Raw genomic sequence first — 72,089 nt, 5'->3', positions numbered from 1 at the left:
TAACTTGGAAAAGGAGCTGGGCTATTCAACACAGTTCATAGCACTTTCCTATGTCACACTACTCCTGATGATCATAAAAAGTTAATGATGACAACAACAAAAAAAAGCTCTCAAAGGGCATTTGAAATACTTTCTCTTAAGAGTCGTGATACAGAATGAGATATTCAAAACAGGTGCTCACATTTTTGATGATCTATAATTGCTTCTTTGAAATTTAAGAAAAAAAAAAAAATTTTTAGTTCAGATGTACAGTAAGCCTTTACTTGAGATAAAAGAAACACACTCAGGAAAAGTCTGACTCTGTAAAGTCCTGCTCTCCCTTTGATGGTAAAGAAGGATTCTTTATATATGAATCACAAAACTCAGGAACAAGAAGTACATACAGAATGCTAGAGGTTTACCACTTTCATCCTGCTGTGAAAAATCTTACGAGAACGTTTTCGCTGGTAAGTGTCACATGTTTTCCATGTTTCTCCATGGGTATATGCACTCTGTGTGGTGGTAATGTGGAAATGTGAGCTACAACTTTGGAGTGTACTCACCATCCTTATTGTACCCAGATAACCATTGGGCATGAACACAGTATCACACTTTTGTCAGGATCCTGATGAACCAATCAAAACCCTGAGCTCGTCAAGACATGGGAGGAGTCAAGAGACAACCGATCAAACCTCATTCTCAAAGCTGCAATATTCCAAACCTACAGCTTAGTTAATAAAAAATCTATACCATACATCCCTTAAATTCAAAGGTAACTAAATAAATAAAGTCTACAGTCCAATCTGCAACCAGACTTTATATATGACTGTGACAAAGTGGCAATTAGTAGCAGGTGTATAGCAGGTGCGGTGCTGGTGCAGTAATCCCAAGAAACAAACAGACAACAAAGTACGGGTGAAATGGTTTGTTTTTAATGGTTTTATAATCCAATGGTCTGATGACCAGTCAGTAAACAATAATGAGCTTGCAATACTCAATAATGTGCATTGCACAGTAGTGAAAAGGGTTGCAGTCCTGCAAATAATAAGCACAGTACTAACACAACAGTCCAAAGTGAGTGCTCTCAGTGCTTGTGGTGAAGTACACTGCAGTAAGTGCTGTAGTGGTGATAACATAATGTTTACAGTGACGGTAGTGTGGTGTTGATACGGTTTTGTGCTGGCCCTTGGCGACAGCCCCAGATTTGTGTTCAGCCATCTAGTGCTGTAACAAAACACAGACAGTTATTAAACAGACAAAACAAACAAAACACTCACAAACTCTTTTTCTTTATTTAGGAAAATCTCCCGATCCTTCCAGTTCCTCATATCTTTAAACCAAGCGAAGGAAAAGATTTACGATTCTCCGGCCCCTTTATGCTATCATGACCCCTTGGTAAACGATTGCAGCTGTCTCAATTGCCTGCAGCTGCTACCTCGTTTACCTTCCGGGTCAATATGTTCCTGCAACAGAGTCTCGCCTTCTTCCAGGCTGACCGACTTCCCAACCCAGGAAATGAACTGCCAGGCCAGCCCAACCAAAGACTTCCCCTTTCTCTACTTGGCGCTCTCACAGGTCGGGAGGTAGATTTACAACCAGAACTTGTTATATTTCTGTTACAATGACTTTATAGTCAATTGTATATTTTTTGTATGATTTCTATTTATTTATTATTTCACCAGCCTCCAATATTTCCCTGACGGTACCTTCACAACCTTTCTGTTCAGCCAACATAATTTTTTTTCTGCAGTCATAGATTGTCCAGTGCATTGGATGCTCCTCAGCGGCAGTTAGAGAGATGGGGTTCTGGTAGCCCACAATCCTAACCAGGGCTGTTCCAATTGAAACTGATTTGACCTCGATCTGCTGCTGATGGAAATAATCCCTTTCAAGTCAGTCCCAGTGACAGATGGAAACTTAGCATTAGATGAACAAGGTCACTGTTAAACATCCACAAATGTTTTGCCACTGACTTTCCAGCCCTGTATGCAGCCGTTTGTACCACACACTCATTTTGTATGCAACATAAGAGCTCAGGACATGCCAACAGCTATGACGAGTACACATTTTACATGTCTTATTTGGGATTGCAGCCTGACATGTTGTACACTGTAATTGATCTTTAAAAGCCCCAAAATACTTAAAAACCTTTGAGATCAAGGATGCCATTTATATTCATGATGGTTTGAAATGGCAGTTTGGTTTTGGTGGTGGGGGGGGGGGGGGGGGGGGGGGGGGGGGTTGGTTTAGTTGTATTGTTTGTTTCAGTGGATTTAAAATATCTGTCTTGGTCTTCTTTATTTATTGTGCTCATTTCTATCAGAGCACCAGCATGTTAAGGAGGGAGTGTGAACTGAATACATGCCGATGTTTATGAAATTGCTCCTGGCAAACATTCCTGAGTAACAATTGAGAAAGGTATTCCCCAGTTGATTTCTATAAATATCAATCTGGATTAAGTTTAAAAGTCTATATCTGCAATAGAGAAATACTACAATACAGGAAAGGTAAAGTAAATTCTATGTATCTTAGATTTACTATCATTTCCAGAACTCTGCCACAGTGAATATTCTAAATTTGTTCAAAGGGAAATATTTCACAGCAAAGATGTATATTAATGTTTTTGACAAAATAAAGGTAGGGATTTTATTTATTTTAATGATTAATATGAATGACCTTTCTCAATGACTTATATTAAACATCAACATTCTTCATAAAAACAACTGGTCTTAGAAGTCCAACCTACTCATTTATATAGGCCGAGAGAGTAGGCGGGACTAGCAAAGTTGAAAGGTCACACTGTCACATGATTTGAATGGAATGAGGAAGGTTGTCCACTGTTGGCAGTTAGAATCTTTAACATAAGTTCAAAGCCAACTAGATTTAGAGAAAAATGTAAATAAGTCAATATTGGAGGATGATAATCATAAAACAGTAAATCTAACCATTACAATGACAGTTGAGGTTTTTTCTAACCTATAATGCTACCTCCTCATTTAAGATGTGATGCTGTAGTACAGGGGATTTCAGCCAGGGCACTTATACCTCTCCCGGGGGCTGGTTTTCAAAACTTTGAATCTGGATAACGGTGGTCCGAATTTTGTAATTCTATATTTTGTGATTGAGTTTGCTTATCGGAATCATTTTGATCTTGTTATCCAGATTCAAAGTTTTAAACAGCCTTCCCCTGGGGAACTTCGAAGAGTCATAGGGTGCACACAGGATGAAAGCAAAAAATAAACATGAAAGTAAAAGAAAATAATGATCTTGAATTGATTTTTTCAATGATATATTACCTCTAAACCACTGTGCATAAATGTTTTCTTCTTGTTCAGCAGCTCAAAGGTTGTAGCCTGACTGTAGTTTTAAAATGATCATCCACCTGCACAGATTGAGCTAATTTCCACTCTGATGGTGTGGCTGCATGTTAGTAATAGCAATAGTGACTGGCTGAATTTGTTTTCAGATTATCCCGTGTATTGTTTCTCGAGTCAAAAATGGATACATTTCATACTTGCAAAAGAAAAAGAAGGAGGAAAACACAAAAGAGCCTACAGACCAAAGAGACAGAAAGTTATACAGAGTGCATTTGGATCATTTTCATGAATAGTTGATCATCGTTAGTTATTATAATTTTATATTGAAGTTCATGTTTTTGATGTTGTAAACATTTTAAATGGGACACAATCATGCTGAGATAGTAAATGGTAAGTAAATTGTATTTTGGATTATTTATAATGAACGTGTGTATCCAAAGAGATTCCCAAATACTGTCTTTTGATTCTGTGCAGCTAAAGACTTTTGAAGAATTACTGCTTGGTATTCTGTTCTAAACCAGCAGTTACCAGTTCCAAAATGTTGTGACATAAATTATATATAATTGTTTATCAGATTATTCTGCCTTTTATTGCAACCATTCAGTTGAGTGCAAATTGTAAAGGGGTACTTGAGCTGATACCTCCAGACAGAAGGGGTACAGATATAAGGTTGAAAACCACTGCTATCGTAGGATTGAGTAATGAATGAACTACACTGAGTTGCTGCAAATCAGTATAGTCCCCCCAGAAGCCAGCTGAAGCTTGAAGAATGTTATCAATGAACAGCACTGAGCACATTGTTATTCCAGTCATGTACTCTCTGATTCATACACTTGGCTGTTCCATGGAGCTTGGGGAGGTAAAATTAGAAAGGTTGATTCAAAGTTTTTTGTGCACTGAAAATGGAATGCATGCTTCAATTTACATGTCCTTGTTCAGAGTAAAAGGCCACTCCCTTGGCATCAGAGATTTGTTTGTTTGTTTGTTTGTTTGTTTGTTTTTTTAACCCCTGGCATATGCAGAATAGGTGGGTGCTTTTTGGACAGGTTGCTTTGATGCCAGATGGCTCGAAAGATGCAAGGGAAAGATGAAGAGAAGCACTTTGACACTGTAAACATTCTGTATGCAAATGAGGCTGATTACATTCCTGCATTGAAGAACTAGCAGACACTATTGAGCAAATGTATTATTAACCCACCACCCCCACCTATCCAACCAAGGGATGCATATCCCATGAAACAGAGGTAAACAGTACAGTAGTGGAGTTGCCAGTACTTTCGTATGTAAATATATCCAGAGAATGGTAATCCAATTATACCTAAACATGGCTATGGTTTCTTATGGGTTTCTGATTGGCTGTTCTAAAGAAAGCTCTATCTTGGGAGGCAGTAACATGAATTCCATGAAGCTTTGCATGTACATATAATGCCAGAATTGTGCATCTTCCATGGATCTCACAATCCCCTGATGTGGATCCACTTGAGCATGTCTGGGATGAACTTGAAGCAAAATCATGTTCCTCTGTTTATCTTTCTGCACCATTTGTGTGAAATATTTAGGACTGAATGGATTAACATCCCTCAACACCTTGTGGTGTTTAAATCACGTTGAATCAAGGCTGTGATTAGGACAAATGTGATATTAGATACAGGTTTTAATAAAATGAAGGTAAATTATATTTCAGACAGGACAGTCTTGCGTTAAATAACCACCTTTATTATAATACAAAATTTAACCCAAACAGTGCTGAAGGAAAATAAAAAGCAGAATAAAAACAGTTGGAGCACAACCTCATCCTTCGAAGCATCCCGGTGCCACCTGCTGAAAAACAAAGAATAAAATAATAAATATATGCAACGTGTTCAACCTAGTGAACAAAAAATATTAGGCAGAGGAGCATCGTGTACTCCCCCCTCCTGACAAGGCTGGGAGTGAGGTGGTGGTGGTTGGGAAGCAGATGCTAATTCACAAGTACGGCAGGACTGAATTTGTGAATAAGCTGAGGGGAACTTGCCGGTAATTGGCTTGTAGATTGACCAATGAATAAATGCGCTGTACTAGAAACTGCATTAAATATTGATAAAGTCATCAGTTTAGCCAATTTATTTCCACGGAGTAACACTTTGTGGCACAGTTTACCCATTTTTCATCTTATTGATCCAAGTTTTGTTTTATACAGTACATACTGTTCAAATGTATTGTTGACGTCCAGTTTTGCAACCTGACTCATTTGGCTACCATAAATCACAGCAGTGCCTCATTGAAACTCCACCCTCATCCCTCCTCTAGGTATTACAAGGAAATATATTACTGTAATGTTACATGGGGTTCCTAGCATGTGCCTACCCTCTGAATAACTTTACTATGTTATTATTTAGGTTAATACAAGGACATAGTAGGGGTATAATGCTAATGTACTGCCTTGCTTATATAAGTCAGTGCATTAGTACATTGAAAGCAGGTACCTCAATACATTTAATCATAGAAGCACACTGATGAAAACCTCTCCCAATCTATACTTGCAGGTGAAAGGTACGATTCAATTATAGTATGCAGACTTTTATATATATATATATATATATATATATATATATATATATATATATATATATATATATATATATATATATATATATATATATATATATCCTGCTGCATAGTTTAATTATATATCTGGAAAAATGACGTTGGTAGAATATCCTGCTGTCTGTAGCACCCACTTGCTTTGTAAATGGGCACACAAGATTGTATAATTTGTTTTCCAAATGAAATGTAGTAGTGTGTATTACAAAAAAGCTCCTGAATGACACTTCCCATCACTATGGAAAAGAATTGATTGAAGAGTGCTTCGTCAGGTGCATCTGTATTAAAGACTGCAAAAACTATTGATGGTTCATGATGACACAAAAGTCACTCTGGAGAACAAAGGATGCTGCTGATTTCCTCCACATCTTCCCTAAAGGAATTAAGTGTAGTAATCATTCTGGAATGGTCATGGGTCACATATTCCTCCAGCACAATTGTGCACTCAAATCAGTGCCAAGTTGCTGCACCCCATTGACAGTGTCATGGCAGGCCATTTTCTGTCCATCCCCTGTATTTTTCACACACATTTCTTTTCACTTCCTATACAGTGTATGATAGTGGCAATTAGTGTAAAGCAGTCCTAAGGAAATATAATTGTTTTATCAGCACATATTAGGGAGGCCTGACACAGACTGCAACACTGGGTTTTTTACTACAATTAATCAAAAAGCTTACTTGATTTATATTCTATTGATTGCCTTAACCCAATGGAGCAACCATCTCTTTAAAACTGTATGAAGCAATACATTCAAATAACGCGTGAACGATACATTACAATACATTATTTACTGAATTGCAAATGGTTAATTTCTACTGTATGTAAAATAGATAGAATTCCATTAATTGTATGAATAAAATCATGACTATGGAGTTACATGATTGTAAAACTCATGGATGGTCTTGAGTTCATTATCCTTTGATCAGCATCAGATCTGTGGAATCTGCAATGCTGTTCTCTTCACACTGATCATGCTCTACCCGAATGCTGTGAATACGATCATATTCGTAAAGCATTTACCACCATGCAAAGTGCATGAAGGAGCTCCTAAATTAGTTATTTATTTGAAGCTTTTTAACAGCAATGTTTTGTTTTCTTGACAGTGTTAACTTGGTATGGTGGTAATGGTTTGTGAATATGATGCTTAATTTAGTGCAAATCTAGTACATGGTAGTAATAAATAAATAATGAAGTCCTTTTTGAAACATAGAAAGACATTTTTTATACTTTTGTTATGTTCCTGTTTAGAGATCATGTTTGAGGAGCAAATAATACATGGATAGCAAAGTGCTCTCTTATGCAATGTTGGTATTTGTTTATTTGTATAACTCTGTGTCTAGGTTTTTGTTTTGTTTCCCTCACTTTTTAAATCTTATTTTATTTATTTGATTTGATTTGTTTATATTATTTTATGGGGTGGCCAAATAAGGCAGACCATATTTGCGGTTCTTCAATACAACATAAAAACGTAAATCCGGTTTTAAAAAGCTGAATGATAAGAGTAGTTTCGCAAGGCCAAATTGGAACACTGACAGAACCATGTAATATTAATTAGATCATTTGAATTTTGAAGAAGAATTTCTATCCCTAAGAAAACTACATTAAACTGAAATTAGCTGAAAAGCACCCAAAATAGCGTGCCAAAAAGGTAAGACTTATTGTTATTTTTGGATTAAACGAAGCCAGTTTCCTGTGTGTATCATAAGACACAAGTGTATTGATCACATGGGGGCCCGATATACTCTCATACATTTTCTCCTCTGTCACACATGTGGCAACATAAAGTCAAAAATTAAAACTCATCAAAAGTGGAATAATGGAATTATGAGTCTCATTTTTATTAATAGCGGGTCTAAGATGAGGTGATTTCAAATAGCACCATATCAAATAGCAACCTAAATATTCTACATTTGTTTAATTGTAACACATTAATAACATTAATAAAATAATCTGAGCAGTGCAACAAACTATTATTTTGGCCAGATTACAATATTTCAATGTTCAATCAATCAATCAATTAATCAATCAATCAATCAATGTATTTTTATATAGCGCCTCCCAAAGCACTTTACAGGAAGAAAAATAATAATAATAATAATAATAATAATAATAATAATAATAATAATAATAATAATAATAATAATATCTGTGTGTGTGTGTGTGTGTGTGTGTGTGTGTGTGTGTGTGTGTGTGTGTGTGTGTGTGTATTTGAAGCTTTCTTGAACCTTTACCAAATAAGGGTGTACAGAAACACCCACTTTGGTTTGGCTCTCAATATAATGTTAAGGAACCATTTTCTCTAAGAGTGTGGTATAAACAGCAACCTCGAAAGAAGCCCTTACAACTACACATTGGCTTCCGTCTGCGAGAAAGGCTATGAATGAAACAGAAGCAGAGCTGTAGTAAATGGTCCATTATTATTCTGCTCGCGTCTTTCCTGATCCACAGACACGAGACATAAGCGTGCATGTACACTAGTACTCACGTTTTAGCCCTCTTAAAGATACAGCACTCTTAACAATGCTGAAAAGCGATGTGGACATTGCACTCTAGTTTGTAAGGTCAACAATACACAAGCTCGGTTCTTAAACAGTGTAAACGCCTTATTTTCATTGCGCAATTCCCAATCTACCTCATGCCACATTTCCATGTGAATTACAGTCGATAATGGCATTCATTTACTGTGGGAGAAATGGAGGATTCTAAGAATGTACCTTTTTCAGGGAAAACATTGTGTGTGTGTGTGTGTGTGTGTGTGTGTGTGTGTTTCTGGTTTTTTTTTTTTTTTTGTTTTTTTTGTTTTTTTAATAAAACCCCAGTAGAATACCGAGCATGTCGCTGTCCAGTGCTGAACTCCCCACGGGAAGTTGTAAGGCTGCGGGGTCAGTGCTATTTCACGTTCCTGTAAACACCGAGAGGAATAGTTACCTTTCGGTTATATTGCTAGACTCTTCTTGTTTTGTTTTTTTATTTAAAAAAAATAATACTTCGGATTTGTATACTAAGTTTCTGTAAAAAAAAAAAAAAAAAAAAAAAAGTTAATTATATATCACGCACTTTTTTGACTAGCCGGAGCTTGATGCATCGTTTGTTTAATTTATAATATAGAATGTTGATTTAAAACGAATACACGGGTAAACATGTCTTTATGCGAACAGTATGCAATATATTCCGTCCAGCTATATTCCTTCAAAGTCGGAATTGCAATTTACTATTAATGAGCAAATATAGATAGGCCTACTAAAGTGCTACTATTTCAGTGGCAAGATATATAATACTATTGTTCGTAATCGTTTCACGTTTCAGCAGCCAAACATCTGTATCCAGCCTGACCAGGCAGTCTTTAAGACCAATGGCAACCTGCCAATAAGTTAAACAATTAATTAAGCAAAGATATTGTATTTGCTGTAGAAAATAGAGGCTGCCGATCACATTAGCTTAGAGATCATAATCTATATTGCGGTAAATTGAACACCAAAATACAATGAGCTGCAGAAAACAAAATACAAATGATAATTCAACGAATAGACGGCTTATCTAAATATCAAATGTGTGTTTTAATATTAGAGAATACTGGCACTTTGTTGTCTAACCCCGGTCTTCAAACGAAATTCATAGCAGGACACGAGAGTGTAAAGTCACGACTGATAATGACTAATGCAGGAAATCAGTACCTCTGCAGCCGGCAGTCGTGCGGAATGACCTTGTTGGGAGGGTGTCTGCTACAATGCCTTGAGAAACGTTATGAATGAAATTCCTGTAGTGAAGGGAAGCCGTTATTATTATTCTGATCACAGCCTCTCTGATTCACAGACCTGGGACTTGATCATGACTGTAGTGAGCACTTTTGACGTCAGAGCTGAGATTTATCAGCAGACCCAATGGGTAGAATATTAAGTGCGAGCCAGTCATTCTGCCAACATTATCAGCAATGTAAACCGAGGAATAACCCTCAGTACCAAGGACTATAGAACTGCAAAAAGACACATTTGATCGTCAGGCTTTGGGCAAAAGGGAATCGGGAACTGGTAATGCATTTTTTGTTCTTGTTTATAGTTCTTAGTTGTGTACTTATTTGGTAATGTGTAAAATTGTTTAGCGCTGTAAAATTGAAGATTGAATAGACTTGTTTTAGTCCTCAGAGAAAGCTAGAGAAACATTCTCTTAAACTGTAGATAAAGTTTGACCTTTGTAGGTCCTTTATTGATAGCATTTGTAGAATGCCGATTTGTGAATGAAAGGTTGCATGAAAACCTTATAAAAATGTTTGTAGGAAAAAGCAGAGCTACGGCACTGACTGCGCAGAATGCACACTGGCGTCTTACGTGTGACAGAACTTTTGTCGCAATTTCTTTGTTTAACGTGTACGACGTGGATGCACATACCGCATCAAAAGAAAAACAAATAAACAAAACAACAAACAAACCCGCCCCCCCCCACCCCCCCCCCAATGGTTACCAAATGCAGGACAATGGTTAAAGCTTATGTTAAAAAAAGGTGACTTTTACGGCGACCTTGCAGTTATACAGTAAGTCTAGGGTATGCGACATTCATTTCCAAAACCGTATATGTATTGAATTTGATGCTGATATGTATATTTATTAGTAACGATCCACTTTCAAGTATTGTGTGCGTTTTATCGACTGAACCCTCTTTTTTATGCATTGTCAGCTTTGCTTTCAGTTTTTTCTTTGAATGTCACCCTTTCATCTCTCTCTCACACACTATCTCTCTCTCTAACACCCTCCTCCTCTCTCTCCCTCTCTCTCTCGTAGCTATGCTTCACACCCTTGCCGCAGCTATGAGCAACCAACTCCAAAATACCTCTTCCTTAAATACACTAAACTGGTTTTCGCAGGAAGGGAAAAACTCTACGACGGTCACAACTGCCGATCTGCGGCCGGTGTCTGTCAACCCTTGGGACATTGTGTTGTGTGTGACGGGGACCCTCATAGCCTGTGAAAACGCTATCGTTCTAGCTATTATTTTCTACACACCCACTCTGCGGGCGCCCATGTTCATCTTAATCGGAAGTCTAGCATTTGCAGACCTGCTTGCCGGACTCGGCCTAATTATGAATTTCACCTTCATCTACCTGCTTCATTCGGAACTTGCTTCTTTACTCTCCGCTGGGCTGCTAATAGCTGCCTTCTCTGCCTCTGTGTGTAACCTCTTGGCAATCACTATAGACCGGTATTTGTCTTTATACAACGCTTTGACGTACCACACGGAGCGGACAGTGGCATTCACATACACGGTGCTGGTCGTGCTGTGGGTGCTGTGCATCACTCTGGGACTGTTACCCGCATTGGGTTGGAACTGTTTGAATGACGAGTCCTCCTGCAGCGTTCTGAAGCCCGTCACCAAAAACAACGCGGCCGTCTTGTCTGTGTCTTTCTTATTAATATTTGCCATGATGATACAGCTGTACCTGCAGATCTGCAAAATCGCCTTCCGGCACGCACAGCAGATTGCGGTCCAGCACCAGTTCATGACCACTTCGCACGCCTCTTCGACCACGAAGGGAGTGTCTACGTTATCCATTATTCTGGCGACCTTTGCCTTTTGCTGGATTCCTTTTGCGGTGTACTCCCTGGTCGCAGACTACCGCTATCCCATGATATACACCTACGCTACGGTTCTGCCGGCGACGTGCGGTACCCCCGCGTCCGTGGAAACGATAGGGTTAATAGTGGATGCGATTCCAAGAAACCGCAACATTTCGAGAAAGTCTTCTTTGGGGTCTGCCGTCCTTCAGGGATGCACCCACCGCACGAACACCGACACAAGGGTGATTAAGAGGACTCTGGGTCCTGTAGTTCGGTGGCTTATTACAGCAGGATTATAGTTCCCAAGTACCCCTGGGAGATATGCAGTGGGAACAACGTAAATTTCCCTATCCAAACACAAAAAAAAAAAAAAAAAAACAAACAAACAAACAAACAAAAACATATGCACTTAATGGGCTAGCTGTCCCTGTTTATCGTACTGTCTTAATCTGAACTTCAAACTAATAAGAACAGAAGTGAGCAGAGCAACACACGCCCTTTTCAGTATTCCAGTTCGGTTTGCATAGACAATGAACGGTCCCTATCTTTCAAATTTCCACTACGTTGACAGAAACCAGCTGTTCTGTTTCGGGGTTAATAACAACTTCACATCCAAGCTGAGAGCAGAGTACTACACATGTATAGTGCACCTATACAAGGGCCGGCACTACTACCGTTGGCTGACGGGTGTAGTCATATTTGCAAAAACTTGAATCATGGCAGGGTTAAAAAAAAAAAAAAAAAAAAAAAAAGAAAGAAAGAAAAAGAAAAATCGTTTTACACTTAAAAACGAGCACGTGGGGCCTTTAAAGTCACTGGGCCACTTTGAATTATTTGTGTGGCGGAAAAAAACGGTACGAACAAAATAAAAGTGTCGTGTGTCACTGTGCAATGCTGACTTCTGCTGATGTATCTCGAGGTGAATTCTGGCCATAAGCAGGAAATACAATGACACTTCTTTACACACTCTGTGACCTACTGTGACCTGCTGCAATGAGTGTGTGTGTGTGTGTGTGTGTGTGTGTGTGTGTGTGTGTGTGTGTGTGTGTGTGTGTGTGTGTGTGTGTGTGTGTGTGTGCGTGCGTGTGTGCGTGCGTGCGTGTGGGCAGGTATTACCAGCAATGTGCAAACAAAATTTGAGAAAATGTCCCCATAAAGATAGTAACTCCTGAAAAAACGACAATGTAGGGACTTCCCCACTTTGTAAAACACCTTTTAAAGAACTAAATATGCCATTGTATATGCCAAGTGCCAAAATATTTAGTCTACTGTCGACTTTCACCCTGTGTGGAGTTTTGTCTGATTGGAGTTAGAAATGGTAAATAAGAACATAGCGAGAGTCAATGAGAAGTCCCACAAAGAGAGATACAAACACGTGTCTCACTACGTGTTTCCTGCGTGGGTGCCTGCGTGCGTGCGTGCGTGTATGCGCGCAATATAGTGCAAGTGGCTCAGTGACTTTATAGCCACCTTGCATAACACACTGTAAGTACTTTACATTTTATAGAGTAAATAAGTTCAATGCCAAGTGCAGTTTTCCTTGTTTTTAATTACTTTAAATAAACTACCTCAGTTTGCTTCTTGCCCCAGAGGGTTAATGAAGTAAACATGAGGGGCTATTCGCTGTAACATCGGAATCCCTGTGGGTTGCATTGACCTCCTGTTGGTTATCCCAGGATTACCACCCCTAAAATAGGTGGTTGATGCAATTCAGTATGATGCCCCAGTGCTGTAAAATGCTCTAAACAACCACAGCTGTGGTTAATCCCCACAGGTAGATCAATGCCAATGCTTGCATTACTTTGATAACGTTTGTTTTCTGGAATTTAATTTAGAGCTTGGGCCAGAAATGTTGTTTGTTGGGCTCTGGTCTCACTATACTGGGGCCTCTGATTAATTGATCATTGTTATATTCTATCTCTACTTTCTGTGCCAAGTACTGTATGAAGTATGTCATTCAATATCAATTTTAACCACTATGCTGTATGTACTATACTATATATTAAAGATACAGATGTTCAAGATACTCATTTATATCAAATTTAACATAATGTGTAAAGAGCTGCATATACATTAAACAGTCAGCTTTATTCATTGAACAAGTATCCCCTTTCTGAAAATAGTGATTATTTGGCTAAATGAGATCATGCTGATTTTCCAATTGTGTTGGTGAAGTCTAAATGATAGACAGGTGTCCTCTACTTAGACATGTGTTATCTGCAGACCGCAAGCAGGCTGCAGGATACTGAAATGATGCTTTCTGTCCGTCTGTCCCTCTATCCATCCTTCATGCTCCATAACTCACAAACTAAGTAGGTTATGGAGGTTATTGTCACACAGATAGACTAAGGCATATACAAGGATTGTAGGAAACATTTGACTTTTGATCTCAAGGTCCAGCTCACAGAATATCAAGTTTTCGACTTGCTCACCATACGATTGGATACAACTGATTGAAGTTAATGCGTGAAGGCCAAGTAGGTCAAAATAGCCTTTAAATCCCTTTTTTAAAGTATCACTGACCAAGAACCAAAACCACTGACTCAATAATAACCTGCCAAGGACTCTCTTTGTAATTACAGTTTTTAACCACGAGAGCCCTCAAATATTACAGCAGCCTACTTTACAATAATAAAACTAACACAAGAAATTTGCAAGAAAAAGCAAGGGCCATCTTGAGGAGCTTTTGTGGTAAGTTAATTAATTCTTTTCAGATCTAACTTTGCCATAAAGCATTTTTAATATGTGGGATCTGTTTTGCAGGTATATACAAAACCCTTATTAAAATACTTGTTTTTTTTTTTTTTTTTTTTTTTTTTTTTAATAATTGCCTACATATTTCTCTACATATGATACCTAATAGTAATAATTGGAGGGGGGCTGTAGCTTTTGACATTGAATAACAAGTTTACATTTTAAAAGAACTGTATTAGAAGCTGCAACAGCAAGCATTTCAAATCATGAAGTCATAGCCTGCTTTAACAATATTTTAGATTTTCCAAAAGCCATGTTTTAGTTGCATTATTGTTTTGTATGTATTTTTTTTTTAAGTAGGAGCAGTCCAATACTCCAGCTATCTTTACTTGTATCTTTGCTAGTTTTAGAATCTGCTGAATTTCTATCTGTTTATTTAGTCATATGTGTTTTTTATACTGTTGGTATGTTTAAGCTGAATTTCTGTAATAATGGCAGTAAAAAAAAAGCACCCCCTAGTGGTCATACCAACCTAATTGCAGAAATTCCGCTTGCTCACATTTGATGTGACTTTATTACACATGTCAAATATCCATGAGTGCAGGAAAGATAATTCATGATTATTACAAATACTCAAAGGGTTCATCAACTGACTCACAATTAAACATTATGCAAATTCAGAGTTTATAATGTATTAATTTTAGCTAGGCAATAATTACTAGTAATTACTACTGTTAGATATACGTATTTGTATCTTGATATAATGCGTGACAAAAAAAAGTGTTCACAGTGTTTATAATGCAATATACAGACACCGTTTCTATGTCTAATTTGAAGTTTCTCTACCAATATTTTTAAATCAAATTTCTTATTAGCATTATCAGCAATATTGCTGGTCCCTCTTTACTGTTTTCTACGCTTAGATACACACACTCTCTCTCTCTCTCTCTCTCTCTCTCTCTCTCCACACACACACACACACACACACACACACACACACACACACACACACACACACACGATGCAACTGTTTCTTCAACGAATCGAACGACTTCCTGTGACCTGATTGCCGCCAGACCATTGGAGTGCTTTGATATCACGAAGCAGCCGCAACTTGGAATTCTACAGCGTTGTTGAAATAGCTGCATATTCTAAATTGAAGTATACAACAAAGAAAGACCATTCTCAGTATTGCAAATACAAAAATGGATTATAAAACCTTAGCTAGCCTTCTTTTATGAGCAGACTTTATTTAAACCACTAAAACCGACTTTTAAATAAATAGACTCACAAATTAAAGCTGGCGTTTCCCATTAACTCCTGTCTATGGCGCTAAACAAAAGAGGGACAATCGTAAGGGAGGCGTGGCGCTTGCTGCTTGACAGCAGAGGGAAGTACATGTGATACCTTTATGTATTTGTTCCAACGAATGTTTTAATTGTTAAACTAACCCTACCTATACAGGACCGGAGTTACCCATGTCTGATTTGTTAGATTATTTGGTACGGTTATGGAACTGGTCAGATACATGGAGGTGTAATTTGTTACACTGCTTCAAGAGCTTCACAAATACCTAACATATCCAATACAGGCATATTTCATAACTGCACAATCACACAGCAAAACCTGAAAAATATTTCATGAATTCACAGGGTATAGTCTGTCCGGAGCACTCAATATTTCTGAAACATGGAACCTTAAGGAATGTTTTGAGGAATTTTTTTTTTTTTTTTTTTTTTTAAAGAAGGTTTTTTTAAAAAAAAAAAAAAACTCATTTTGATTCTAATTAATCTAATTCAAGTTTGCAATTAAATTGGGGAAAAGTTTTTCAAATCCCTACAAATAGAGATGTTTTTTCGTAATTCAACAGGAGTTTATATATATATATATATATATATATATATATATATATATATATATATATATATATATATATATATATATATATATTATAATATATTATTATATATATATATCATTCCTTAAAACAGTCTGTAAAGTTTTGTGAATATAGTTGATGATGTCATAAATGAGCAAGGGATATTTGGGGTCAACATGCCTTTTGAATTTCCTAAAATTCTAATTGACTACTGTATTGCTGGTGCCAAAAAGTACTGTATATAAACAAAATTTACTTAAGAAGCACCAATATGTGTTGTTTTTACGATTCCCATAAAAGCATTTGTGTTTTTGGAACTTGTTTATTTTTCATGTATAATGCTGTTTTGAAACTTTTTCTGGGATCTAGTTTTATACCTTGAATTGTTGTTTTTTTAACTGGTTAATGTTTTCGTAAATTTTTTGCAAAGTATGTATGGCATTGCCAAGTTTTCTTATCCCAGTGAAGTCACATTACAAAAAGGGTTTGTTTATAAATGTATTTATGAATTTATTTTAAATAGCGATGGTTTGTTTTGTTTCCTGGTTTATCGGTTTATTTTGCACAGGAGATTTTAAAGCAACACTATCCCTTTCGATTATCTTACAGCCCATTGGTTTGTATGTATTCAAAAAGTGCAGCTGTGTGCAGCGTTACTAATTCAAATTTTAATCAAACTCCTAGACATGAGAAAACCTTGAAAACCCAGCTGGGAGAGCAAACATGCTAAACCCTCATGTTAACACAGGCTTCTATTTAACATGTCAATATGATTGAATATCACCAGTGCTTTGAACCCACACCTAGGCTTTACAAACCATACTCATGCCTCTCCTTAGCTTGTAGATGCTATTACCGTTTAGCTGTTGACTTTATTTACTATGGTTGGATGAATGAGCTCCTGAGACCAAGTGGACACAAAGGGGTGAAATTCGCTTGGGCTGCTTCCAAAATGCTGTGGCTTATCTAGCCAAAGTGGAGTGCTGCATGTTGTTACAGACACAGAACAAGCCATAGGCAACACAATGGGGAAAACTGGGGCACTGTTAAAGCTCATACCTGCATGTTAAATGTTTAATAAAATCTCTGTTTGAGGTTGTAATAGCCATGTGAACTGTGCTTCAACAGCATCCCCTAAGGGACCGGGGAGATGGCATACTGATGAGAAGTAAAACATTTTTTTAAAGCCTAGGTTAAGATGTGTTGTAAAGTGCCTTGATATATAAGGATATTTGGTGTATTTAAGCACTGGCATCAATGTGTACAGTACTTGTCACCTACAAGTTTTCCTCACAGGATAGTTCAGTACTGTTCTGTTAGTGAAGACCTTCAAGAGGGATACCGCAACTTTAAAATCCTCTTCATATTTGTATTTTATTTTTTGTAACACCTGGACACTATAGAATTTATCAAGACGGCCAGTACAATGCACTTTACAGAAAAAAAGGGACATGCTATTTATTGCACTGTAAGTGTCGAATGTTTTTCTTTGCTGAAAATAATGTATTTTTATTACTGTAAATAGTACAAAACAAAAGGATTTGGCAGATAAAAAGAAAATCAAGTCCTAATAAAAAGAAGAAATATTAATTATTGTGTGTGGGCTGGTTTTTCTTTCTACACTGTGTTTTATTTTTTAAGAAATGCTTTGCAAATAAAATAATCAGGAAACCCAAAGGGATTTAGGAGGCTTAAGAATAACTAGGATGAAACGAGGCGAATGAATTTGAATGCCTGTCAGTAGAATGATCTTGTGGTAGAGTCGTCACTGGCAATTAAAAAGGAAAGCTTGGTTATATTGTCAGTAGTGTAAACTTCATGGGAGGTTATAATGGATAAGACACTGGGGAGACAGCACATTGCAACTCTGGAGACAGTCAAGCATAGAGCAACCACATTATTTCCAAGGCTTAAAGTTATGAAGAGAGGGTGAGGGAATCATGTACACTTGAAGAAGGAGGGGTTAGGAGAGACTTGATTAGACTTTAAAAATCCTCAGTCTTGACAAGGTTACTGAGCTGGACAGTGGACAGTGAGTAGAAACTGATATAGGACAGATGGGAGGCTCTTGTTTACAGAGTGGGTAATGTGTGGAATGGATTGCCAAGCCACACTGGGGTCATTGGAATCCTTTAAGAGCTGAAAAGACATAGTTCTGGAAACAATCTCTAGGGTGCGAGCGAGCATTGTTGAACCTTTACTTATGCTCTTAGGTTCTATGTGAAGCGTACTTCTTATAGGGTGATTCTCTCAGTGCTCATGAAGCACATGAAAAGCGCAGCTGCGTTCCTTTTCATGTGGACATGCTTAATAAGTGGCCTCAGGCTGATTCAGTAGTATATGCACACTATCCGCTAACTGCTAACACTATACCCTAACATATAATCCTTTCAGGGGTGCAAACATGCTCTATGACGCTAGATTCTAATGCCAGGGTACCTCATATAGCGCCAGCAACATTTCATTCTGACACCAATAGACATGTTCAATTTTTATTTCAATTAAAAAAAAAAAAAGATTGTATTGCAACCATTGATCACTGGGTCTGGACTGCTCACATGACACCCCACTCAAAACACTAAAAACTGATTGAAGAGCAGGAGGAGGGGCTTGATTAAAGCAGGGTTTGAGAATTCAGCACCAGCAGGCTCTCTGGTCCTAAACTTTCAAAAGAGTTTAGCACCAATTTTCAAAACAATTTGCATCTCTGTCTCTCCTTCAAATACATGCAAAGGGTAACAATGAGAAATCAGCCTCCTACAAGCGTAGTGGTACCCCAGCTTGTTATGTATTTTTAGGACTTATATTTGAAGATGGGACGATAACCAGGGATATCAAGATATCTAATGAGTGGGGCGTCATCTTTGCCAATGTGAAAAACAAATAAACAGCAAGCCAATCCGTGTGAAAATGTGAAGATTATTACATCATTAAAACAGAGAGGTATCCCTTCAAAATGTCTTCTGATTAAAATGGGTTGCATTCAATCACAGAATTCTAGAAATTACATCTTGGGACCATTGCTGCCATCTACAGGTGAACAGTTGACATGGTAACTGACACTATCCCTCCACAGTGACTCAGCACTAAGATCTGCTTCTTTGCTCCTGCGGAAGGCAGATTTACTTCTTCGTGTCATCTTAAAGAAATAAATATAATGATGGGTTCTAAAGCCTCAGATGTACTCCTCCACAAAGCAGGCAAACTCTTCAAAAGAGTCAAAAGGATTAGTGTGCAGTATTTTTTTTATGAAATCGCCATGTCTTCATATCAGTCATTCATTGTGTAGGATTTTATTAAAAAAAAAAAAAAAAAAAAAAATTTAAAAAAATAAAAGCGAAGCACAGGAATAAAGCTTGTTTATTAAAGATGAGTCATCTTTCCAAATATCAGAATCAAATCTGTTTAAATGATATTCAACCTCTGTATGAGTAGCTCAAATCTGTTTAAATGATATTCAACCTCTGTATGAGTAGCTCAAATCTGTTTAAATGATATTCAACCTCTGTATGAGTAGCTCAAATCTGTTTAAATGATATTCAACCTCTGTATGAGTAGCTCAAATCTGTTTAAATGATATTCAACCTCTGTATGAGTAGCTCAAATCTGTTTAAATGATATTCAACCTCTGTATGAGTAGCTCAAATCTGTTTAAATGATATTCAACCTCTGTATGAGTAGCTCAAATCTGTTTAAATGATATTCAACCTCTGTATGAGTAGCTCAAATCTGTTTAAATGATATTCAACCTCTGTATGAGTAGCTCAAATCTGTTTAAATGATATTCAACCTCTGTATGAGTAGCTCAAATCTGTTTAAATGATATTCAACCTCTGTATAAGTAGCTCAAATCTGTTTAAATGATATTCAACCTCTGTATGAGTAGCTCAAATCTGTTTAAATGATATTCAACCTCTGTATGAGTAGCTCAAATCTGTTTAAATGATATTCAACCTCTGTATGAGTAGCTCAAATCTGTTTAAATGATATTCAACCATCTCTATGAGTAGCTCAAGACCTGCTTTAATGTGCTGAACATAAGACAAAAGTGATGTGATTTTATATGGCTTTAAATGTCATTTCAACTAACAGTCTCATTTTAATGTTAGGACCTGAATCGACCTCCAGCAATGACTTGTTCTGCTCCAGCCTGGTAGGTTGCTGGTTTTCCGCAGGTCATGCTGAATCACAAGATTTAAAGAAGTGCTAACCAGTGACAGTCAATGAGTGTGCAACTATAAGTCTGCCCCCTCTGCAACCGTTAACAAATGGTAAGTAGTCATACACAATTTCAGAGGTGACACAAATGGCAGCTGCACACCCTAGTTCAGTGGTTTTCCAGTGGTTGAAATAATGACAATGAGCTGAAACAACATTAGACAACTACATAGAACACTCATAATAGAGAATTGAACAGGACAGAAATGAAATATAGAATGTAGGTGGGCAGCATTGCTTTAATGTGACAGACTTGGGTCTGATTAATTGACAGGCGCTTCAATTGCCATTTTGTGACGTCAGATTTGAAAGTGTTTGCTAAAAAAATAAGAATCAAATCCTAAAAAAACTAATGTTTATGATAAACTAGAAAACTGTTTCACAAAGCCTTAAATAGTTCATTTTTAAAGATTTTTTTTTTAAATAATTCTGGTTATTGTTTCCCTTATAAAAATGTCCCACAGTAAAAGCATACCGAAGTGTAACAAAGCATTGTGAAAGCATAGGTAAGCATTACTAACCATGGTAACCTATTATTATTATTATTTATTTCTTAGGAGATGCCCTTACCCAGAACGACTTACACTTGTATACAAAAAAATATTTATCAGCCTGTGGTAAATGCTTAGCATACCATGGGAAAAGCTTTGAAGAAATACTGTGGTAAACTTCTACAAGTGCTACCAGACTCCGAGTGGCTAGTTAGTCCAAAGCTACTGCTGATCAGGGTCTGTGGAACCAGCGAAGAATGTGTACCAGTCTTGGGGCTCACAGCTGCAGAAACACATTTTGGGGGAAAAATAAAGCATGAGCAGGCGTTCTACTCTGGGGTTAAATCAATGCTGGGGTATCTTAAGCAGTATGTGACAAAGTTTGCATTATTGCAACAGAAGAGGAAATATATTAAATAAACACTATATATAGTTATATGTGAGATGATTACAGTATATACCGGTCCATCAGAAGGGCATTCCAAGAGGCAGTGTTGCAGCTGGTGAGCACACATAGTAAGGGAATGGAAAGCACATATTGTGCATTAAGTGGTTTATCTACATTTTCTTAATGTCAAATTTGTTACAGGTTTAATATCCTATTGTGTGAGATCTCTAGCATTCTTTATTATTGTTTCTGCTTAGATCTTTATTCCAGGGGTACTAATACCAACCGCAGGGGTTGCTTCTGAAAAGACTCCTCAAAACTGAATTTCTCAAGTGAAGTGGTTTCAGAAATAATGACTAGGGCCGTGCAACTGTGAATTAGTAAATAGAAAATCGCTACAAACAATATTTCCATAAAAGTATTTTATTATCTATTTATACATGCACATCTGCCTACATTTATGTTCCACATGGTATATACAGTATATATATATACACACACACACACACACACACACACACATACGTTATACCACTTTATATAGATAACCAAAAATACTTACAAGCACTTTAACCAAAAATGTATACAACCATTCCTTTAAAAAGACATATACTGAGTTATTATAAACTGCAGGCCATACATACATATTCGTTAGAACTTACGGTATACCTGAAAGCTGCAGTGTCCTTTTTCTTCAGCTTAAAGAAAGAACCATTTCAACAGTACATCAAATAAGAACGTTCAATACAGAAAACGCTAGCAAACTTTACCTTGAAAAGCCACACGCCTACATCATTGAACATACAAGGGGGTTATTGGGATTGAACAGCAGTTCTGGAAGAAGTGTATTTCCTGAGGAATGAGATTTGGCAGGTGGCATTTACACGCCACAGTTGTAAATAATAGGGGGCGCTAATGTACACTAAGTTGCATTAACTTGCCAATGCAGTGTATACAAATAGACAGCTGTCGCTGTCAGCAACCAGGCAGTGTGGGGAAAAAATTCAAAAGAGAAGCAGTGTGCTTGGTTATATAGTGTGTTTTAGGAGGAGGTTGTTTGATGAGCTGGTATTTGTACCTAACAAAATAATTCTATAAATCCATTTTGTACTTCCACTAACTACATAGATCTCAAATGTGCAGTTTTGAAAGAAACACACATTCTAGCATGTTTAAACATGATATCTGGAAGCTCTTTTGTTTACCTTATTCCTGGGTAATTTGCTTGCACCTGTGGGTCATTTCACCTCAGCAGTGTCTTCTGGGTCATGTTACTGACTGAAAGTATGTCAGTCAATAGGGGAAGCAACTGATTTCTTATTGGCTATAAAATAAGTCAGTAAAGGAGTGGGGACAATTTCACCCTCTAAGTGAACAGTCCCAGAAAGTGCACAACAACCTAAAAGCATGGCTTGTAAACAAAGATTTCTTTAACCTCTAACCTTCAACCAGATCACATGTTTTAAAATGAAAACCGATGTTTACTAAAACATGGCTTTCTTTCAAAACTGCACATTAGAAGAATGAATGTAAATGGCGGAGACATTTCATGGAAATATTTTGTTAGCTACAATTGCTTTAAAAGCTGGCTAGACAAAGTTTTGCTGTTAATCCTCTAATAGGAACCGAATGTGCAATTATGAGCTGAATGGCTTCCCCTCTTTTGCAACTTTTCATATGTTCTTATGTGAAAGCAAACAGTGTTCTCTACTGTTGCACTTTAGCCAGAAGTGACCCCTGCTTGTGGTATGCTGAGCTGTGCGGTTGTGAAATAGTAATCAGAGGCAACTGTGTGTAATGCTTTTGGAAAACTCTCCTGAATTCACCTGAAATACAAGGGATATATTGTGAATTCTCAACTAAAACAGCAGGGGACAAACAAGAAACTAACTCATCGGCAGCTCTTTCAAATTCCTGCTTACCTTACAAAATAAACCCTTCCAAGATAATGATAATATAAACCACATTTTATTTGCAAGCCAAAAATTTGCTTCCTGGTTCCTGAAGTCACATGATACTGTGACCTTTCAACTTTGTTGGCTGAACCTGCCTCTATACAAAAGAGATGAATGGGTACAATCTCTCATGATTTCTCAGAAACCAGGAATATACTGCACATGTTTATACTACGCCTCTTTAGGACTGTGTAATATTTCTTGAATAATCTATGGTAATTGGAACAGGAATCCTGTCCTTTGCCATATATAATTTCCATGGTTACTATGGAAATAGTCAAACACCAAAACTCACTATACAGGCCAGTCAAGGTGAGGCAGCTGTTTCGCTGTGGTTACCTTAAACACGCTTTTAATGGATAATAACACATTCTAAACATTATGTAGGAATCTTAAGGATTGTTTTTTGTAAGGGTTCCTTCAAAATCTCACCAATTTAACGGATTCTGAATTTAACATAACATTTACAGAAAGGGATACTGCACCTCTGAATGCAGAATACTGCAGCTTTACATTTGCTTCTGCAAATGCATCGAAAGATACAAGCAAATACAAAAACTTTGTTTTTTTTTCCCTATGTAGCAGAAGACAGATTGCTCAAATTCATTTTATATTCAAACATATTTTATTCTTTAACTAGCAGTGGAATATTCTGTACACTTTTCATAACACTAATGTTGGTGATTATGTCCAGTGCTTATGTGGTGTATTCATGTGAAATGTTAAAGATGAAGCAAACTAATGCACAAGGAGCATGTAATAACAGGTTAGGAGGGGTGGGTGCAGGCAAAATAACTCTTTCCCTGAAAAATAGACATTATTTCTATATATATATATATATATATATATATATATATATATATATATATATATATATATATATATATATATATACATACATACATACACAATGAGTAAGGGTGGGTAACACTGTGTTCTTGTTTCTTCCAATGAATGTATTAGTTACACCTCCTTGTACGGTCTGTTTTACCCTTGTAGTTTTAAAAATAAAAAGAAGTTTGGTGGATATTTATTTATTCAATAAGAATTTCTAAAGTTGAATTCAAAAGCACAACATAAATATCAAATATGTACTGCTGCTTTAACTGTACATGTTTTGAACAATATTACATTCTAATCATTTTCTCTATTTTGGAAACCACCTGTGCCAGTAGAATCCTTTAAGATCATGTGACCCACAGAAGAGGAAGTGATTAGGTACCAGGAAACACCAGCGGGTTTTACTCTATGGCATTAAAATTGAAATAACTACATAGCTGTGAGTACCAGGAAACACAAATGTATGATCAAAAAATAAATAAATAAATAAATTATCGTCAACACAACGAAAGGGGGAAGAGATAAGGTAGATCATACGAATACAAAGTATGAACATTTATTTGAAAGCCTTGGTTTAATTATTATTAGTCCTCTAAACACAGGAGTTTATTCCTGAATAAAACTGCAGATTTACCTTAAGAAAAGAACAGAAGAATTAAAAGAATTAAAAGAACAGACAGCAGGTGTGTTTATTTCCATTTAACAGTTAGTTTCTGCGCTAGCTTCACAATGTTAATCCAACCATCAGTCCAATACGAATTCATGCACTTCCATGACACATTTTGGTGTGTACTGTTCATTAAAAACAGTCTCCTTTTAAGTATTAATTATTACCTTGAACAAATGCTTAACTATTACAGTAATTTAACATCAGATGCTACTTACAGCACTGGGCTATTTGTATGACTATAGTTATACACAGATAAGCTTGCAGGAATAAATGCTTAATTGATTGTACTAAGTTACCCTGTTCTTTGTTCCTCTTGGCTACTCAGCAGCTCATTTTATTTTGTGGTGAGCATTTGACCAGCTGACCTGGTATGAATCCATATGGTTAGTCTGCATGGGGACAAGAATGCATGAGCTTATTTGACTTTATAATACACCTCGGTATACAAGAAAGTAAAATCAGAAAGGTCTCATGCCTGCCTAGCATGTATGCAGTCTTCAACTCAGGCATTCAGGTTTTTACTGTAGGTGGCTGAAACACAAACCTTCCACGTTTCTGAAAGCAATCATCCATAATTTGAAAAGAGTCAATCAAAATTCTCAAGGTAAAACTACAAGAAGCTAAGTCAGGTAGGCAAACGTTTTGGCTTCTTCAGTGTACCTGAGTCAGAGCAATTTAGCATTGACTGACTTTCTGGCAATAAGGAAGTTGATCTGCCATTAAGAATTTAGCATTGCACATGTACTTCTAGTCTTGTCTTTATTGTCATTTAGTTTTGTATATGTTCTGACAATCGCTCCCACAATAACACCGTGCAACGCCTTACATATGTGTTTGAATGGTGGATTTGAACTGACAATCCTCGGGAGGTTGCTGACTATGGCAGTGGCAGTCCTGAGGCCTGGTTTGAAGCCCTGATCCCTGCTGTCTCAATCAGACCACTCATTCTCATCCAGCTCCGAGTCGTCGTCTGACTCGCTGTATTCCACGGCAATGCGGCGTGCCAAGATGGTGGCCACATCGTTTGCCACCGGCTCCTTCTTTGCCTCCTGCTCCCTCTGCTCTTGAACTTTTCTCAGCTGAATACCTGGAGGGTGGAGAACGTTTTGTTCATTAAAGCTGAAAATGTTACACAGGGTGGATGTCACTTGGGATGTAAGTCCACTTGAAAATTCCAGAATATACTAGAATATTCTTTACAAAAGTGTCCCATAGTAAAAGCATAACAAAGCATACTGAAAGAGTGATAAAGCATAAATAAGCATTATAATTCCCAGGGAGGTATGGTAAACTTTTATAAGGGATGTGGTTCAGATTTTCCTAGTTTCTACAAACTTCTGCAAGGAAAGATTCATTCCCCAGTTAACTAATAACTCAGCTCTACAGCACCCCTGGAGACTTCAGTCAATCAGTGCCAGTTTCGCTTGCTGTATGCTGTGACTCATCATAATGAAATCCATCCACGATGTCCACCATACCATATTGAGCTTCTACCGTGCTTTATTCTTAATATCGGTATGGCTGACTACTTGACAAAATCATACCTGTGAACTTGTCTTAGCAACTTACAAAAGTGGTTCTCTTGACTAACCTTTTCTCTCTTTTCAATAAAAATGTAAATTATCCTTGAATTTTGAACCTAAGCAGTACACAGTACACCCTCGCTATAATGGTCTTCATTATAACAAACCTTCAGCTATAACAAACCTTGCCCCTGTACACACAGGATGCCACCTCCGCAGGGAATTCAACTCTTTTGTTTAATAAAAAGCGTGCGCTGTGTAACTACGCATCCAAAACAAAAATCATTTTATGTTGCAACAAAGTTGGAAACTATATTCATCATTTGAAAAAAAGAGTAACACAGGCATGAACATAGGTTGTCAAAAGGCACTGTTTTTAGGCTTACTCAGGAACCATACGGCAAAGCAAAATGGATTTAAAAAAAAAAGATTTAAAAAATTAAATAAAACTTGAGGATCTGATTAACTTTTCATGTCAAACTTTTCATGTCGGGTTGATTTTTGGAACAGAAGCTCAGTTTGGGATTCTTGCATGTTGGATTAAGATTTGGTGCACTTTGAAACGATTCATGCCAGATTGATTTTGAATGAAAGTTCAGCTTCAATTCAGTGTTTTAATTCTTTAACCAATAAAGCAAAGACAGAATGTTGCACATATGAGACAAACAGGTACATGTAATTCTAGTTTTACTCCAACAGTTTATTGTTCATTTTGATTGTCCTTTCACTATAACAAACCCCTCAATATAATGAACACAAGGCTTGGACCCCAGCAGGTTAGTTATAGCGAGGGTATACTGTATTGATAATAAAGCAGTATTTAATTGAGTTATAGGTGTATGTGTTATACTGACTTATAGCTTATAAAAACATCTTGGATTCAACCCTTAGGTCAGTTCACTTCTACTTGTGCTGATATTTGTTCAGAATTTCTCCGTCCTATAACTTTACAGCATATAATACATTATATAAAGTGCAAAACATGCAAACAAAGACTTCTTGGAAAAAGCAGATTGCAATTGAAATGTAACACGACAAGCGAGCTCCCCACCTCTGCGAATGGCTGCAAGGAGGTCGCTGCGCGCATCGCTCATGGGGACGACTGGAATCTGAGACTTCCGTGAGTCCAGCGCTCCCAAGGGTGAGGCAGTGGGAACGGTAGAGAGGGCGTGTGTCAGGGGGCCTGGAGGGGGAGGAGGAGGGGCCACAGGAGGGCCAGGTCCAAAGGGGGTTGAGGCGGGGGAGGAGGGAAAGAGATAGGGGGGGCCGGAGGGGGAGAGGGGGCGGTCGAGAGGGGAGAGGGGGAGTACGGTCGAGATGCCACAGTGACAGTACTCGGGGGCAGAGGGGTGGGGGGGGCGGCTGGACTGTCGAAAGCAGAGGGGATGACAGGGGGAGGTGGAGGAGGAGCTGGGGGCACAAAGTATTCCGGGATCTGCTTGGCACTAAAAAACAAACAAAAAAAGAAATACAGATTATACACTGAGTGTGCAAAACATTAGGAACACCTGCTCTTTCCATGAAATAGACTGACAAGGTGAATCCAGATGAAAGCTATGATCCCTTATTCACATAACCTGTTAACTCCACTTCAATCAATGTAGATGAAGGAGATACAGGTTAAAGGAGGATTTTAAGCCTTGACACAATTGAGACATGGATTGTGTATGTGTGCCATTCCAAGGGTAAATGGGCAAGACAAAAGATTTAAGTGCCTTTGAACGGGGTATGCTCCACCACCCAAAGGACATCCAGTCAACGGCAGGCCAGTGGTCAAAAATGGCTCAGTGATGAAAGAGGCCAAAGGAGACTGACACGAATTGTGCAGAGCAACAGACGGGCCACAGTTAGTCAACTGACAGTCCAGTACAACATTGGTGCCGAAAGACCCATAAAAGAATGCACAACTTGTCGTACATTGACATGAATGGGGTATGTCAGCCGACGACCTAACAGAGTTCCACTTCTTTCAGCAAAACGAAAACACTGGACACTGGAGGATTGGAAAAATTTTGCCTGGTCTGATGAATCCTGGTTCCTGCTGTTTCACACTGATGGGAGGACTAGGGTATGGAGAAAACTGCATGAGGACATGAATCCATCATGCCGAGTGTCAACATTGCAGGCTGGTGGTGGTGTGATGGTGTGGGGTATATTTTCATGGCACACATTGGGCCCCTTGATAAAAGTGCAGCAATGTTTGAATGCCACAGGATATCTGAACATCATTGCCAATCAGGTGCATCCCTTCATGGCAGCAGTGTATCCATCTGCTAATGGATTTTTTCAGCAGGATAATGCCCCATGCCACAAGGCTAGGATTGTCCAAGAATGGTTCCACGAATATGACAGTGAATTCCATTTACTGCAGTGGCCTGCCCAGTCACCAGATCTCAATCCAATTGAGCATCTGTGGGATGAGATGGAACAAGCTATTCAGAGTAGAGATCCACTACCAGCCAACTTGACACAGCTGTGGGAAGCATTGGAGTCAACATGGGCCAGCATCCCTGTGGAATGCTTTTGACACCTTGTAGAGTCCATGCTCCGACTAATTTAGGCTGGTCTGAGGGCAAAAGGGGGTGCAGCTCAATATTAGGAAGGTGTTCCTAATGTTTTGTACAATCAGTGTATACTTAAAAGGTAACTATCTACTTTTTTCTGAATATTTATTTTCTTACCTGTTTAATATCCTAGTATGTGTGTTCTGTATTATAAGACTTTTAAAGGCTGAATTTCGGTGGTTTGAAAAAAGGACCAACTGTAATTTCTGCGACTGCAGTTTTGTAAAACTTTTGTAGAAAACATGTTGTTTTAAGAATAAATTGTATATTAAAGTGACTGTGTAACCCCCCTGTACATGTTTGCTACATTTCCATCTGCGCCAGTTTGAATCCAGTCTATAAAACTCAATCTCAATATCAATATCTCAATATTTTGTTCAATATCAAACTGGGGCTGCAGCCTGCTCTACAAATCCAATCTGCAACAGGAAATGAACAAGTCTGACTTCAGACTGCTTTCAAGTCAGTCCCTGTGGCTGATAGAAACTGTAACAACCCTTTACTAAATGGTTAGTGTACCTTTAAGTAACATATAGAGTTCATTTGTAGCATCTACTGGGTTGTACTCTGTGGAATATCTCTCAGTGCGAGGAGGGTGGAGAGCTAAATAATATAAGTGCCTGACTGTGAGACATGTATGATATAGAATGGAACTGGAACTACTGTAGGCTAGGTATGGACTGAAGCATTTAATTGCTATAATAAATGTGCTCTGTGTATGCATCTGCACTCTCAAAACTTTCTTATGTTGTTCTTCCTCATGTTACATTCAGACTTCCCCCATGCCCTGTACAGAGAAGTACTGAGTGAACCCATGCACATGCCCTGTACAGAGGAGTATTGAGTGAACCCATACACATGCTCTGTACAGGAGTACTGAGTGAACCCATACACATGCCCTTTACAGAGGAGTATTGAGTGAACCCATACACATGCCCTGTACAGAGGAGTATTGAGTGAACCCATACACATGCTCTGTACAGGAATATTGAGTGAACCCATACACATGCCGTTTACAGAGGCGTATTGAGTGAATCCATGCACATGCCCTCTACAGGAGTATTGAGTGAACCCATACACATGCCCTCTACAGGAGTGTTGAGTGAACCCATACACATGCCCTGTACAGGAGTATTGAGTGAACCCATACACATACCCTGCACACTATTAACTAAAACTGAGTGATTTACTGAGTTCAAACACAGTTCAGGTCACAAAGGAAATATGTTTGGTCAGTGATCTCAACCCAGCAGACATTAGTACAATCCACATCACCACACAATCTGACACAAGTGATAGCCTGTGCTTGAGAGGCACACAAGATGAATGGCAGAAAGAGGGGGTTCAAATCAGGAGAGGTGTGCATCTGCCTTTTCGGAGCACTGGATTCACAAGAATGTGAAAACAAAGAACTAAATCAATAAACAAAGAAACAAAGAAAGAATTCAATCAATAAGGCACAGTTCTCTGGTACCTGTAGTCCTTGGCTGTGGGTGGCCGTGGTCCATTGAGTGCTGGGTCGGAGGGCAGAGGCACCCTGCCCAGAGAGCTCTGTCTGCCTGCTGTGGTGGCCGGGCCCCTGTACGCACGGTCCAGTGACTGGGTCTGCACTGGGGCCGCCAGCAGCTCCTTGCTGTCGCTGGTGGAGTAGGAGCTGGAGGCACTCACCTGCTGGGAGGGGTGGTTCGGACTAGCTGGGTAGGAGTGCTCTGCATCAGAGGCAACAGACCTGCACAAAGAGACAAGTAAGCTGAAATTTTCTGCTGGTGAAAGTGGAATTTGGTTTGTGAAACGGTCTCCGTGTATCTATTTTCTGATCGACTATATACCTGTGTGGTGTCTGTGCTGGCTTTCTGGATGTGCAAGAGATTGAAGGAATGGATGTTCATGTCGTGAGTGTGGAAACGCAATGTAAGAACAGGGTCTCCCTGGGATCTGTATTTCTGGAGCTGCTCAGGGACATGTTACTACAGCTACCAAAATGCTGTGTGCAATTAAATGTACAAAAACCTATACCCATAACAGAAAACTTCATTGGTTAGAGTAGGGCTGTCTTTTTACAAAGCTCTGAAAGGAGTTAAAATACATTTTTACAGACATTTACTTAAAAATAACGGTACTTCAGGGGAAGGGTTTTCAGTATTGCCACTAGCTTTGTCATGCCATGGTGATGTATTGTAGGTCAATGGAAGTATGTATGTCACACTCACACTGTGCACTTATGATATGCTGTTCTATATATAAAGTTGGTCATGTTGATCTGCTTGTTTCATGATACTGATAGCTCTAATGTTGTATTCACAGCTATGATGGGGATATGTGGGTTACTGACATGTATTCATGGAATGGCATATCTAAAAACCTGGCATAATTGAATTAATTAATGAAGTATGAATTAATAATGACTTATAGCTTCACTTCAAAAAAAAATGTAAAATCTCAAGATGTGGACTCCCTGTGACACACCAGTCCATTTTATAGATTTCAAACCTGATTTCAACATCTTGCATATGGGTGTCAAACTCCAGTCCTCGAGGGCTGCAGGGTCTTCTGGTTTTCATTCCAACTTAAGCTCTCAATTAAAATAATTGATCTAATGATTTGTTGAATTTTACATATTTAATATTTTTCAAGGTCTTTTACAGTTGATGGTTTTAAAAATGCCCTTGATTCAAGGTACACTACCTTTGAAACATTTTGAGGCTTGAAGAGAACTGTTAAATATGTCCAGTTAATCAAATAATTAGATTAATTAAGTAATTCAGAGCTCGGGTGGAATGAAAGTCAGAAGACACTCCGGCCCTCCAGGAAGTGAGTTTGACACCCCTGATCTAGCACATAAACACCACCGCCACCACCAGGAGTGACTCAATGAAAGCATGTGTCCCTTTCTAATTTCAGTAGTGCACCTGTTGTCTGGAGAGCGCGAGCCCTCTGAAGACACAACGTGGTACGGAGAGGGGGAGAACCTGTTATCGGGCCGGAACTCCTTGTCGTACGCCATCAGGTTCCACACATCACGGCGATTTCTCGCCTTGCGCACCTTCTTCACTTCTCGGCTCGGGTCCTCCACCTGCTTCTGCTCCTATAAGAAAAAAGAACACCTTGAATCAGCTTCCAAGCCAGCCTGTAGAGAATGTGGACAGAACTGAGCTCAGTCCCATTGGGAGGCTTACAGAGCCACATTGCTTTACCTTAGCTGTATCCCGTGTTCTGCCCATCTCAGTGATAGATTTAAGGGATAATGGCAATGCTATGGCAAGTTTTGAGGTAGATATTTCCTGTTTTAAAGTGTTTCAAGCATCAATAAAACATATACAAGCCCCTTTTCAAGTCAATTTAGCTTCCTCATCTATAACCAAGCTTGTAGTCAAACCCTTTCAATGCTACATTATTAATAGCTGCATGTCTGGCTTCTAGTGGGGTTGGACGAGAATGACAGCTTCACATCATATGCTAAAAATGATCACTGTTAATGGTGATTATTTTAAATCATGTGTTAACTCCCATTAATTGTGGCTAATAAGTACTTCTTTCTCTGTCACAGACTCTTCTTTTTAAATGAAGTCATCTCACTGTTCTCTTCATGGTAGAATGGGTTGTCTGCACTACAGGAAGATCAAGGAACAACACATCAGTGGCTCTGATTCTTTCGCTTCAGATGACTGCCACAAATCCGATTATTGCCTGCATCTACTTGTGTATTTAATACCTTTTTGTACAATTCCAGTTCAAAAATTAATATGGTAACAATCACTTCTTTTTTTTATTTTTGAAGTAAAAAAAAAAATACAGTGCAACTCTCTGCAAAAATGGTATACATTTTACATAGGTATACTCTAACATGGACTTATGTTGCACTGGAGTTACCCCTAAGGAAAGGGCATATATGTAATTTCCTTGCAAAATAAGAATATTAATATTATCAACCAATACGTGACTTGGTGCATTATTAAGATAGTGAGGTATATCATTAAATTACAACAAGAATAAAAAGCAGTGGTATTTATTTTTTGACCCTGTTCACAACATTGTAAGGACTGTTTTTCTAAGGACTGTTTTTCTAAGGACTGTTTTTTTAAAGAGAGCCTATAAAAATTCTCCCAGATCAGGAGTGTCCAATCCTGGTCTTGGAGTGCCGCAGGGTCTTCTGGTTTTCGTTCCAACTGAGTTTTCAGTTACTTAATTGAACCAATTGCTTTCTTAACTGGTCAACACTAACATGTTTCCTAGGTCTTTGGCCACTGATGATTTAAAGAGACCCAGAAAACCTGTAGGATTGTGTCTCTCCAGGACCAGAACTAGCCATCCCTGTCCTAGATTAAACACCACTTAGAAAATTAAAAGTCTAACTCTCTCAAACAGTTGAAAAGGGGATTCATGAACTGCAAACTGAATTTAATTAAACAAAACAGCCCTTAATAAAACTTTCCCTGAGGGAGTCCATCTTTCAGCACCTAAGCAGGACATAATTTAATACTGCCAGATGTCAATGGGCAATGTTTCACTGCGCTAGCACTGTGAAGCTCAGGGTTCACCCTCGTTCTATCTTTGTGAACAGTAGTAAACACAGGTGACGAGTTCAAATCAAAGGTCTTACTGGGCTGTATAGGGTGCTTCTGGACGGGGTGGCTGTGGGCTGGCTGTCAGGCTGCAGTTGGCTCAGCCTGGATTTGGGCCTAACTTGCTCTGCGGTGGGCTGGCTGCCTGTCTGGAGGAGAGGGAAAGCCTACTTGGTTAGAAACTCTGTGGAACTGCCCATTGCAAGACAGCATAGGAGCACAGTGACTGTAGCAGCATCACCAGCTCGTTAGCCAGAGCTAGACTGAAGAGTACTGGCCCTTCTTTATTAAAAGGAATCTGCATCACTTTCATTAAAAAAAAAAAAATAATTGCAGAGTAACAAAAGGACACTTTTGTATAAGATGGGTAAGTTACGCCCCAAAATTAAATAGTTTTTCTTTAATTCAACTACTATAGGGTATATTTGTTCAAATGCTTTTTCCATTTTTCCATGTATAGTGAATCCTAGGTTGACCTACTGGAGCAATTTTGCACAATTTTCTACTTTTGCATCAATTTTCTTTCAAGTGAATGCCATCTTTAAACAACTTCATCCTCCAGGGTATTATTTAGGATAAGGATATAAACTAAATGTTAAAATACGTTATTGTTTTAAGAGGGCGTTCATATTAATAAATGTATGCAATGTAGGAAAAATTGTCTAAAAATTAACAATATTGCACCAACGGGCCAACATAGGATTCTATAGAGCTAGAAATGGGCCGACAGACAAGTTAATTTCTGCAAATATACACTACGATAGTTCCATTAAATCGTTTCCATTGGAAATATTTTATTTTTTGCCGTCACTAGTATGGAAAATGACCATCATGTAGACCCTTGTCCTTGAGAGGCTCAACTTGAAGGACAAAGAACTGCAAAACATTTCCAGTAAATCTTACCGAATCTGTGTGTTACAGTAATATATACAAAATGTATTGATCTCTCTTTGAAAGAATTTCAACTCTGCACTTCAGATGCCACAGAATAAGCAGTGATTGGTTACTGAGAAGTAGAGCCAAACTGGAAGTTATCTGGGAGTTTCAATTCTAATAAAACACCAGAGGCATCTGTACAGTAACCAACGGATGCTTTTCCAGTGACTTCAGTCAAGTGACCTTGTGGCAGAACTATCAGACACAAGCACCTTCTCTGCAGTTGCCTGACAGACTGCCAGTCCCTTTGAGGCTCTGGAGCTCCAGGTCTGTATTCACTAATCTAGACAGGAGCCGTCGCTGTGGATGCCTGCATTGTGATTCAGAAAGCTTCCCTCTGGAGTGCCTGATACATATACATGAAATCAAAAGAGAGACTGGAAACTAGATGAAGTTAAGCCCATCAATGCATGTCCCTTGTTAGCAGAGCACTTCCCCATATTAAAAATATTTTGTAATTTAGCTGTTTTCCCATGTTTACCCATGATTTTACTATGCATTTACCATAGTTTACCATGTTTTTAGCTCTCTGTCCTTTACCTTGCTTACCTACGCGTTACCATACATTCAGTGTGCTTTACTACATGTTGCTGTGCTTTAACCGAGGTAAACTTTTATAAGGACTAGGGCAGTATCTATTTTATTTATTTATTTAAAATGTTGTAATGAGCGTTGTGTGACAGTGCCTTTGGCTGCAGACAGCATGTATGAGGGAGACCCAAAGATCCCTCAAAATATCTAGAAAGTGCCAGGCTTGCCACTCAACACACATGTTTTAGTTTTTTTTTCATTGTTTGGGTACAACATGCCTCCACACGTAGTGTACAGTCACAGCAGTCACATACATTGAGTGGGAGACATAACTCTCCTATACTTTGCTGGACCTCTGGGGTGTTCTCATACAAAATGGACATTTGGTCCCTAGACTCTGTTCTGGTGTCTAAAGTTACCTTGCACCCCATAGGCATCATGTTATTGCATGTGTCTGGTTCAACATTGACAACTAAATCGGTTCACACAGAGTGTATTGTATACACATTAACTCCTTTAAAGCTTGTTGTCTGGGTGTCACCTTTTGGATAATAGGCAAACCTCTATAGTAATTAACCATTTATCTTAGGTGAAGTTTTATTAGCAGCCTTATCCTATCATACTATTGATTTTTAAAAAAGTAAAATGCTGCTTCTTGCTACCTACTCACTTCCTGTGATGTAAGTAAATGATGTGACACCTTTGCACAGGAAGTGATTTAGCACCAGGAAGCAGCAGCAACTTGCAATTCTATAGAGTTCATATTTGCATATACCCAATTTAAGTAATAAACGCATGCATAGAGACTGCTAATATGAGGTATGAAAATACATTTTAAAGCACTATTTTTGCTAATATCTCCCATCTAACATTTAGGCTGTGCTGTTCAGGGTGGCATTATTAAGCTCCACCACTGTATACATCCCTAAAATAGGTTCTTTCTGATTAAACAGTGAGAAAGGTGTGATAACCACACAGAAACCATAACATCCCTCACCTACTATTAAGTACTGACATACTGTGCCAGCACACCGCCTGGTGAGGTACAGCCCATGCACACCCCTTCCAATTCCCTTCCACAATAGACTCAAAAACTGGCCCCAGCTCCAGGTATATATATATATAAAGGATACAGAGTGATTGTTCATGGAATACGCTTTTTCTTCGTCGCAGGAGGAAGTCCCAGTAAACCACAAGTCTTAACAGGGACAAGTTGTTTATGTAAGGACATTCTCCTACGTCGAACTAAAACTGTCTACCGCAAACAATCATTCAATATTCTGTTTATACCACAAATATATTTTTTAAATAAACAGCAATAAAATATGTTCATTTTTTAAAATGAAATCAATTAATTCAGGGATTATTTTACCTGGCGGATCTTGACTTCATTTTTAATAGACTATTCTTCGACGTAAATTAATTTCGAACCCTATTTATGGCCTCTACGCAACCGTCTTTTTAGCTAGACCCTTGAGCTCAGTCTGTCAGTTTGCAGTCGCTCTGTTGTTTCCTAACGTTACCGGTGTTATGAAGGGGCTGCAGTCTGTTTGGATAAATCAGGCAGGCAGATCAGTAACTGGCATTTCATGACTAAACTTGTTCTCAAGGGAATCAGTGTCCAAATCAAAACAGCAATAAAATGTGAAATGATTTCAGACATTTTAAAGTTCTATAAAACGATCGGTGGCCATATTGTTTGAAGTACCGAAGCCGAGCTCTGTCCTGAATATCAGTATCACACACCACCGGATTGGAATGTAATCAAAAACGCATTCGAAACTAGTCCCAGCAAGCATGTTATCCCACTGTTATCCCACTTATATTATTCCATTTCTGTTATCCCACTTAAGTGGAATTAACAAAAATATATCCCACGCTAGATATACCCACGCTTGTGGTATAAATATATTTACCTTCTGTCTCCGTTTTTCCTTCCTCTTGTCTTCTGTGGCCTGCAGCATCTTCTCCTTCCACAGGTTGAAAAAGTATGAAGGATCTGTGTAAAACTTCAGGCCGTCTTTCTTGTCATCTCTGCACAACACAAGTGTGAGACTCCGTAAGTGTCACTCACACTCCAGGCATGTGTACAACAGAAGACAGGCATGTGCAGGGAAGGGTCATTGTATTAAGAACCTAGTCTAGGGAATACTGTTAGTTTGGTAAAGGATCATTCCAAGTCTTTGAGTCAATCAGATCCTAAAGGAAGGGTCCCTGCATCAAATATTGAATAATGCATTCCAATGAAGACGTTTAAGTTTTGACTATATTTGCAGTGTAATGAATCGGCATCTCAGTACATTTAATTGAATGGAGTCAAGGGCTGAATGTGAACCGATAAATTAAAGTCTTACCATTTAACTAAACAGCAAGCTGTGTCGTTGAGATGCAAGTATGTGTCTTACGCTGATGTCAGTATTATGAACTTATCAGCCACTAGGAGTAGATCCATACAGTAAACCATAGATAAAATGTTTGCTTTTATCTAATAGGCTAAGTGGTGGCACTCTGAAAGGGTTTTAAACCATAGCCATTCATAGCCGCATTTACTGAGTGGACATGCTTTTCTTACACTGAAAACCCCCATCCTTCATGGAAGCAAGCGGCTTGATCTGACAGGAGATAGGGTCACTGATTAACTCCAGTCACTTTAACAATTATAGTCAAAACAAGTCGGTGTAAAATGTGCTTTTTCAAAGCAGCTAGCAGTTAAGGGTTTATTTCTGCTAATACACACAGTAGGGATGGAAAATGGGTCCTATTTTATCACACTAATAAGAAATCTAATACAATGTGTCCATGCTCACCTGTATGGGCTGAGGATATTGAGTGGAGGAGGCTTGTCACAGCGTTGGTATATCTCCATCACCGGGTTGGGAATAGAGGTCCGCGAGACCACCTGTTGGTCCTGGATTGTGGAACTCTTAAACGCTTTCCTCATGTTGATGTCCTGAAGTGACACTGGAAAGGAAAGAGAATGCAGTAAAAATAAAGAAGGGCAGTGACACGACACAAGAGAAACACCACAGCGCTCTTTATTCCACTATCCGACTCACACATAAACAAAACAGTGAAATACTGAGTATAGAGAATTAGTGAAGAGCCCTCGAACATTACAAATTACTGCAGACAAGCACTAACTGTGAATTAACCAAATATGTGAATTACTGAATCATGAAATAAAAAGGGACTTCAATTCTTAAAAATCAAACAAAACAACATTTGACCAAAATTGAAGATGACCGATAAAATACATGACTAAATTATAGCCTAAATATTTAATGGGGCACAAAATGTGTGTAGTTGGCAAAATAAACTCACTTCCTGTGTTACAGGTAATATGACCCCCTTTACCCTTACACTTGCATTGTATGCTACACATAGACCACTTTTGGTACCTACAGTGCGGTGAAAAATATTTGCCCCCTGTCTGATTTTCTGCATTTTTGCACATTTTTCACATTGCATTTGGTCAGATCTTTTTGTGGGTTGTAGTAGTATATAGAGGGAGTCTGAGAGAAAAAATGACATTAAAGTTTGGTGCTTCTTTCATTTGTTTGGTGTGCAAGGTAATCAAACATGCAATCTGCAGGTGTGAAAAAGTTTTTGCCCCCCTAGTTAACTCAACCCAATTAAAGAGATAATTAGGGTCAGCTGTTTGAATATTTTGGTTAATAATCAGGCTTGATTTGGGCCAGCCTTTCCCAATATAAATCTGACTATATTTGGCCCTTACCAAATGAGTGAAGTTGTCAGCACACAGGTTCTAGAGGCACATCATGCCACAATCAAAAGAAATTCCTGAAGACCTCCAGAAAAAAAAAAGTGGTTGATGCCTATCAGTCTGGAAAGGGTTACAAAGCCATTTCTAAGGCTCTGGGGCTCCACTAAACCACAGTCAGAGCCATATTGTCCAAATGGAGAAAGTTTGGGACAGTAGTGAATCTTCCCAGGAGTGGACATCCTGCCAAAAACTCTCTCCAAGAGCTAGGCGTAAAATCGTACAGGAAGTTACAAAGAACCCTAGAACAACATCCAGGGATCTGCAGGCCTCTCTTACCTTGGCTTAGGTCAGTGTTCATGACTCCACCACCAGAAAGACACTGGGCAAAAATGGGATTCATGGCAGAGTAGCAAGGCGGAAACCACTGCTCACTAAGAAGAACATGAATGCTCGTCTCAGTTTGCCAAAAAAAACACCTGGATGATCCTCAAGAGTCCTGGAACAATGTTCTATGGACAGATAAGTTAAAAGTGGAACTTTTTGACCCCATTATGTCTGCCGAAAACTAAACACTGCATTCCACAGTTAGAAACTCATACCAACGGTTAAGCATGGTGGTGGTAGTGTCGTGATTGAGGGATGCTTTGCTGCATCAGGACCTGGACGACTTGCCATCATTGAAGGAACCATGAATTCTGCTATGTAGCAGAGAATTCTACAGGAGAATTCTGATACAGCTGATAGATGCAGCAAGATAATGATCCAAAACACACAAGCAAGTCTACATCAGAATGGTTGAAGAACAAGAAATTTAAAGTTTTGGAATGGCCAAGTCAAAGTCCAGACCTAAACCCCATTAAGATGTTGTGGCAGGACCTGAAACGAGCAGTTGATGCTTGAAAACCCACAAATGTCACTGAGTTGAAGCAGCTCTGCATGAAGGAGTGAGCCAAAATTCCTCCAGGGCACTGTGAGAGACTGATCAATAACTACAGCAAGCGTTTGGTTGCAGTAATTGCTGCTAAAGGGGGCGTAACAAGTTATTGAGTCTAAGGGGACGATTACTTTTTCACACAGGGGCATTGGGTGTTGCATAACTTTCTTTAATAAATAAATGAAATAAGTATAAAAATGTTGTGTTATTTGTTCACTCAGGGTCCTTTTTATCTAATATTAAATTTTGGTTGAAGATCTGATAACATTCCGTATCAAAAACATGCAAAAAAAGCAGAAAATCAGACAGGGGGCAAATACTTTTTCACGGCACTGTATAATCTGTAACACGGGTAGTGGATTATTGTAGTGAATTTATACAAGTGACTGGGCAAAGCTATCTGTTCACACAAGTTGTTTTTCTGAAGTGGCATAACCTGTGACATAAAAGGCTATTCTGGTAATAGAATGTTTTTGTTTACAATTATTTGTATTCATTTTTCCAATTTCTCCCAATTTGGAACTTGGAAAAAGAGGGTTTTAATTAACAAAAAAGTAAATAACTAAGCTTGAAACAGTCTTAAGGTTCTTTGATGTTAAAAAAATGGAATAAACAAACTACAGTATGTCTTTGCTGGGAGTGGCAGCAGTTGCAGCAGTAGTAGCAGCAAATGTAATTTTAAAGTTTGAGTGCAAACCTGAGAGTGCAAACCGCGGCTGGGATGCCGACAATACAGAGACAAGACCAGGGTTCATTTCTTTACGACGGCAGATTTATGACGATCTAAAAACTCGATTGCGTCTGGATAGGGCAGCTATTGTCGACCTCTGTCAGACTCTGAGGGAGGACCTTAAATTGTCTAAGAAAAGGGCCTGTGCCGTACCCCCGCATATGAAGGTGTTGGCTTGGTAGCATTGTCCTTCTATTTCTCTGGGTCATTTCAAAGAGCTTGATAAAGCGGGTTAATGATTATATCAGTTTCCTGTGTAATCAGGAGCAGCCACACAATATTAAAAGGAATTTTTATGACATTTCTGGATTTCCCAGAGTAATGGATTGCACACACATTGCCCACAAATCACCGCAGCACCATGTGTATCTGAACAGGAAGGGGTTCCACTCATTAAACAAGCAGGTTATTTATGATGCATCCTAGAACATCTGGAATGTATGTACAGATTTCCCTGGCTCCTGTCATGACTTACATTTTGACACAATCTGCAATCCGTTGTTTAATCTTCTCAGAGACCCAATACACCAGATGATATATTAGTAGGTCATTACTGTAAGACTAATTAGATAATTCAATATTTGTTGTTATGAAAATATTTTAGCCTTTTCTATACTTGTGGTTATGAATGATTCACATGTTTTAATCATTTGTAACCTAGTGGAATGTTTGTTGTACTGCTAAAATGATATATCGTAATAAATATACAATGAAGTGTTACATAAATGGTATATACTGTATGTATAACAACTAACAACTACAAACACAAGTGGCATTTGAAACTTACTTATTTATAGACTACAATTATACATATTAAACATGTCAACATAAGAAAATAAATTCCAACCAAGCCTACATAGATGGCTTACCCCAAGCCCATCCAATAAATAAATAAATACATAAATAAATAAATAAATTCTGATTAGAAATACTATTTGTTCCCCCCTCTACCTGCATGTGGGCCAATGCGATGCAGAGGGACAGACACACTTACACTTCCAGCAGGTCATAACAGCGAATTATTTCTCATTAGCATGAAATTTGATTAATGAGTTCCCCTTACGTAGTTGTTGAGAAAGGAGATGTATGTGACCTGCGACAATTACGCTTTTTACAGAGAAATTCATTCACTAACGACCTCATTGACTCAATTTCAAAGCATTAACGGATTGATTTTATTAAGTTATCAAATCACTTGTTGTTAAAGCTGTCGTTACTGTACCACAAGTTCCATACAATAACACTGATGTCTCAAACACCCCCCCCCCCCCCAATGTATCATAGTGCTTTCCTTTTTATCAAGATATTTCCATTTCTTTTTCACATTTGGGTCAGATTTATTGAGCCTTTGTTACAAGTACTGAAATATAGCTGTTTGGGAAGGAATGAAAGTCACTTAATTTGATTATAATTGCATTCATTTTCATTATCGAAGTGCCACTGTATGTGTACACAATAAGCTCTGAAAGATAGTTATATGGAAAGTTCATCACATGCATAAAGAATATGAAAAAGTTGTTGTTGCAAAATGAAAATGAATAAAATGACAGCAAACGCCATAACACACAGGGCTGGATTCAGCCTTCGTCTACATTCACAGTGCCTCTCCTGCTCATGTTCGTTGTGATCAGTGCTTTGATGGGAGTCTGTTATCCTCTTTGTATGTAAAGTACTGGCACTCATTCTACTTCTATTCGTGGTGGAATCAACAGCACTCCAGGGTTCTTCTTCAATATAACTCATTACGCTTCTACAGGTTAAAATCCCTCCGAGACACAATGGGCCTGATTTGATTGCTTTGCATCCCTTTGAAAGCTTTATTAAGAGCTGCTATGCTCCTGTACTCCAATTTGCAAGTAATCAGTTTCTATTGCATTGTGTCACACAGGTGTTGTTTGCCTGCATGTTCTATCAAGTTAACACCTGTTAACCATTTATGTGTGTTGCAGGTATAATGACATCACACATGCGTTTACAATGAAAATACAACCAGCACGCTAGGATAGTATAACTAGTATTCCAGGGGAAAAAACACTAGACCCTTCTTTTTTTACTACAATGTTGGTTTACAACAAACTTCAGAGTGTTTGTGGTAATACAGATGGAGCTATACTAATATTTTGGATGTCACGCATCATGACATCTGTAGAATGAACTAAACACACACCATTTTAAGAAGGGTGTTAACAACGACTTTGCAAGATATCAGAATGATATTTACACAAACGCTCCAATTGTAGCTACCTAATCACGGTCCCCTGGGTGTACAATATGTAATGAAGAATTGTACTTGTCATCCTAGCTTCTCTCTCTCTCTCTCTCTCTCTCTCTCTCTCTCTCTCTCTCTCTCTCTCTCTCTCTCTCTCTCTCTCTCTCTCTCTCTGAGAATGGTTAAGTGTTAATATTTTTAAATGCTTCTCTTGTAACAGGTGTAACATATGCTTCTTACAAACCTGCCCATTTGAGAGTCTAATAGATAGTAGAATGGCACGACAAAAAAGGTTTACAAAATGATGTTGTGGTCTACAGCCCCTTCATTGTGCTGTGTAAAGTTGTGGAGATACTAATAACACCAATAAATAGAAAATATAAACAGCATGTTTTAATTTTATTCCCCCCAAAAAATGATTTCAGAAGAGGCAATATATTTTCTGCTTGCTGTTTCGGTTTATGTATTTGAAAACTGCAGCTGGAAAAACTAGATGTCTCATTACCTAAGCTCAGAAATGCACAAGCTTTACATAGAGATGAGCTGAAGAATGCATGAACAATCAGCAGCATTCTGCAAGAAAGCCTACATTAACCAATCAGCTTATCTCCCTCCGAACGTGTCAGCAGTGCTGTGTCACTAATAAGTAAGCTCAGTACAGTACAATGCACCCTCTTTTCACTCTTTGATTTGATGAAAACAGTGCATTAGTGATGGGTCCTAATGCAGTAAAACAGTTTGGCTGTCAACATGGACATGAATTGTATATAAACCAAATTAGGGAATTATGGAAGGAACGCCATATTATATTCAGATTGAGGGAAATGCTTATGTCTATTAGGAAAGGCGTTGTCCTTATTGGTTAAGTCTGCCTCCTAAACATTGCCAGTTTGAATCTCTTGCTGGTCTTCTATTGCGCTACAGTCACACAGTGACTGAAAGACAATTGAGTCCATTTTATGCACAAAACCCCTGTGCAATCCCCAGTGGTTATGTGCTTTGTAGTTGTTTCTTTGTGTGTTTCTCTAGGATGCATTGCCCTCCAGCCCATGTCACATATCAGCTGGGGCAGGTGAAACATAAATAAAGGGTGTTATTGTGATGCAGAGATCGCCATTGTTTTTTCCCCCTTTATATTTAGAATAAAAACAATACTTTATAGCTTTTGTTTAGAGCTGTTATTTTTAATGTTTGTAAACCTTAAGCAGTACTATTGTCAAAATATTGGAATAAGGGTTTGAATGTTTTAAAAGGTGGTTGCGTCCTTTCGACCCTGTCTTTCAACCGCCTTAAACAAAAAACATCACCTCTTATTATAGCATGAACAACATTATCACTGTTGAAAGTGCTAATAAGAGGTAACACAAAGCCATTCTTGTGTTGAAGATCTTTTGGCTGTTTGCTTGTTTTTTACACTTTCATTTGGGATATGCTACAGATGTAAAGGTACTGCTTCCTGGTGTTTAATCCACATGTGTTTCAATTCAAACTCCCTCCAATGGTTTAGGTGCAACCAGACCATGAGGCACAAGGTGAAATATGTGCCCACCTTCAACGTAAATAAAAAATACAACGGTGTAGAAGAGGTTAAGAGAGTAATAATGAGTAAGCAGCTTAATCTCCCTTACTGGTCTACGGTGTTTGCAATCATTCCGAGTGGTTGCCTCTATGCTGAGGTATGATAATTTTTCTCTAAATCTGACTTTACCTGGCTTGATTTGAGCTTGTCTTCTTTTCTATGGCCTAATGTATGTACTTAATAACTCCCCTCACTTCCAGAGAGCTCCAGCATGCTTCACAGACCCTCCCCTCTTACCAGACATAGCAGCCTTTGTCTTAGCAGCTAATTGTTGACCTACCTTCTTCCACGGTGGAGTCTAGCTGAGTGACTTTAACAGCAAGGAGGTCGACCCTGTCCTGAAGATTATTCATCCGCATGCAGAAGCTGTTTGCTTCATTGAAAAGCTCCCCAAATATATCTTCAGCATGTCTACCTGCATCAAACACACACAGACAAAGACACTGTTTCATATGGTCTGGCAAGTTTCAGAAAACCCCACTGGACATCTTTCATGCCAGAGCTGAAGTCATTCAAAGCTGAAGAGTCCCACATTGCAATCAATCCAATATTGAGCTATGAATCCTGGATGATGTTTACTATATTCTTCCATACCCTGCCCTGCAGCCAGTTTCATTAGAAAGCAGAGCTTGATGGCTTCCCAGTTTGTTAATAGTGCAAGAAATGTTGGGAAATGAGAATTCAGCCCACCAAGACATTTGCCCCATTTAGTGGATTATAATGCCATAGGACAGAATGAATTTTAGTTTTTGAATATTCCTACTAGGAATAGGTCGACTAGTCACCACTTAACTTGTTTTATATAATAATAATAGTATAATATCTTTATTTTTAAATAGCACCTTTCATGGTGGACCACCATCACAAAGCGCTTTACAGAGGTAGGCTGTGAACTGCATTATTTGCAAAGTCACTTAAAATAGGATATTGATTTGACATCTAATCCGCAGCATGGAGCACAAGGAGGTTAAATGACTTGCTTATGGTCACACAGTGAGTCAGTCTGTGGCAGAGGTGGGATTTGAACCGGTCACCATCAGTGGCAGAGGTGGGATTTGAACCGGTGACCTTCGGCTTACAAGCCCTGGATTATAACCACTGTTTGTGTACTATATTAAACTGCTTTGACTTTATCAATGTTCTAAATTGTCATTTATATATCAATGGCTTTTAACCTCAACTCCATCTGAAAGAGCAAACATCTCAATCATGTGATGTGAGATCGGTTGACTACCAGTTTCTGAGGTTGACTGTCACTTTTGTATGACTAGTTGACTAACTGACTATTCAATGCTACCTCTAGTTCATAGTGATTTACTACAGCGATGCAGAAAATATTTTCCTCTATACTTTGAACAGCAGATGCTATAGTAAATTAATTTTGAGAAATTCCATCTAGCTAACAAAAACAGCTAGATTTGTTTTAAAATGTTTGTTGTGAGATCCTAATATGTGTGAAAGTTGCTAATGCTTACAGTATGCTAGTAATGTACAGTACAATTACAAGGAGTTGTATGTGCTTACTGAGGCTGCCCAGTTGCTTGATGATGGCAGCCAAAGTGCTGTTGGTGACGCACTCCAGCTCACTAGTGACCCCATTTGGCAGTGCCCCTCTGCACAGGTGACGCGGTTCGATATTCCTCTTCACAAGAGGCATCGTGCCACGCAGCCCCGACTACACAGTGTCCTGGAGAACGACAGAGAGAGTGAGATGATGAGAACATGCACACTGTACTAAAGTGGAATCTTCATGCCATTCACTGTCCAGTGATAACACAACACAGTACAGCTTGCTAACAAACAAAAAGGATTCCATTCACGACACAGCATACTGACTACAGCCCACAGCAGAATGATTGATTCCGAAGGGACTAAGCACACTTCTTTTAAAACCAAGTGCGAATGCATGTGAAAATGCATGCACAATTTGAAATAATTACATAAAATAAATTAATATGACCACTCAAACAAAACTCTTTTATTGAAACTTACTGTATACTGTTTAAAACTTGTAATGAACTGTATGATAATTTGATCCATTATACAGAGGTTTACAGACTGAGCACCAGTCATAAAAAAGTGTTTTGTTGAGTTTGTGTTTTTTTTTAAACCTTAAAGGCACTGACCCAAAAAGCACTCTTCCAAATTTAATCTTGCAGTTAAAACAGTGATGCATGCTTAAAAGAGCATAAAACACCACAGGCTGCAACCTCTCAGGGTTATATACAGTAATATACAAAGACCATGCTAGCTCTGCTCTCTTGCTAGGGGCTGCATTGCTTAAGAGGAGCGTGTCTATTGCAGTTTGGTTGCTAGTCTTCCTATCTAATACTGTCTGTGTTCAGGTCACTTAGGTTCAACACAAGAACAATGATTGGGCCATATTTTCAAAGGAATTGCTACAGTCTTTAATTAACTCTTTTAAATTTTTTTTAAAAAAAGCAGTAAAACACCTGATAATTTTACAAAACTAGAACCAAACAACAAAGTAATTACTATAGCATTCAATGCTCCATAATATAAAAGCTACATACTTGCTGGATCCTCTGTCTAGCACTTGAAGTAATTTCATCCTTGCTAAAACCCTTTAGTTCCCTGAGATATACTATGCCTTGGCATAAGCATTGCAGTACAACACAGTAAAACCTAAGCATGTTAAAACACAGTCAAACTTACTAAGCAAACACAGGGTTACATGTTGTGTAAGGGCAATGATCACATAATGTGTTTAACATACGTGACCACATTTCTCTGTAAAAAAGTCTTTAATAGCTGTATAGGTTTGTCACGACTCCACTGCATAAGGCAGCAGGGATGCAGTTACCCTGTAACCTAACTCTAAAGTTGGGTAGGTAGGAAGATGCATTTTATTTTTTGTTCAACGCAGTACGTTTAACAGTTTTCTGGTATGAAGATGAAGTCCAGGAGACAATTTGACTACGGTAAGTTAAGTAGACTAGTTCCAGCTAGTGCCTTCTTCGGTGTACAAAGTCACGTTGGTTTTCGGTCCCTGGTTGTTGTCAATCTTCTTTCCAGATGGAGGTGTTTTTGGACATTTTGTGCAGCCTTTTCTTACATGAAAAGGGCAACATCTCTCCACAGTGGCATTTTAGACACACAGCCTGCGTTCCTAACTGAAGGTCAGCTCAATCTACAGACAAGGAGCTCGTAGGAATTGAACTACATTCTATGAAAAAATACTCCAAACAGATTGTTTTCCTAATTAAATGTGCTGGTGTTCACAAAGTCCTAATATGAGCGGTTTTACTTTTTGACTTCAGATGCTGCTTGATGCACTGGGTTTAAATTAGTCTCTCCTGAAAAAAACAAAACACAGAAATAGATTTACAGAATGTATAATTTATTACTGAAGACTACAGAAAACTGCAATAGAAGCTGTAGCACGAATTTGCTCCAGTTCTATATTATAATTGAGAATTTGCCCTAGATAATGCTGCGGCAGTAGAGTTGTGTATGAGTGAAGTTTCAGTGTCAGTGGGGTGTCAGGATTTTGTGTCAGAAATGTGGAGGTTTGTAATACTGCCATCAACCATGAAAACTAAAGTGACAGTGGCATTAAAAATCACTGCAAAAGACAGGGAAAGAACATATCTACATGTATTTAACTGATTTCAGTAACTTCTTTGGTAATAAACATGTGTCTTTTTTTTCCATATAAATGCTGAAAAACTATTAAAAAAAAAAAAAACTACTGCAGAATTGTGCAAGTGCTTTGTTGAAAATAAGTTTTCCTCTTTGCAGATTTTGCAATTGAAGCATAAGCTTAAATAATTAGAATGCAATACTATAACCAATGCCTTTTATTTTTTAGATTTGACCAATTTTGACAGAACTATTTCCGGGTTTCGGAAAAGTGGTAGGTTAGCGATTTCCAACCAGTTTCAAACATTCCAGAAAAATCCATGACACTGCATTTGGAATTTGTTTTTGTGTAACAAAACGCTGTCTGTAGCACTGTAGTACTTCTACAGGTTCACATGGACATCAGTTAGTATAACAGAATGAACCATAATTACTCAGAAATGAATTATATACACATATTGCATGACCTAAAACACCGGCAGTACTATCTAGAATCCTTATTAACTTCAATGTAAATGACTAATTCAAATAACAATGACTAATTCATTTACTATATTAATATTATGTATTTATATATGGATATATATATATATATATATATATATATATATATATATATATATATATATATATATATATATATCTTGTCTGTCAACAATCATATGTTTACATGGACTATTTGAGGAAAACAGAGCAACGTTTTACAGCAATACATATAAAAAATGCTTAGAGCAAATAATACAGCAAATCCTATGAATACAATTATAGCAATCCCCATTTTAAATGGTTCTATGGTAGTGTAGCAGCACACAATCAGTGAGCACCTCTCTGCTCAGGCACCACTGTTAAAGCGCTGCCCATCACACTAATACAATCTGATGAAGCAGTAAATCATTTCTGACAGATCTGGTAAAGGTATTAAGATAAGAGAAAGTGGTTGTGCACTCTCAGAGGCTGGGAAGAATTCAGAATCACTGCATTCACACTCTCGGAGATTATTCTTATTAAGAATTATTATTCTTACTACAAGCTGTTTACATTCTGTAATGGTGGCTATAGCAACACACAGAAGACTCACGTGCTCTGCTACCTACTGTGACAATAGAGGAGCTAAAGGAAAGATTCTTCCATGCACTGTTCCAACAATCACTTGTAATCAACTGTTCCACTTCCCATCTGAAAAAAATGGGGCAGCTCTCCCTCCAGAGCTATCATTTCCATATTCACATCTATGTGAATCCCCCATTAGCATAATCAGAAACAAAATCATTTGTAAACAAGATTGAAGTTAAAAAGCAAGTTTAAATCTGTCCAGATTAACATCAGTAATTCATTAAAAGTTCACAATATTCAATATTTTTTCAAACATGACCACAGTATTTGTAATTTGTAAACACTCTTTGACAATGCAATGTCGACTGTATACAACGGTATAATTCAGGTGATCTGCTACTTTACAATGCTAGTGCACCTCTGCGACAACCATGGGGATGGTTGGTTGCCATGACAACGTTGCGGCACTTCCTGCCACATGAGAAAATTGAAAAAAGCTGCTATTGTATTAACATGTGCGGCTGCCATCTTGAGGTGTTTGTTTTGAAGCAGGGTTTTGCATTGCTAGGGAACGTCACACTGTGGCTCTGCACACATTTGTGGTAATCCTGGGTGTCAAGGTGTTCCTGATTCAAATTTCAGACAATGTTCATATGCGCTGTTGGTTTTATGCACATAAAGCAAGGGATGTGGGATCTAAATGTTGAACTCCACAGTAGTTAGGCCCACAAAAATAGAATATTTCCTTTTACACATTCATTATATGCATTTGTAAACGTTGTTACTACAGTTTGTTTGCTCTCATGAGGTAATCTAGGGTTAAAGAGCAGGGGACATTTGTGTATGGTGGAACAACAAAGTGAACAGACAAGTTGAAAGCTGAGATCCATTTAAGCTCTGTAAGTGTCAATATAACCTATGCACAATAATTATATACCGCTTTATTATTAATACACAAGTTCAAAATCGAGCTATGCATTTTTTTCTGATCATTAATAACCTTTATTTAGTCCATTGTCAATTTCATTGAAAAGAGAATACCGTGAAGTGGCTGAGGTATGTGGGTGATTGTGATGTCACCGTTTGGAACAAACTTTGCAGTTGAATGGAATTCTGAATTCTTTTTGAAGTAGGTGAAGTCAGGCATGCTGCTTTGGAGAATACAGCACGTTGAAAACGGAAAGCGCATGGGTGATGTCATGAATAGGGTTTCTTTGTGATATTTCGTGGAATATGGAAGGTGAAAGGAGCACTCTGATTGGCCTCAATAGTCCATAAAACCGTCCTCATAGAGAATCAGTCATAACTGAAAGATATTTTAAAATCCAAATGTACTATACTGTGCCAACTCTAACTACGTTCAGTGTTCTGGGACTAAAACCTTTTCTCAACTTGTGTTGTTTAGTCCCAAGCGACCTTGCTGTACATACTCCACTGTGAGTAGGCAGCCTGGTACAAAAAGTCTTTTTTGCAGAACGGTTAGAGTAGAAACCAGCTGTAATGCTCTTTTCTAATTGTCTTTTCTGTGGCGATGGTGAGGATGTGGCTTTGCTGCGGTGTACACTCCCAAGCATTAGAGCCCCTGTGTCTGACTCCGGAGACTGACTCATTAGGTAATACTTCAGAATAGCCAGTAAACAGATTGCTTCAGTGCCCACAATACAATACCAGATGAAAGATTCGACCCAGCTTGTTATGTTTGTACAATGGGCTAGGTGTTTGAGAAAGGGGATCTATTTTAATGATCTAAACAGATTCTAAAACCTGCGTCCTAACATACACCCGGGGATATCACTTCAGTGTGTTTTTATTGTATAAATCAACCCCAGGGGCAACACTGGCAGTGTTAAAGGCATCAGAAAGTAACTTTACAGTACAGTCAATTTAAATAGCTGCTGGACCTGTTGCTCAACATATTGTTGGCTACTGTATTAATGGAAGTGTATGCGCAAATAGAATTTAATAAGAGCCAGTAAGGTGCTCAAGCCTTGGGTAAAGGATAAAATCAGCTAAATTGATTATTGAGTAGTTTAGCATTTCTGTTTGGTAGCTACTGCAGGTTTTATGATACAATTGAGCTGTGTGAAAACTTAAGTTGCAGTGGAAGCACTCAGAACCTGAATAGTGAATGTATAGGTGAATAAAATATTTGTCTAGAAAACAGCTTACCAGAACTCCTAAAGGCTGTGGTAAGTGCACATCAGGGACACATGGACAGGATTGATACAGAACAGTGTGTGGTGCGAGAGGAATAGTTACATGCCATCTGTTTCTCTCCTAGTCATAAAGTCAAGCCTGCTGACAATCTGCACTAGTTTTTGGAATCGATGAATGGGTTGCGGAAACTTATGAAAAACTGATGACGCAGTTAATAAATATCTTGAACAGTGACCATTTAAAAAGGATGACTAGATAATGGGGGCATCTCAGTGCTGGAGATCATAAACTCTTGACTCGATGATAGTTTCGTACAAGATATGCTTACTGTGTCTCAGTGGATTTGTGTATTTTGAAAGAGCAGTGAACACATGGCCTAATTCGGTACCCTTATATCAGGGTCTACTTTAACGATCTACTGTCCCAAAATATAATCCTCATTTTACTGTATTATTACAGTTAAATAGCAACAGTATTTACACCCCTCCTTGCGCTGCTGATACTCCCTCCAGAATGGCGGAATTAAGCTTTAATAAAAGCATGTTAATCTTGCATTAAACACAATGGAGACTGCATTAAATACTTTTACAACTGTTTCCATCCCACGCAGATTTTAGTGGAAGTGCAAAAAAAGCAAACCCCAGAGGAGAAGCAGAACTTACAATACCCTTAAGGGGCTGCCTCCTGTAAGAGGTCTCTACAGACAGGTGGGGATCTTTTCAGCGTTTGTCTTCCAGCACCAATTAAACCAGGTGGTAAGTTATTGGCACTAACTATACTTTTTTAATGTGACTTTTGGTTGTTGTAACAAACTACAAACGCAGTACAATCGTATCCGCTTATCATGCGTGATTAGATTGCAAACATTATTTATTACACCTTGCTCTGCTTTTACTGTGGGGAATGCCTTGTCATAGCATTCTAAGAAGAAAAACATGTCACACTGACCTGCACACTGAGTGGGGCTTCAATCTTAGTCTATTTTATTGATCTAAACAGCAGCAGGTCTTAATACTACCATTCTTAAACTATCGGCTGGTTTCACAGAACCCGATTAGCACTAGTCTGGATTGCTTTACCTAAAATAATGTTAGCTAGTCCAAGATTAGCAATAATCTGGGTTTGTGAAACCAGTCATTCATTATCCATGACTGTTCCACATCTAATAGTACTGCATTTAGAAATACAAAAAATAAACTTAATCCCATTCTAACATTTGAAGACACTGAAAAAGCCTTCTAATCTAAATGTTTGACACTGATTTTTTGTACCCTTTTTTATTCAATTAAACACTATACTAATCCTAATGGTATTTCACTCTGGGTGTTTTATTGACCCATAACATTCCTGCATACAATAAAATACTGTGAAATAAAGTCTGCAAAAAAAAGTCTTGCAGCTTTATGGTGACGGTATTTAGTTCCACCATTGCTTTTAGATCATTTAAACAGACTCCACTGATATCCTCAGAGTAACCTCTGAAACTTAAAAAGAAAACCAAACTGTTTGAAAAGATTTGCCCTTTTCGAGTAAGATAAACAGAAAGCATGATGGTTCTGGGTGGCGAACCCAAGAATAATCAATAAACAATGACTGTCATACACAGCCATGTGTCCTCTCAGGGGCAAATCAATCAAGTCACAGCTGGATTTTTTTAAGCTGAATTATGGGTTATTTCTGTTTTGTATGTTTCTTCAGAATAACTAATAGTCTTTAGTGTATCTATACCTCAGACAGTTAGCAACTGTCCCAGGATCCCAAAGTGCTTTACACAAAAAAATGAACAATTAAACCATGAAATTAAAAACAGAATTTGTCAAAAAAACTAAGATTAAAAGTTATTTTGTAGAAAAATAACAATTCAAATCATCGAAAACAAAAATGTAATGCAACAGGATTTTTTTTATTTTTTTTTATGAAGTAAGTACCTGTAATTATCACACTATTCAGTAAGTCAAGATTAGAACTGAGGCTATAGTTAGGCGGATGCATATGAAATGAATCAAAATGACTATAGTTTCTCATAACAATGGTCCTTACTGGCAATTGTGATTGTGTGTTTGTTTTAAAATGAAAAATCATGCAATATATAATATATATATATATATATATATATATATATATATATATATATATATATATATATATTATATATTAAAGTGCAATATTATGAGAAAAAAAATATATTTTCCAAATATTGGCCATCATTTACCAAGTTACAGTATATTCTCAAAGGGAAATAAAACAACCCCCAATCCCACCCATTTACACCTGCAACACAGGCATTAATTGCAGTTCCCTAAGCCAACTTTTTCCCAAATAAAACACAAACTGAAGCATCTCTGATCCAATAATTTTGTCCTTCTTCAATTGTGCAGCTAATGACAAGCTGATCATGTGGATGCAGGATATTTTGTATACAAAAGAGCGGTTTATCCAGGCATTTACCCACATAACACAAAACATACCAGACACTTGGAAGAGAAAAGATAGTGACTGTTAATGACCAGGATTGAGCTTCCCTAAACCCACCCAAAGAAACTTCTGCATGTTGCGTTCATATAATAAATATGTGGGCATCAGCACAATCCCATCATATGTACCACAAGCACTTGTAATGCTACTGTAGTTGCAATTCTGTAGCGCACAACAAACGCCAGAGCTTCAATACATATTATGCAATACTGGTAATATTGCCACAGACTACAGAAAGATTGGCATTGGAAAGGTTAAGTGGAACAGTAGAAAAGAATCTGGATAAATTTGGGGACATCATCTGCACATATGGAAGTGAGAGGTTTGGAGTTGATAAAAGGAAGGAAGAAGTACAAACTATTCCAGGAAAGTCTAGACGGCAGCAGTTGATTGATCGCTTAGTAAGAGAATGGCAGCTGAGGAAGTAATGAAGAAGAGCAGAACAAAGTCAGAAGGAGGGACTCAGTCTGTTACAAAGGGTCATAAAAAATAAGCTTGCAACATTGTGCAGAGTTATGCACCTACAGAAACGTTACAAAAAGAAGGGGCGTGCGAGAACTAACTTTTATAAAGATCCATTCAAATTTATAAATAAGTTATTCACCAGTAAGAAAAATGGCACACTAAAATCATCCAAGTTTGAGCTGGAGAGATATTTGGAGGAAACACATACAGATTAAAACATACAGATCAATTCCTTCAGACATCCCACCTATCAATGCACCAGAATACCAAATGGAGAACTGTGCACCTATGTGGAAAGAAGTAGAGCAAGCTGTGAAAAAAGCAAGGGCATCATCATCTCCAGGGTCTAAAGGAGTTCTGTACAGAGTATACAAGAGTGCTTCTGGAGTTCTACGAATCCTGTGGAAATTGATGAAAGTGGTATGGGAAAAACAGTTTGTACCAAGAGCATGGCACCAAACAGGTGGAGTCTTTATACCAAAAGAAAAAGATTCTACAAGCATCAGTCAGTTTTGCCCTATTTCCGTGTTAAATGTAGAAGGCAAGATTTTCTTCAGCATTATTGCTTAGAGATTGTCAACTTACCTATTAAAGAACTGCTTCATTGACGCTTCAGTACAAAAAGAGGGCATTCCAGGTTTCCCAGGATGCTTAGAACACATGAGCGTAATCTGGCAACAAATTAAATCAGCTAAAAAGGAAGGAGCTCCATGTGACATTCCTGGATTTGGCTAATGAATATGTTTCAGTGCCACATGAGCTTCTTTGGGCAACATTAGATTTTTCCAGCGTACCGATGACAATAACAAATTTTATGAAAGCCTACATTGGAGATTTGCAATTTAGTTTTTCAACTTCAGAATTCAGCACTACATGGTAATGCCTAGAAGTTGACATAATGGCAAGATGTACCATTTCTCCACTGGCTTTTACCATGGCAATGGAAGTAATTATTAGGGTATCAAAATGGGTAGTGGGAGGAGAGCGCTTGGCTTCTGGAATGCGACTACTACCAATTTGAGCATCCCAACCATGATTACAACAGTAGCATGCACTAATCAGTTATTGGGCAAATTAACCAATAACATTGAATGGGCACAAATGCAATTCAAGCCCACTAAATCAAGGAACATCCCTTTAATTAAAGGTAAAGTAGTAAATAAAAGGTTCTACTTTAATGGTGAGGCAATACCAACAGTGTCTGAGATGCCAGTGAAAAGTCTTGAGAGATGGTACGACAGGGATCTAAAGGATACAGTTTGTGTGGGAGAAGTTAGACAACAAGCAGTGGAAGGGTTGAAGTGCATAGACAGCGGCGCTTTACCGGGCAAACTGAAACTCTGGTGTTTTCAGTTTGGTCTACTGCCAAGGCTGCTGTGGCCACTGACTTTGTACGAGGTTTCCTTAACAACAGTTGAGAAGCTGGAAGCTTTAATCAGTTCATACGTCAGGAAATAGTTGGGAGTTCCTCAGGCTGCCTCAGCAGAGTGTGACTTTATGGTAAAGGAATACTGCAGCTACCAGTCTCTGCTCTAACTGAGGAGTTTAAGTGTGCCAAAGTCCGACTGTAAATGACATTAGTAGATTCATGCGACAAATGCGTAAGGGAAGCAGCACCTGTGTTGAAAACTGGAAGAGAGTGTGTGGCAAAGAAAGCCGTGGAAGATGCTAAGGCTGCCCTTTGAATCGGTGATATTATGGGGCAAGTTCAGTATGGAAGAGGGGGTCTTGGTCTTAGTTCAGAGATGTACCCTACTTAGCTCAATCCAGACGGTTGTCATGCTGATGTGCTGGGGAGACCGCACTGTGGTTGATCCCCGGAGCCAGCATCGCAGCCGTTGTGTGTGCTGATGCTCTGGGGAGGCAAAATAAGCTGATCCCTGGAGCCAGCATTGCACTTCAGCCATCAACACCAGGCAGAAGGATATCAACATCATCAGATGGAAAGAAATGCAAATGGATGGAGATGCAGATGGATCACATTAGTTTACTATAAAGCTACGTCTTAGTTGATGCTTCTCTTGGCAAGAGCCAAGTTCAAATCAGCATTAAGTTTTAACATCTACTCTCATGTAATGGAAATCAGCACAAACATCTGTATTTTCATACAGGTAAAACATTTAAGAAACCAAGACAAGCAGACAACTGTTTCGGCTATATTCAATATACTGAACTTAGTTTCTTACAAATCTTGGTTGAGAGTTTTGAAGTTATGGATAAAAAAAATCTATTTTAATCCATTTGGGACATTACACAAGAATGATAATTTAACAAACTAGATAATTTACTCTGGAAACTTGGTAACAATAGTGTTGAAATGATTAAATTTGGGGCTGTTAGATTTAGCTTTAATTTCTTTGTTGGCACAATTGCACACAACCTGCAGTCTAAGCTTGATTCAGACTGAATGGCAGTCAGGGTTCAGGTCAGGATTGAGGTTGATTCAGACTGAATGGCAGTCAGTGTTCAGGTCAGGATTGAGGTTGATTCAGACTGAATGGCGGTCAGGGTTCAGGTCAGGATTGAGGTTGATTCAGACTGAATGGCGGTCAGTGTTCAGGTCAGGATTGAGGTTGATTCAGACTGAATGGCGGTCAGGGTTCAGGTCAGGATTGAGGTTGATTCAGACTGAATGGCGGTCAGTGTTCAGGTCAGGATTGAGGACTGAATGGCGGTCAGTGTTCAGGTCAGGATTGAGGTTGATTGACTGAATGGCGGTCAGTGTTCAGGTCAGGATTGAGGTTGATTCAGACTGAATGGCGGTCAGGGTTCAGGTCAGGATTGAGGTTGATTCAGACTGAATGGCGGTCAGTGTTCAGGTCAGGATTGAGGTTGATTCAGACTGAATGGCGGTCAGTGTTCAGGTCAGGATTGAGGTTGATTCAGACTGAATGGCGGTCAGTGTTCAGGTCAGGATTGAGGTTGATTCAGACTGAATGGCGGTCAGGGTTCAGGTCAGGATTGAGGTTGATTCAGACTGAATGGCGGTCAGTGTTCAGGTCAGGATTGAGGTTGATTCAGATTGAATGGCGGTCAGTGTTCAGGTCAGGATTGAGGTTGATTCAGACTGAATGGTGGTCAGTGTTCAGGTCAGGATTGAGGTTGATTCAGATTGAATGGTGGTCAGTGTTCAGGTCAGGATTGAGGTTGATTCAGACTGAATGGTGGTCAGTGTTCAGGTCAGGATTGAGGTTGATTCAGATTGAATGGTGGTCAGTGTTCAGGTCAGGATTGAGGTTGATTCTGATTGAATGGTGGTCAGTGTTCAGGTCAGGATTGAGGTTGATTCAGACTGAATGGTGGTCAGTGTTCAGGTCAGGATTGAGGTTGATTCAGACTGAATGGTGGTCAGTGTTCAGGTCAGGATTGAGGTTGATTCAGACTGAATGGCGGTCAGTGTTCAGGTCAGGATTGAGGTTGATTCAGACTGAATGGCGGTCAGTGTTCAGGTCAGGATTGAGGTTGATTCAGACTGAATGGTGGTCAGTGTTCAGGTCAGGATTGAGGTTGATTCAGACTGAATGGCGGTCAGTGTTCAGGTCAGGATTGAGGTTGATTCAGACTGAATGGCGGTCAGGGTTCAGGTCAGGATTGAGGTTGATTCACACTGAATGGCGGTCAGTGTTCAGGTCAGGACTGAGGTTTGCTTGCTCATAGCACCGTCATCCAATGCCCTCCCCTCCCCTTCCAAACACCAAAATATACAGAGACATGCATTGCTTTAAACCTGATTTCAGAGTCTAATGCAATACTATATACTGTAAACGCTAACCGTGTTTGTTTGTTTTTAGTTTTTTTGTGAATTCCAGAGTAGGGGTTTCCAGGAACCCACAGTAACCTTGACACAGCACACACAGTACTTCCAGTACACAAAGGATCAGACCATTAGCAATGTTGCTTTTTGCCATAAGTGATTTTAAAAAGTTCTTTCTAGTACTCAGTTGTAACAAAGCTGACCAGTGACATTGATGCTTGCTGTGACTGCTCCCAGGGAAGCCAACAAAGATTCTGCACTGTCAAGCCGACAGACAAAATCAACCAACAAACCAGTGTCCAAACAACTGCATAGCTGCAATGTAAGAAAATGTGAATGCTGGAGCTTAGTGGTTACTGAATGATGTTTCCAAATGTTTTGAAAGTCAATTAAGTTGTTTAATACAGTAATCTTCCTTATATAATGAGCTTATGTTTGTTTTGGGGTTTTTTTTTTGTTTACTTTTTTATATATCATCCGAAAAGTGAATTCAGAGTTTTGATGTGTTCTCGAGTTTTGATGTGTCAGGGCATTTTGAGAAGTGCTCATATTAAATGGGAACACAGGGCAAGCTATATCTCTCCTGCAGAGAGTTTCAATCACAGTCCTGGAGGGCTGACAGTTTAAATAAAATAAGAAACTACTTTAGGGTCTGGATGGAGGGTTATTTGGGTGTTTTATCAGTGTTATCGAATCAAACCTAAAATCACAAAACTTAAAGTATACAATAAATCCAAATGAACCTTGTGATTGTAAAAAAAAAACCCTGATTACCTGAGATCGACACCCATCGTGTAGTGCAGCCCCTTGTAAAACTTTACCATGCTAAATCTGCACTGTAATGGTTATGCTATCATGATGCTTCCCTATGCTTTATCATGCTTTCATTGGGCTATATTTCATAAGAACATAAGAAAGTTTACAAACGAGAGGAGGCCATTCGGCCCATCTTGCTCATTTGGTTGTTAGTAGCGTATTGATCCCAGAATCTCATCAAGCAGCTTCTTGAAGGATCCCAGGGTGTCAGCTTCAACAACATTACTGGGGAGTTGATTCCAGACCCTCACAATTCTCTGTGTAAAAAAGTGCCTCCTATTTTCTGTTCTGAATGCCCCTTTGTCTAATCTCCATTTGTGACCCCTGGTCCTTGTTTCTTTTTTCAGGCTGAAAAAGTCCCTTGGGTCGACACTGTCAATACCTTTTAGAACTTTGAATGCTTGAATTAGGTCGCCACGTAGTCTTCTTTGTTCAAGACTGAACAGATTCAATTCTTTTAGCCTGTCTGCATATGACATGCCTTTTAAGCCTGGAATAATTCTGGTCGCTCTTTTTTGCACTCTTTCTAGAGCAGCAATATCTTTTTTATAGCGAGGTGACCAGAACTGCACACAATATTCAAACTTAGGTCTTACTAGTGCATTGTGCAGTTTTAACATTACTTCCCTTGATTTAAATTCAACACTTTTCACAATGTATCCGAGCATCCTGTTAGCCTTTTTTATAGCTTCCCCACATTGTCCAGATAAAGACATTTCTGAGTCAACAAAAACTCCTAGGTCTTTTTCATAGATTCCTTCTCCAATTTCAGTATCTCCCATATGATATTTATAATGTACATTTTTATTTCCTGTGTGCAGTACCTTACACTTTTCTCTATTAAATGTCATTTGCCATGTGTCTGCCCAGTTCTGAATCTTGTCTAGATCATTTTGAATGACCTTTGCTGCTACAACAGTGTTTGTTTCACTGTGCTATGATTATACTATGGGAAACTTATTCTTAACCAATCCCACACAGACACAATAAACCGCTTGTAAAGCCTGCCTGAGGTTGCAACTGGAGCACCCAATTTGGACAAGCATATTATACACTGTAAACTAAGATCTCATTTTCAAAGCAGTTTACACTTATAATGATGTAATCATTAACAGTTTAAATTGTATTCATAACATAATTTCATTATTTTTTTTAAGACAGACCAAAGGGTGCTCTGCTGCTTTAGAAGACTGAACAGAACCCCTAATTTCTGAGCCTAATAAACCTTTAACAATCAAAACCCTGGCGCACACCAGCCGCATTGCAATTCTCAATTCCTGATGGACTTTCCAGCTCTTTGTCACCTGTAAATCATTAAAGTGTTTACTGCCTAATCTTTCAGACCTGTCAATAAGCATATTAAGGGTTTCTATGAATCCATAAATACATTTCCTTATCCAAACAGTTCCCTACCTTGTTATGTAGCACCTTGCATCATCTAAACACAGTCGAGTAAAGGAGGAAAGGTATTGCTGAATTGTTTGGAAGTTCTGTATGTACTTTATGTACTTATGTACATATGCACTTTACTGTACATAAACTGTAAATACATTAAATGCTAAAAAATGTATTTAAAAAGATAGACTGCAAGAAGAGAAAGGAAAGTTAAATTGCTTGCAATACAATGTGAGGACGCAGACTTTGTATCCACTAGAGTAACATGAATTGCCTCTATAATACATTTGAATGAAATCGGAACTAAATCATCGTAGTGCTTTACAAACACTTTGAAGATGAGCATCCCAGCTTGAAATGCAACATTTTACCATGACCCTCATCCACAGGATGTACAGCAGTGTGCACATTTATTACAACATCCTATTGCTTATTTTGGTTTGATTTGTTTGATGTGCATATAAGATCAAACCACTGGAACTGAAAATCTTGGACAATTGTCAAAATAGGCAAATTAGTGATTGTCTAATTTAATTGATGACTTTAATAGGCCACACTTGCAATTCATTTAAAATACTAAAAGAAAGGGAACACATGGTAACACATGATAAAATGCATGACACTTTTTGGAAGTTGTTTAAGAGGCCTAATTGCACAGTGGTGTAACATTTTCACACGAGTGCTTATTGTTTCTATAGCACTGATTACTGACCAAAAACTGAAATTCTCACACCCAGAGGTTTTCATCCAGGTAGGTATATAAAGGATATAAAATAACTATAAAAATAAACTCTCGAGTTGTTCCAATAAATTTGCACACCGCTGTGCATGAAAAAATGTAAGTATAATGTAAAGTATATTATGTACATACAGACAGGGGGATGGGTCCCTCAATATATTGGTAGATTCCCTCAACATACTTGCTAAAAATGTCCTTAGATTTCCATTACATGAGAGTAGATGATGAACATCATGCTGATTTGAACTCGGCTGTCGCCAAGATAAACACCAACTAAGACGTAGCTTTGCAGTAAACTAATGTGATCCATCTGCCTCTCCATCCATTTGCGTTATTTTCCATCTGATAATGTAGATATCCTTCTGTCTGGTGTTGATTGCTGAAGTGTAATGTTGGCTCCAGGGATCAGCTCATTTTGCCTCCCCAGAGCATCAGCACACACAACGGCTGTGATGCTGGCTCTGGGGATCAACCCAGTGCGGTCTCCCCAGCGCATCAGCATGACAACCGTTTGGATTGAGCTAAGTAGGGTACATCTCTGGGGTCTTCAAGTGGGCACCTTCCATCCTTGGTGTTTCGTTGACTAGCCTACGACACCTCAAGAGGGCTCAACAGTGATTCTGGCATCCCAGCATCACCACCCTCCATCCCACTCTCAGCACAATCAAATACATGATTCTCTTGCTATATATAAACGTCTGAATGTCACCAGGAGGACTGGAGCCTATGGCAATGGCCAATTCTCCAGGGGCTCTTGTAACTAAAGAATGATATCTGTAGGGGCGCCGCTGCTATATCCAGAGCCAGGGATCAGTATCCTGTGTGGGATTAAAACATGCTCTATATAGACATAAACCAAGTAGCCCAAAGGGAGGGATACAACTATAAACCCATTCACTTATCTCTTATTAGAATTTACTGGCATTATCAATTGCAGAGGTATAAATTAAAATGTTAAACTGTTAACCACTTCCTGTGCTGCTGGCCACATGGTCTGACTGCAGTTATCTGACCTACAGCACAGGATATAATTAGGTAGCAGGAAGCAATCTGCAAATCTGCATTCAAGTTAAAATGCCCATGTGACATGTTTTAGGAACATATATAGAGGATGTCTTTTGAATGGAAGGACTTCAAAATTAAATTTGGAGATCCACTAAAAAAACTATTCACTCAGCAACACCAAATATGAAAAAGTTGATCTCTCAACATTTGTTTATAATAAACTGCAATATATATGAACAAATTTGGCTCAGCATATTCTACATAGGTTTATTTTATGAACATGGTGTGATATACTGGAACATATATGCAAGGTCACACCGTACATATAAACAGAAATGTGATCAGGATGTTGTGCGCTAATTTGAACCCTACCTGTATTTCTGACTAGATAATCTTATAGTCTTGTTTAATTATTGCACTGCAGGGTTTGGCATTAACCATGGCCCTGTGGCCCAGGGCCTTTAGGGAGCACCACAGGCCTGACCGGGATGGTTACATTTAACTAGTATTATATATATATATATATATATATATATATATATATATATATATATATATATATATATATATATATATATATATATATATATAGTGCATATGGCTTCCGTTTCATGAATCCAGGAAAACGGGCCAGTGTGTCAAAAAGCTGAAAATTAATTTGCAAACCATTTTTTAAAAACATAACTACGAACTAACCCTAACTTTCCCGTCGCGTGTCAGATTTGTTCTAGTCAGAATCTGAGACTACGTACCGAAGTGCTGTGTTGGTACTCGTTCCCGCGGCAAATCTTTTACAAAGCGGGTTTTCTACAACTAAGCAACCAATAAGCCAAAAGGAAAGCGCTGAAATCAATAAATCATAAAGAATGTAATTATGAAAAAAATGAAGACGAACATTTAGCGTGGAGGCTTCATTATGACAGAAAAAAATAAAGTTTTGCCTTGTTTGGCGTCAGTTTCTCAAACTTGCACAAAACAGCAGCTTTATTTGTTGTCTATTAAACATTTCGTTTATATCATATCCAGTCTCACAGCATGGATACCCAGATACGCAATCGAACTGTCTAACTTTTTGATTTGGGATCCGATGTGGTCAGGTCAAAAATACAGTTCAGAATCGTTCCAGGACTCACTGGTATCGCTCAGCGTGATTGGCGCTCACTTGGGAGAGGCTACACAAGCGACAGCGTTCTATATAGGATTGCTATTATTTTCCTAGTCGAATACAAAGGGTGCAACATTTTTATGTATTCGATTACCCGAACTCTGGTCCCTTACTCTACCAAGAGTAAAAAGCAAATTCGCGAGCACAAGCAGATAGCATAACAGTGTAAGTCGGTAATGTTTAGCCGGGTTCACAAAGTGTTCAAACAACGTCCAATACAATATTTCTTCGCTCTGTACACTATTTCCTTAGGCACAAGTTTTACTGAATTAAAATACACAGATCTCAATGAGCAGCAACGTCACAGCGCGGTATCTCTTATTAAAGCAACAGTAGCATAATATTGCGCAAACCACCAAATAATAATTTTTCCTGTAGTGTTTTCAGAATAAAATAACACCTATCATATAGAAACCTAAATATTCTACATCTGTTTAATTCTAACAAATAATATTTATAACATAATCTTAGTGTAAATATTGTAACCTGGCCAAAATAGAAAATACATTCCAACAATACAATAGTTTAACATTACTAATTACAGCTAGCCATCAAGTACTGACATCAGATGAATCGAAGTCATGTTACTTTGTTTATTCAATAACCTGTAAATAATTCAAAACAAGGTCACCTGGTTGTACTTTTAATGGTCAGTGCAAATGTTGCCTACTCCATCCATTCACAGAAAGTCAACAGTAGATGCTTTACATTGAACTACAGTCCAGAGTTTAAAAAAAAAAAAACTCCTTTCAACTCCAAGTATCTTCCCTTTTCTTATTGTCACTCCGTTGTTGTGCTTAACATTTAGTATGTCTTTACATTCATCATAATGTTAAATTACCTTTCTAATTTCAATGTTACCCAAGTTCAGATTACCATACTTCTTTTAGCACTTGCTATATACATGTTTAATGGATGAAGTAACATATATTGAAAGACTTTGTTTAGCCACTATCTTTTAAGATGTGGCTTCTCTTTGTTTACCATACACAATTAGAAACATACTGAAAATAAAAACCATCATGAAAAAATATATAAATATATTGGACCAGATAAAATTACATCCAGGCCAATAAAAACACTAGCTCAGTGGCCAGAGGGGCCAGTAGTTACAAATGTAAACATAGAGCCCTGGATTTTACTGCCTCCTTAAAATTTATAAATATACCTTGTTTCATATGTCTGCATTTTGATTTCAATATTACAGTCATATTAGGTAAATGGCAAGGTCACCAACACATTTTGCATGCAAGGGTTATATAACCTTGAAAATATGGACTACCTCAAAACTTGACACGTTATTTCACCCTGTAGGCCTTATTGGAACATATTGCAGGGAATTTGTTTTTTGTAATAGAGATATTGAATGGAAAGCTAATATCAGGGAATTGCAGCATGTTCCTGATGAGTTACTTTTGCTTTTGACAGTAAACATTTATTTGTATTTATTTATTTAACTAGGAGATGCACCCATTGAGGTGGCCTCATTTACAAGGGGGTCACAGAAAACAATAACAAAGGTCAATTACAGTGTACAAATACAATATATTTTCACATATCTATCTATATTTATATAGCACCTTTCATAGTGGACCACCATCACAAAGCACTTTACAGAGGTAGGCTGTGAACTGTGCATTATATGCATAGTCACTGACAATAGAACATTGATTTAACATCTCATCCACTGGATGGAGCACAAGTGATTTGCTCAGGGTCACACAGTGAGTCAGTCAGTGGCAGAGGTGGGATTTGAACCAACCCTAGACTTTAACCATTGGACCACACTGCCTCCTAGAAAGATCATGTGTGGTTCAAACTTAATCAGCAGCCTACAGACTATTGATATTAGCACTACACATTAATGATATACTCCAGAAGAAAACGTTCACATTGTCAAAGTTACTAGTAGACCCCACCCTGCACTTGATGTCTTAGAAAAGATATATACAATAATGAATAGTTATTTTGCCAAACAGTTGGAAATGGTGGTTTCTTTTTAATTGATCATATAATTTACAGTACATAAACTGAAATAATGTTATTTATTTTAGAATAATATAGTACTTCATAAATGTAATTCTGTTTTTTTTCAACACCATCATTGTATATTTCCAAGACCCCAACACACAGAAAAAAGAACATTCCAGGACTGTAGTTCCCAGTTAGTTATTATATGCGCGAATATTGCCGGAGGAGAGTGGGCGTGTTGTCTCACAATTAATACTAGTATAAAACACGCATGCAGAATTCGCTTAGTATTACACAGCCTGTATAGGGTTTATTATTATTATTATTATTATTATTATTATTATTATTATTATTATTATTATTATTATTATTATTATTATTATTATTATTATTATTATTATTATTATAATAATAATAATAATAATAATAATAATAATAATAATAATAATAATCTTGCAGCATTTAAATTACACTTTTATTTATCAAATACGTTGATTAAATAAAGTCTACATGCCTATAACCAGTTGCTAATTTAATATTAATAGCGCTGTTTTTCCCCGTCACAGTTATGATGAGCTCATGTAATGTTGTATCAGACAGAGGCACCTTGCTGCACAGCTACAGTATGATCTGGACGGGCATATTCTGAGCGCATCGTTTTCATCATATCAAATCGAAACGTGCCTATTCAAAACATTATTTTTTTAAAAAAAATACATCCCTCGCCAACCACAAAAGCAGGAGCATAGATGCTTCAGCAATAAATACATAATTTTTTGTTTGTTTGGTTTTTTTTTTTGGTTTTTTTTTTAAAGCAAACATCATATCACCTGTCTTCATTTTCCCGTTGTGATGTGAGTAACCTATTACAATATAGATAGTACTACAGAGCTCAAACGCAAAAACAATGGGATTACAACAGTTACCTTACCTGCAGTGATTTCTTTAATAGCAAAGCATTACAGATCCGATTGTTGGAAGAGGTCGATCCCCATTCTTTTCATGGTCAGGTTGCACGGGGAATGGATGCAGTTGCTGCTCGGTTCGCTCTACTGCATGTGTGTGTGTTCAATGGGTGGACAGCTTAACCTCGCTCTCTGCAGTGAGCTCAAAGCGCATGCGGGTCGCTGTAAAACCAGCTCAGAGACGGTGCACAGGAGGCAAGCAGCGAACACAATGTTTAGTGTAAGGTTTAAAGACTCCCTGAGGACCAGCAATGCTGCCTCTGAAGAAATGGGCAGCGCATTAGTCCAGTACGTGTTGTTCCATTATGATGTGTGTGAGATACTAACCTGGATTATTGACTCTGGTTTTGGGGACAGACAGCCTGGTGCAAAATGTACAAGCAGTCTACACGATCTGGATTATTCACATTTTAACTAAAACATTTACACATTCTGGGGACACTTCTTTGGTGGCCGAGTGAATGAAATGATACATTTACCCAAATGTTTACCAAATTACTTAATAAAATTAAGCGACTCCCATTAACATTTGAAGACCAAGATGGCAAATGTCCAGGAAAGCACACCCAAGATAGATCCGGGTACACAACCACGAGAGACGTCTTTTATGTTGCTATGAAACATATTTTCATATTTTCGAAACGTCTTTAATTACATTTTTTTAACTGATAAAAAACTTAATAGAAAAATCAGAATCAACCAACTAGTAATATATTTCAAGCTCGCTTAAGCTCTCTCTATGTTTTGTAATTCATGTTGTAACATTACCATGTTTTTTCTCCTTTCAAAAAACTGAAGTTCATTAAAAATGGACGAAACTCATTGAAAATATAGCCCATCCAGAATTCACATGGCCAAATCAAAATGCATATTTACCATTACACATGTTGCTTCCACCCCCATAACAATACAATACAGTATTGTGTCACATTATTATGCTAAGCAGGTTGTTTTTGTATAATAATGCAAAATAATAATAATAATAATAATAATAATAATAATAATAATAATAATAATAATAATAATAATAATAATAATTAGTATATTACTTAATAAAAATAAATAAATCAGTTTTAAAAATAGCAATGCCTTTACTGAAACATCTAACATATATCTTATAGAGTTTAATTTTAATGTTAAATAATGTGGTTTTACTATAAATTAATACTCTGATTGTCATCTTGTGCCATTTGGGCAAGAGGACTATGAAGAGTAGCATTAGCACTGGTTTTCCTTTCATTGAGTGAAAAATCTTTTGGCTATTTTCCCCCAGTTTTAAACTGCTTTGATAATTTAGTTTAGACTAATCGCTTCCTGTGCTGCGGGTACCAGGAAGTAGCATCCTTTAACCTGTAGAATGTTGTGCTTTTGCAATTTATAAAGTATCTTCAATATAAAAAAAGAAGTCATGGCTGCTTAAGTTTACCTGTCCTAGCAGCAGTTAAAAAGGCTTTCCATTTACCAGGTTTACATGTGGCAGTAATAGGGTAAAACAACTTTCAGTTTAATTTTATAAATAAATGAAAGCCTTTCGTGAAGTTGGCAGGAAACACTTTGCTGAAATCCGAGTTGTTTTCATGTTGTTGCTTAAACTCTTCACGTGGGAGAACTTGCTGGAGAACTTCCTCTACAACTAGTTGCTTGAAACGTTTTCTGAAAGTTGCGCTTCATATTTCTGTGGCTATAGTGTTTCTGTTTTATCGCCACTGTGGGAAAATAACCCATGTGCGACAAAACTATGTTGCTTCCGTTTCTGTGTCGTGCAAAGGAAAGTTAAGACAGGAGTTTCAATAGAGGCTCATTGAACCAGAAAGAAAACCTCCATTCATCCCCGCTTGGAAAAGAAGCTCACTTGAGGAAGATCTTGCAACTGATTGGCTATGGATTTGCTTGCCTGACACTTCAACAAGGCACATTCATAAGAGCGGTAGACATTAGTAACACTGTCAGGGTACATTTCACATGGCAGTTTAACAGCTATCATATGTCATAGGTTTACTTGATATCATATTTAATTTAAAGCTGTTTAAAGTCGCTTTAAAATGTATTTTAATGTTTTATGATGTTTGCAATCATTGTGGGTGATTCGTATTGCAATTACTTGAATGTTGTGTTTTGTTTTTTTGTTTTTGCCTGTTCAGAGACTTTTCTTCAATTCTAGTTGCCAGCGATAGAGTATGTTGCCGTATATCCCTGTTGATATAGTGACGAGTCGCGACTGTCCGTGACAAGGGGTTATACCAGCCGATTCCACTCGCTGAGACTCTGACACCATGTTCTGCCACTTGGGAACCTTAAGACTAGCTGATTCAAACACTACAAAGGGGTACTCCAGTCAGAAATAATAAGAAGACACCCGGCATTGGCTGTCGCCACCCGACTGAAAAACCCCGACCTCCCCGTCTTGCAGATGTTACTGTGCCTTTAACAATAAGGATTGATTGCACTTCTAGCAGACTAGATCACTTGCACGTTGCTGGCTGGAAAAAAATCTTGGAACCACATGACAGCTGTTTACGTCTTGACACATCATTTAACCAAACAGATTGTTGAATGGGGCGGGTTTTCAGTGTTAAGCACTTTGAGAGGCTTAAACGTTAAAAATGACTGCTAAAATAATAAAAATAAACAATTATTTTCAAAGCAAAAATAGCGATAATGAATGCAGGGGGTCAAAATAAGCGGGCGATCGGCGCAATCCATTGCCTAACACTATATTTGCGCCGGCTACTTTATTTAAAAAAAATATTAAGATTATTTTAGGGTATTATCATTCAATGCAGTTTTTGTCGTGTTATTGTAATGTAAAGTGATATATAGTACATAATACCTATACATATGCACCAAAAAAAAAGAAGCGTATTCCTTTTGTTGTGATATCGTAACAATATGTACCCAGGTGCTTGTGAGAGACATTGGGAGTTCATTTATTTATAGAGGCTGTACTCTAAGAAGAAAGGCGTGATGGGAAACACTTGTCAGCTGACACACAAATGTCTAAGTGCAGAGGTGCTGGATTATTACACTCCGGTTTCATGCAACAGTTATGATGGTAACCAAGCGTGTGTGAGTACTGTTGTGTTAAAATGAACAGTTGCATTCAAAAAATGTAGAACAGTAAAAAATAGGTTACCATTTTTTTTTTTTGTTAACTCCAGTAACTCTACGTTATCTTTCCCAGTCAAATCACCTCAATAAGCAGGGTAATTTACCATAATAAAAAACAGTCATGAAAAAAAATGCAGAACAATAAAAAGCGCAACCAGATACAGTCAAGGAAAGACAACACATCATTCAAATTCTTTGTCGTATTATATATGTAAGGTAAGGCAAGTTTATTTTTCAGTTAAAAGTGCTCCCGGCTATAATGTTCTGCCACTCAGCTATACAGAATTCCTGGGGAGAACCCTGGTCAATTCCACTAATTAAATGACTCCTAGCTCTTGCGCTAATGGAATTGTGATCAAATGTGAAACCTGTGTGTGAGGCTTGTCTGAGCCGCTGGACAAAGCATTTCAGCTTTGTGGAATTACAATGTGGCAATCAGGATTCAAGCTCTGTAAACGATTTGAGTGAATCATTTGACAAATACTGTGTCGTCATGTAGCCTGCTGTGGGGAATTGTGACAAAGTGGCTGAGTGGGAACAGATGCAGTAGTGATGCAGCACAGTAATTAATCAGACAGAGCCTTGTAATCCAGTTTGGAAAGTGTGCTTTATTTTTATTCCAGGTCTGGTGACCTACACTATAATCCCCCAACAATACACAACAGTGTGTACTGCACGGGGCAAACAATAATTGGATTGCAGTCCCAACTAATAAACACAATATCTGACCCACAATAATACATACACGGTCACCAGTCCTTGGTTCATGCAGTAGTGCTTGTGGTGGGTGATACAGTTTATTTAGTGTCTATTGGTAAAGTGGGGTTCCGGCTTAGTGCTGGCCCTAGACAACGGCTCCGGAACTGTGTTAGCTGTCTGGTAACGTACAAGACAAGACGAGACAATTACAAGACAAGACAAGCAAAACACTCACAGCACTTTTTTTTTACTTATGGAACAGGGTCTCTCACAGTCTTTCTCAGTTTATTTACCAAAACCAGTGCGAAGGAGCAGATTACAATTCTCTGTCCCCTTTTATGCTGTCACACATTATCCCTTGGTAAATGAGTGCAACCGCCTCTCCAATCTGCGGCTGCCACGTTGTTTCCCTTCTGTGTCAATGCATTATTGAACGGCATCTCGCCCCCTTCCTGGCTGGCCAAGTTCCCTTGAACCCTGGGAAAGAACTGTCAGGCCAGCCCATCCAAGGAACTCTGTTCTCGCTGCTTAGCACCCTCACAGGTCAGGAGGAAGATTTACCACCAAGAATCATTGTATACTGAGTGTACAAAACATTAGGAACATCTTCCTAATATTGAGCTGTATTCCCTTTTGCCCTCAGAACAGCTTCAATTCGTCGGGGCATGGACTCTACAAGGTGTCGAAAACATTTCGCAGAGGTGCTGGCCCATGTTGACTCCAATGCTTCCCGCAGTTGTGTCAAGTTGGCTGGTAGTGGATCTCTACTCAGAATAGCTCATTCCATTTCATCCCACAGATGTTCAATTGGATTGAGATCTGGTGACTGGGCAGGCCACTGCAGTAAGTTGAATTCACTGTCATGTTCGTGGAACCGTTCCTGGACAATCCTAACCTTGTGGCATGGGGCATTATCCTGCTGAAAAAATCCATTAGCAGATGGATACACTGCTGCCATGAAGGGATGCACCTGATTGGCAGTGATGTTCAGATATCTTGTGGCATTCAAACATTGCTCCGCTTTTATCAATGGGCCCAATGTGTGCCATGAAAACACATCCCACACCATCACACCACCACCACCAGCCTGCAATGTTGACACGTGGCATTATGGATGCATGTACTCATGTGGTTTTCTCCATACCCTAGTCCTCCCATCAGCGTAAAACAGCAGGAACCGGGATTCATCAGACCAGGCAATGTTTTTCCAATCCTCCAGTGTCCAGTGTTTTCATTCCTTAGCCCACTGCAACCGCAGTTTCTTGTGTTTTGTTGAAAGAAGTGGAACTCTGTTAGGTCGTCAACTGCCATACCCCATTCATGTCAAGGTATGACGAGTTGTGGACTCTTTTATGGGTCTTTCGGCAGCAATGTACTGGACTGTCAGTTGACTAACTGTAGCCCGTCTGTTGCTCTGCACAATTCGTGTCAGCCTCCTTTGACCTCTTTCATCAATGAGCTGTTTTCGACCACTGGCCTGCCGTTGGCTGGATGTCCTTTGGGTGGTGGACCATCCTTGATACACACGGGAAACTGCTGAGCGTGAAAAACCCAGCAGCGTTGCAGTTCTTGACACACTCAAACCGGCGCGCCTGGCACCTACTACCATACCCCATTCAAAGGCACTTAAATCTTTTGTCTTGCCCATTTACCCTCTGAATGGCACATATACACAATCCATGTCTCAATTGTGTCAAGGCTTAAAAATCCTTTTTTAACCTGTCCCCCCTTCATCTACACTGATTGAAGTGGTTTTAACAGGTTACATCAATAAGGGATCACCTGGATTCACCTCGTCAGTCTATTTCATGGAAAGAGCAGGTGTTCCTAATGTTTTGTACACTCAGTGTATATATAGGTGCTATTTGGCCACTATGAAACCAGCGATGCAGCACCACTTGGGATATACTGTGTATATATATATATATATATATATATATATATATATATATATATATATATATATATATATATATATATATATATATATATATATATATATATATATATATATATATATATATATATATATATATATATATATATATATATATATATATATATATATATATATATATATATATATATATATATATATATATATATATATATATATATATATATATATATATATATATATATATATATATATATATATATATATATATATATATATATATATATATATATATATATATATATATATATATATATATATATATATTATATATATATATATATATATATATATTATATAAAATTGATGCTTTTATCCAGATAACCACCCAGATAAAGAGACGATAGAGAAAGTAAGTGCTGCTATTTTGAGCAAATATGTTACAGTTTATCTTTTCCCCTGGTCTGTTTGTTTGCGGGACTTTGTTGCAGCTAGCGTGCAACTCCAGGACTACTACAAGCTTGCACCAGCAGTGACCCTCTCCCGGGGCGGGAAAAGGGACACATTACACTTGGTGTGCACCTGGCGGGAGGTTGAGCTGAATGGGAGGCTGTGATTGGCCCCCGTGTATAAAATGCAGTAGTAAAGTGTGGGGATAGTTTGCAGGTCTGGGATATAAATAGTGGTGGAAAACTGTTTGGGTGTGTGAGTTTGAAGATTGGCGGGGACACTGGGACACCCACTGAGAGAACAGATAATCAAATAAAGTGACCTGTTTACAGTTAACCTTTTATTTTGTTGAATGTGTTTTTACTTTATGCCTCCTTTTTGTTTTATCTCGTCCGTGTCCAGTCGTGTCAGCTTGCGCTGGACAGAACATAAAGCAGCCTACCGGCTATTGATTTAGAGTTCCTTCTTCATCATAATCCTTTTGCTACAATACTTTAAGCCAAAGACTAAAATGAA

General features: G+C 38.2%; 1 protein-coding gene and 1 pseudogene across 1 annotated transcript; one reads left to right on the top strand and one right to left on the bottom strand.

The window, feature by feature from the left end:
* Window positions 1–9,737: 9,737 nt before the first annotated feature.
* Window positions 9,738–11,728, top strand: LOC121295897 (G-protein coupled receptor 12-like). The gene is made up of 2 exons (XM_041221020.1): window positions 9,738–9,908; window positions 10,656–11,728. The coding sequence occupies exon 2, from the start codon at window positions 10,658–10,660 to the stop codon at window positions 11,726–11,728; it is 1,071 nt and encodes a 356-aa protein (XP_041076954.1). The 5' UTR covers window positions 9,738–9,908; window positions 10,656–10,657.
* A 9,822-nt stretch (window positions 11,729–21,550) lies between these two features.
* Window positions 21,551–65,636, bottom strand: LOC121295171 (annotated as a pseudogene).
* Window positions 65,637–72,089: the final 6,453 nt, after the last annotated feature.

Source organism: Polyodon spathula, chromosome 20 (genome assembly GCF_017654505.1).
Source record: "Polyodon spathula isolate WHYD16114869_AA chromosome 20, ASM1765450v1, whole genome shotgun sequence".
Classification (NCBI taxonomy): Eukaryota; Metazoa; Chordata; class Actinopteri; order Acipenseriformes; family Polyodontidae; genus Polyodon; species Polyodon spathula.
Note: the sequence above shows the minus strand (reverse complement) of the source record. Positions and strands in the feature narration are given on the sequence as shown.

Excerpts from the sequence above, each read along its gene's own strand:
- LOC121295897 (XM_041221020.1), top strand. The coding sequence starts at position 10,658 with ATGCTTCACACCCTTGCCGCAGCTATGAGCAACCAACTCCAAAATACC.